Consider the following 60,948-nt stretch of genomic DNA (forward strand, 5'->3'; position numbering starts at 1 on the left):
CACAGTTAAGCCTTACAGCTGAACTGACTTAGTTCATTAGATGCTCACCATCTGTCAGGAAACAAACATGTCACAAAACGAACTGTAAATAAAATGGGAGCAGATTTTCATTGGATTAACAAACTGAATCAGCGTATCATGCGGTGTGAGGCATGCTAGAGCAACAGAGCTATATGGCTGCAAGCATGGGAGGAAAGGGCAGGAGCAGTCTTCTGGGAAGCAATGAGCCACGAGGATGGCCAGACTGCACCCGACCTGCACACTGACTCACTACGGGTGGGCCAGCTGCAGTCACAGGAGGGTTGCAGAGTTAAACTGGATGTGTGCTGCAACTTGGCGCATTCTGGACAAGTTGGACTTACTGCACACTTGCACAGCAGCTGTATTGGGTGTCCGTGCCCTGGTGTTGGCAGCGGCGGGCTGCAGGGGTGGCCTCTGTGAGAAAAGACAGGGGCTGCCCCTGTGTTGGACAGAGACAGTTCCAGCTGGCTCCAAAACAGACCACTATAGGACACAGCTGAGCCTGTCAGCCAAGTTGGTGGCACCTCTGGGAAAACATATGTAAAAGAGGGTTAAAGACACTGCACAGCAGCTGTGAGAGAGAGGATTGGGAAAATGTGCAAGAAACAGCCCTGGAGACACCAAGATCAGAGAAAAAGGGGAGGGAGGAAGTGCTCCAGGTGCCGGAGCAGAGATTCCGCTGCAGCCCATGGAGAAAAAAAAGGTGATGCAGGCTGTCCCCCCGCAGCCCATGGAAGATGATGGTGGAGCAGATATCCACATTGCAGCCCATGGAGGACCCCACACCACAGAAGGTGGATGTGCCCTGAAGGAACATGCAGCTCATGGAAAGCCCATGCAGGAGCAGGTTTCCTGGAAGGAGCTGTGGTCCATGGGGGACCCACGATGGAGCAGTCTGTTCCTGAAGGACTGCACCCCATGGGAAGGACTCTCGCTGGAGCAGCAGAAAAGTGTAAGGAGGAAGAAGCAGCAGAGAGAAGCTGTTAGGGACTGACTGCAACCCCCCATTCCCCATCCCTCTGCACCCCTTGGGGGAGGAGGAGGTAGAAGAGTTGGGAACAACAGAGTGAAGCTGAGCCTGGGAAGAAGGTCTGGGGTAAGGGAAAGTGTTTTCGTTTTGTCTTTGTTTCTCACGATCCTACTCTTCTTTTTTTTTAATTGGCAATAAATTAAATTAATTTTCTCCAAGTTGAGTCTGTTTTGTCCATGACAGTGACTGGCAATTGATGTCCCCATCTGTATCTCTACCCATGAGCTTTTTCACCTCATTTTGTCCTCCTGTCCTGTTGAGGTGGGGAAGTGAGAGAGCAGCTGGTTGGGTGTCTGGCCGCCAGCCAAGGTCAACTACCATACTCTGTAACACATGGAATATCTTAATTGCAACTGACTCGTTGCACATGCAAAGGAGAAGTACAAAGTACTCATTTCTCAGGGCTGCCCAGTGTTTGGGAACCTCAGTCAGAGCAGTACCACCCAGTCACACTGTGAGACATCTGGTAACCCTGGCAAAAATGTGGTGATGCTGTAAAAAGCACAGAAAAACCCAGCAAATCATTACAAGAAATGACACTGTTGGCCAGGCTGTACCAAATAATAAACAAGAAAATGTAAGAGGTTATTTATAAGAGCAGCTGATGCGACATGTCATCCCCAGTTATGGACATGGGAACCACCATCCCCATGTACAGCTTCTCTCTTCCCCCTCCTTATGTTCACAGCTGGAATCAGCCTCGTCTGCCGGGGCACCTGCCCTGTGGCAGCACTGCACAGGGTTCCCTGGGAATGCTGAGAATGGGCTGGCAGGTTTATAGGGGTCTGGGTGCCCTGATTAGTGACAGGAGCCCTGGGATGCAGTGTACCCATGTCACTGCACGTTAATGCAAGCCTCCCTCTGCCTGGGTCCCGAGGAGAGTGTACCAGACACAGCCCACGTGGCCCTGATAGCACACAGTAGGAATGTTTGAGAAAGAGGTGGGTTTTGGACCTTACAGCATTGTTTATTCAAGTGATAACTTTATTTTTAGATAGTTTGCAGAAATCTTGGACTCGGTCCAAGTCATACTTGGCATTTTTCCAGCAGGAGGGATTGTTGTTATAGTTTTACTTTCATTGTAGTCGTGGGTATGGTAGGGGCTTGCTAGTTGTAAGTCTTTGCCGTTTCCCACTCTTTCTAGCTTCCTGTTTGTGCAGCTGTAATCAGAACATTAATGAGCTCCTTGAAAAGCTGTAGTTAGGTACTGACATTCTGTTCATGATTTTGCAGAGTTTGTTCTGAGGTTCAGCTACTACAGGACATATGTTTAAAAATGCATGATGATACAACTACCACAAAGCATCATTCTAAACAGACAAATGATTAAGCTCTGTAAAACCACTGTGTTTAGGAGAAAAGAGCTAACAACAGTAATATGAAATTGCAGATGCTGAATCTGCCTAGCTCAGGTCAAATGCAACCAAACCTTACAGACATCCAGAGATGCTGTCGTGCTTGCTGAAGTCAATGGAAAGATGCTCACACATTTCAGTGTGAGCTGGATCAGAGTCAGCCATTTCAAAGACGACAGGTAATTAACACACAGTGCAAAAGAATGAATTTGTAGTAAATCCTTTTGTACCATTCTTTATAAAAAATACACTATGCTTTTGAAATTTGTCATTATTCCTTCTCTTTTTACTCACTTGAGCAGCTGAGTACACAATACTTACTGTAAGATTATTTGGATGGCTGGTTGCTTTATTACTAACACTGAAAATCAGTACAACTCCAGCATGCTAATGATCACGGCCTCTCTGGAAACATGCCTGAAATTAGCTTCCTCCTTCCTAATACAAACATTGAGAAAAATAAGATAGTAAAGCCAAGCCTTCACAAGCCTGTAAGATGTCCCAGTTAGGGCTCTTCATGCTATCTTAGTTTGTTCTTCCTTGTGCGTAAGTGTTATGATATGTAAGTTAATTACAAGATAATCCAACTTCACAAAGGGAATGGGTGACAGACTGGGACAAATCTGGAGCCTGTAAGGGTAGAGACTGTAGGTTGCTTCCTTTAAAGCCATAACTAGATGTGCAGTAGGTAAGCCAGGGAAAAGCAGGATGGCAAGTGATGACCTTAAGACTAGATAGTTGAGTGCTTTTCTGGGGGACTGAATCCTAACCTTCCCCCAGCTACAGACTGCTTCTGTGATTCTAGACAATTTTTTTACATTTAACCTGTTGTATTGGCCAATAAGTGATCCTCATACTTTGAAAATTTAGGGCCCCAACTTTTTTTTAAACAGTAGAAATTGGCATATATTTTGCATTGATAATTTTGGCTTTCATTTCTTTGCCTCTGCCTATAGAGCGAGAATAATGATAGCACATAATGTAACAGTCGCATTGTGGAGATAATGATAATAATGGTTTTGAATTACTTAATTTTTTCTATTAACAAGCACTCCTGAAACCTCTGTAAAGAAAATGAGATTTCTTTTTAATCTAAATCACTGGATGAGGTGGGAAACTACTGAAAAATGGCAGTACAGTTTCATACTATTAAAGACAATCACAATGCCTGTGCATCAAAAGACCAAATTAAAATTGCACAGATATGCCCAATTCTGTCATCCTCTAGGTTCTCAACATGTGAATCTAAAATCTTTTCTCTATTGTAATGCACCAATTTTGAACATATTTTTTAACATTTAACTTTCATTTCCAGTGCCCACTTAATCACTTCTGGAAAAGCAGATAGTAATAATAAGATACTATGTTAAGAAAAGAGTCACAAATGTTACAATAAGTTTGGAAGCTGTTTTCTGATACCAAGATATATGTTAGTTATTATAATCTCTTTCCTTCCAATTTCTTTTGTCTGCTGCTCTTCTGCTGGTCAGATTATTAATCTTCTACCTCCCTAATTCCTTCCTAGCTTCCAAAGGCCCTCAATGAACTTACACCCAGCATTATTCTGTTTTGCTGCATTACAGAAAAAGTCATGCTTCACCTCCAGAGCTGAGACTATTTGGAGATTGAAAATGCAGTCAAGCTTTGGCAAGCATAGCAAATGATGCTTTCCCAACTCTAATGAACTCCTATGTCAGATTCTTCTCTCATTTAGCCACATTTCTGAACAAATTCAACCATAATGGGCTCTCAGCATCTAAAATTTAAAAAAATAAGATACTGAAAAATAAGTATGATCATTAAAAATGCTGTATGATCTTAACAGCTAATACTAGCAGTATGAAGTCACAAGGGACTGCACGAGAGGCTGAAGGAGGTCTTCCTGTTAGGATCCATAGTGTTAGAGGATGCAGGGTCCTGCTAAGCTTCTGTCCCCACAACATGCTGCAGGAGAGAATCCCTACCAAAATTCTGCAACTGCACACTTATTGATCTACTGATGTGCTTGCACCTATCTTCCCACCCGTCATGTTGCGCTAAAAGCATCTATCTGAAAGGCTTTACTCTGTAGGAGACAGGTAGTGAAGTTTTACACAAGCAGCCTTTGCTTTGGACTTCCTTTGGGACTGGGAACTCATGAAACCATAATGTTGTTCTGACATAATGGGACTCAAAATATTCTTGACAAAGCAGCATTTTTGTATAATACTGCTATTCCCTTCATGCTGGCCAGCTAGCCAAAAATGGTGGAGTTGTTGGCTACTCTATCAAGAACCAAAAGTGGTTGGCAGTGTGTTTCTTTGTTAACACTCTCTTTATTTTAAAACATGTACCAAGATCCATATCTTTGCACTGAGGAAGAAGAAAGAAATAAAAATAGATTATTCATTCATTTTGAGTTTTCTTGTGGTCTACACACACCCCTAAAAGCTCATTCATTTATCTCTAGCTGAGGTCATGCCCTAGAGCTAGGGTCAACCTTTGGCCTCTGTCAACTTCACTGTTCCACCACACCCCTCCTTCTCTTCAACGACCTCAGCTCCACCAATATGTCTTCTATTAATAGCACCCAGATGAAGCCCTTCTGCTTTATGCAGTCAAATTTTTGCATTCCAATAACTAAAACCAATGACAGACATCCTGGTTTTGACTGAGAGTTGACAGAGATGAATCTGGCACATCACATAGATTAGCATAAGCTATCGAAAAAGTTTCAAAATCTCATGTGCCAAGCTTGCATTTGTTTTATGGTAAATGTAGAAATCACAGCACTAAAAATAAACTTTGCTAGGATGGAGATTTCACTTTTCTCATAGTCATTAGATCACAAAGACACCTCCTCTCCCAAATAACTAATTACCCTTAAGTTGCAGTATCACAGAAGTAATCATTTTTAAAAGCCAGTCAAGTAAATATAATTAATTTTCCAGAGTAATTAGCCAAGCAGCTATGACTGAGATGAGCGATTCAATTAGAAATTGAATTATGCAGAGCTTGTTTATACTGATACAAAAAAAAAAAAAGAAAAGATTCAGTCCATCCTTGGAAGCCTGTGGCTTTTGTTGACATTCCTATCAAGACAACTTCAAGAGTAAAGGCTTCCTTGCAGGCAAATAAACAAATCTATTTCTGAGTAATTATCATCAGACTTCAGGTAGTGGCTGTTGCAAGCCATGATGCTGCATGCCTAGTGACTGACTGCTAGAGACATAGAATTAGCCTTTAGAAATGCTCTGCCTGAACTGCTGTTTGTTTTTGAAATCAATTACAGAGCAGCAATAAAGAGCAAGATCAGGATTTTTTTTTTTCTGTAGCTATCCAAGAAGGTGAAACGGTGTCAGAAGACATCCCCTTATACTCTGCATGTGAAATGGTTACAGTGCCAGCATTTGTTAGCCCTTGAGAAAATGGTCAGCTCCGTCCTAGCAGTGCAGAATGGAGCACCCCTTCTAGTGACTCTTCTGCAACCACAGAAGGGTACGGAACAGAAAGAAAAAAATGCCCTTTTCAAGTATAACAGTGCAAACATTTTTTTGGATGTTGCAAAATTTGGACAGCCATTTGCACAGTTCATCTCAGTTATTTTAGGCATCTAACTGAAGTGCCTAATTTGTTGCTTAGGGTATTACTTTACAGCCAGTGGTGACAGGGATATACCTTTAGAGAGTGATTCAGCCAAGCCAACTGCAAGTGCCTATCTCTGTTCATTGACTACAGGAGGTTTGTTGGACAATTCAGTTAAGGGACCAAAGTTGTTTGGAATATGTTTATGATTTTTAGAGGTGTCGTAGGGCTGGTGGAACTTCATATTGTACACACAGCAGAGTGCAAGTCATATGCACAGAATTTACAGATGCAGGTAGAATACTTTTAAATGTTACTTTAAACTCAAACCAGAAACTGCTGAGATAAATTAGTTATCTCAACTATACTCGTGCATCATGCATTGTGCTGAACATTTAGAAAGTGGCTTGATGCTTTCTTACCATCTGTACAGGGCCAGATGCACCACTGGTACAAGAAGGTCCAACTCCATTTGCTTCATAAGCATTCTGTTTATTTGCCTGCAATATAGTAGATGTAGCCAAGGAATTTCTACGCCATTTCATCCAGTCTCATAGTGTTAGGTATTATTCTCCTAGGTGACACAACTCTGTATGTGTTACGGTACTTTTGCATAGCAAGTCATATCGTGGATTGTCATGACTGTATTATGGAAAATATTCAAGTTGTCATATACAATAGGGGTATAAGATAATGCATGTTCATGCTCTGCTCTGCTGGTGGTTTCTTAACCTTTTGAAATTCCGAGCCCATAGTTGCTGTTCAATATCATCTTGGATACCACAATGTCTCCCTCTATTTTAAGGGAGAAATGGAAGTGCTGAGGTACTTCTGTGCAAATAGGGTCGTCTTTATTCTGAACTTTGTATTATTTTCCTCCTGTGGACTATGTGACACAGACACCTTTTGCACACTTGGAGATTTGCTTGTTGTTCACCATGGGTCTCGTGGTAAGCCTAAAGCCTTAACCACCATAGTAACTAAGCAAATAATAAGCGATAGTAGGCAACACTGTAGTTACAGTAAATCAATGCACGTACACAGAACATCACATCAATCTTGGTGTGAAACTAGAAGAGCAGACCACAAGCTAAAACTTTCCGTGGTGTCTGTATAAGGAGGAACATAAAAGAACACACAGGCTCATCCAAAGAGCAATGGGGAGATGGACAAATTAACCAGTGACTCACACAGGGCTGCTCTGTGTCTGTGGTCATTATCAATGAACACGCTGGAAGGGCAAGGGCAAGGTAGAACTGATTGCCTGCTCCTTCCCACCACATTGATGGACATGAGTGTATCTAATAAAAGCATCTTATCTGCTATCCAGTTTTGTGTCTCTCCTTGGGGAATCAAATTAGGGAACAAGCTGTCAAAAATCACTGGCTCAGAAACAGTGGTAAGAAAATATGACTACATATAGAAACAGGAATAGATATGGTAATGGTATTTCAAAAGTGCAGTTAAACTCGTCTTCGTTTTCTGAATCTGTTGCTCATCTGAACTGAGTAAGGCTCATGGTGACTGAAAGAGGTTGAAATACAGTCTGCTGAAATAAGTCCTGCAAAATAAGTTAGGTGGATTTCATCCAGCTCCCAAGAGAGACACGTCTTCATCACAAAATCATCACTGCTCCTGCCACTAACCAGCATCTGTGCTGGCAATTTCAACAGAAGAACTGAAAGCGCTGCCAGAGGATGGAGAATGAAATCTTCACTGCTCCTTAGGGATTGTCATTTGGGACAGGCATGAGACACACTCGCAGGAGCAGAGAGCAGTGAGTGTCTGTGTGAACTGCCTGAGGTCCTGGAGCTCCACCGTAAGTCCAACTTACGGCCACTTACCTATCCTTATACAGCTTTCATCACCCGATTACTTGAGCCATGTGTGCATGTGTGTGTGTGTGTGTCTGCGTGTGTGTGTGTTTGTCTCATGTTTTGTGAAGTACCAAAGTGTTCCCTCCTTTTTTCTTTCAAATGGATAAAGAACTGAGGCGAACATGTGAAACGACTTACAAGCTCATACAAAAAAGTTATTCTCACTCCCACCACAGTCACTAGGCACAAAATCACTTTCCTGAGGCTTGTTTCAGGAATGACTGACTTTCACCTGGGGTGAGCAGAGGTCTTCGACTTCCAGGCTTGTTGATGTGATGTATTTTATAGGTTTGATATTTTGCATGTATCATTTTTTAAGAAAGAATAAGACCAAATATAAATTGCTTAGTATATTCTAGGTATGTAGGCAGGAACCCTATTCTATTGCTTAAATATGACAATACCAAGTATGTAATACTGTCATTATTTGTGATCAGTGTTTTGTTCATCCTCTTTTTATTCTTTTGAGATTGCATTCAAGATGACTACAGCCAGTTTAATCAGCCATTAAATTGGTGTTTCTGCCCTTACTAGGAAAATTCAAGTGATCATTAGTTCAAGTGATCAAATATACTGCAGAGCAAATAATAAACTGCTGTCCTCAGAAATAAATAGAGATGGACTTGTGTAGGCTGTCTCTGAAAAGGAGTCTCTGCCGATGTTACTCCTCAGCAGCTTAGAGTATTCCTTCTTCAAACGAGGTGTTACTAGGTCTTACTTACAATCAAAATTTAAATGTTCCCATATGATGCAGCAAAATATGGATAGAGAAGTGCAGCGTATAATAAATACATAACAAAAATGCTCTGTAGTTGCTTAGGCAATTTACAATTTTACCATATTTTTTTTATTCCCGGGGAAAAAAATTGCATTTTAACACAAGAATTAGAGAAATAATTCTTAATTTGCCATGTTTCATCTACTTGTCAGGGTAAAATTGCTACAGAGACTTAGATCAGCACTGACTTTTAGCTCTCAAAAGGAAAATGACTCAGATGTTTCCTATTGTAAAAGAATCATTCCAAAAGAAATTATACTGAGGTTGGGTACAAAGGTGCACAGTGTTGCTATCTTTGTGAAGTTCTCCACCTTTTCATCTGTTTGCTTTATTTTGACGACCATATTTCAAAAATAGTCTGCTTTAAAAATACAAGGAGTGTTTTACATACAATCATGAAAAAAAGAGTTTGTGAATTAAATGCACTTATTCCAGTGAGTCTACAAGCCTTTGCCTCCACAGGAAAAATATTACGCATTCAAGTAAATATCAAAAAAGTCTCAAATCATGTCCTGGAGCTAACAAATCATGTGACAACTTTATAATATTTCTTTTTATCCATATCCTTATCTTTATTTTATGAATATCAACCTTGTGTTCTCAAAACCAGGTTTCATTTTCACAGGTGCTTGTGAAGCGCACAGTTGCCAGCATTTAAATATTTAATAAGAAATGTCAAGGCTACAGTGTTAAATGCTGTAACCTGTTACCACCATATTAATATCCTTTTCTTCAAGAAACAATTTCAAAAAATTAATTTGCTATCTTTCTTTTCTCAAGGCCTTAGCTTGAAGATCTTAAAGCTACAGTAGCATTTGAACTAATTTATTTTTTAATCTGTAGTTTAAAGGGAAAATTGAGGCAGTTATCTCACACAAGGTCTGCATTTACGTCACAAAAATCATCACAGCTGACAGTTTCAGTTCAGCCCAGACTCAGGATCAGAACAGCTTACAAGCGCTACATCATGGCTGAAGCACTTTGGCAAAACAATGTGGAAAATTCTGTACCTGTACAGACTTTCATACCTTGAGCCACTTCAGTTAGGCTCGAATTGATATTGCTTTATAGCTTGCTTTACAGGGAAAATAATATGGTATTTACTGATGTTGCAATAGCTATGTCTTGCAACAGAATGTTATCTCCAAGTCTAGGTGTGGTTGTTGAGTACCCCCACTGAACTTACAGGAAAAAGGGAGAAGTAAGAAGCAGTAAGCATATTAGTTCATGATAAGACCCTCTACTATTGCTCAGCTTATTCAAAACTAGCTCCTCTACACAATGGAAGTGACTACAGTGGAAATATACGGTACCATACATGGGTGTGTGCAGCCTGCTCAGAGTCAGGAAGATCTGTGGGCAAGTTTGGTGGATTTATTGCATATGAAGAAAACAAAATTACTTTTAGTTTTTAGCAGCTACTGCAGCACTAGCTGTCTGTCTGTCTTCTTTCAGCAGCAAAGCCTGATTTTTTTGGTTTGGTTTATTGAGTTGGTACCTGATTTACAGGTTTACATTTTGTTCCTTGCTCTGTGCTGCATGAGAGAGCTCCCAAAGCACTGGGATAAAAAGATAGCACAGTGTCCTTATAGGAAGCACAGTTCTACTTCTGAGAAAGTTTCCTACATACTTGTCATTAAGTATGGATGGCAGATAGCTGCAGCAGTGTCTCCTCATACACCATACCTTTTTCTTTCTGATCCTATGGCAGATGTCCATCTTGGCCAGCCAAGCTGAGGGGGAGGTCATGCTGTACTACCACAGGCTTTGATGAAGGAACAATTCATGCACAGCCATGAATTCTGAATTCATAATTGTGAAGTTTTACATAGGCTTGACCAAGGTATGAGGCTGAGATAAGAATGTTTCTTGTTTTCTTCCTTAGCTATGAGCACCCTCGCCCTCTGATTTCAAACTATCTTGCAGCCTTGAGGAAAGGATCTGTGTTGTCTGAACCCGGCGATGCTACTGGCATGTGTTGGACAGTATCTCACTCTGCTAGTGAGTCCAATGAAGTCAGAGAAAGACTGTCGTCTTTTCAGCCTTGCCTACTCCATCCCTGTAATCTTCTTTCAGACTAATGCGGTTCATACATATTTGCATGTGCATGGAGCCTGATGTATCCCAGATGCATTAGAGCTATTGTGCACGTGCAGACTGAACCTTCAATGCATGTGCTGCAAAATCAGTGTCCACAATGTGTCTTACTTCCAGTGCATGTGCAAATCAGTTGCACAGTGGGCCCCACGTGCTATAAACCTCTCATGCTGTGCTTATACGCTATAGCACATGTACGCACTTGAGAAGTGGATGTATGTCCTGGATTTGTGGATATGCAGACACTCAGACACTTAGGAATCCTCGACAAGTGACAAAAAAGCAGTAGTTCAGAAGGTGATTCATAAAAGCAGCAGCCTGCTGCTAAAACGGGTGAAGTATGAATGGGCACCCCTGGCAAAGCACTGCTGCAGACTAGTTTTCCAGTGTGATCATGATGCCAGTTCAGTCGTAATGCCAGACCACAGTGTAACTAACTGGGGTGTGATGACCATTTACATCATAAATAAGCTGATTTAGGTTCTTAGATTATTTCAGAGTGATTGGAAACTATTTAGACAGTGTATTAACCAAACTGCAGAGAGAAAGTCTGAGGGGATATATTGGACTGGAAACCCATGTCAGAAATGGTGATCATAGATGTAACTAATCTTATATTGGTATCTCTGACTTCCCTGGGTGGGGTGAGGTTCTCCACTCTGTGCCAAATTGTCCTGTACCTAACTTTACTTGTATAAAATGCCTTTTCAGGTGTGTTTTTCTGACTGGCTGGGTATTCAATGGAGTGAAGCAGAAGACTCGAGAAAGTTAACTCCTTCTCTCACTCTTGCATCCAATATTTCTTTTTTGTCTCCTGGAGAAGTGTTAGTTTATAAGACCGAAAAATCCTATCCAAGAGCAAGAACAGTTACCATTTGAGTTCCCAAGTACTACAACATACAGAGAAATGAGAACTGTCAAAGCGAGCCAAGACAAACAGTAGCAGAAACCCAAAGATACATAAATTTCAGATTGAGTCAAAACCACCCAGGAGTTTTGTATAAATAAAAATTTGGAATTTCATTTAAAAATAGCCCATTAAATGAGAAATATTCCAATACAGTAGATGAAAGTGTATGCACAGAGGGAGTGAATCTGCTCGCTTTGAAGTCAATGAGAGTAAAATTGGGACCCCAGTATTTTGGAAAGAAAATCAAGGAATAAGATCATCCTTAAGGCAAGAAACTTGCGTGTGGGTTAGCCTAAGAATTCTGTAACAGACAGAAAGAGGAGCCTAAGCTTTGAGATAGGCTCAGACACCAGCCTTTCATCTGTTGCCGAGTCGCTCTGTGTTTTCCATCTATGGTATAGTAGTTGTTATCCCGTAACATAACTGCATGTTTGACTAAGCAGAAAATAAAGTTTAATCACTATATAACAGATAATTCGGTCTTAGATACAACTCTGCCAGCAACTCTTGCTCACATTTCTCAAAACTTCATTTCATGTGCCTCACAGTCATGTCCATACAAGGTGTTGGCCAATATAGGCAATGGGAAGTTTGCCATGACTTCAAAGGAGTCAGGATTTCCCACAGATTCATCACATGGCAGTATGTTTGGCATGACAGCAAAAATAAGGATACTTTAAAACTCATTTATTATGTGCAAAGAGGTTTAGGCAAGTAGTCAAAGGTGAATCCATCCAATGCCTCATCTTTGCCAACACATATTTATCCTTATACAAGGCACACCCTTTTGCTTAGTTTACTTTCTAAAATACATATACTTCTCAATTTTAGTCAAATGACTGGTAAATTACCACAGTCTTGTAGTCTCATAAGTGGGCAGATTAAGACTATCGGCTTGAAATCCTGCTCCACTGAAATCGATAGGAAAACTTTCACCGATGTTGCATAGTGCCAGGATTTCATGCTCCCTCAAAGGCAGTATCTGAACATACTGTCTCTTCCAGCCGTGACTGTTAGCTAGAAAACAGCTAGACTTTTTGTTACCTTCAGCAAATGTTTACATTCTACAAATGTGGAAAGAGCCATTATACTTTTCTTTAGGAATCCAGAACTGGTATTTTCCTTAATAGATAGGTCAATCTAATGGTCCCTTTAGCTCAGTATTTGACAGTGGCTAGTACTATATACTTGGGGAGAAAAGATTAGGAAAAATCATGAGTACAACATAACAGGGTTTTTTCATGGTATGTCCTACCTTGATATCCTGTTTATTTGCAATAAAGAAACTTCCAGAGGTCTTGGTTTCAGCTAGACAATTGTGTTTAATGTTAATCAAATAGAATTTTAGAAAGTATAATTTTAATGGAATCATAGAAATGTTGCTTAGGCAGGAGGTTGACTGGTCCATGCTCCCACTCAAAGCAGGACTACAGCCAACATTAAATCAGGTCAGCTAGATTTTGTCTAGTCAGGACTGGCAAACCTGCGAGGGCAGAGATTCCAGAGTCTCTCTGGGTGACCCGTTTCTCTGCTGAGCCATTCTCCTACAGGTAAAGTTACCCCTAATGTCCAAACGGAACCTCCCAATTGCAATTTTGTGGCTGTCACTCCTTGTCAAGCCATCTGCCACTACTGAGAAGAGTTCAGATTTGTTGTCATTGTAACTGTCCTTCAAGCAGTTGTAGGCTGCTATCAAATCACCCCTGAGACTCCTCTTCTCCAGAGTGAACAAGCTTAAATCCCATGAACTCTGGGTTACAGGATAAGCTAAGCCTAACCAGCCAGCTGATAAGCTATGGCTTATCAGCTAAGTGTCTCAGGCCCTTGACTGTGTTGTGGGTCCTATCCAGTTCTTGACATCCTTCTTCAACTGGTGACCCTTAACCTGCACATAGCATCCCAGGGACAGCCTCACCAGTGCTGAATAAGGGGGCTAAGAGCTCCCACTGATCTACTGACCAGTGTTCTTCTGACAGAGCCCAGTATGCAGTTTGTCTTATTCACCATGAAAGCAGTTACAGAAGCACAGAATAATTTAGATTGGAAAGGTCTGCTCTAGATCACCTGGTCCAACCTAATGTGCAAAGCAGGGTTGTCTTCAAAGTTAGATTAAAATGTTCAGGGCCTTCTCCAACCAGGTTTTGAGTATTTCCAAGGATGGAGATTCCACAGGCTCGGTTGGCAACCTCTCCCACTGTCCTTAATCTCTCCCACTGTGGTCTTTGTGTCTGTCTATCCGATTGAAATCGTCCTTGCTACAGGTTTTGAACGTAGACTGTTGTCCACTCACTGTGCAATTCTAAGGAGACTAGGTCTGTCTTATCTTTAAACCTTCCCTCCCTCATTAGGCAGTTTAAAACAGCAACTAGATTACTCTCTTGGCTTTCTCTTCATGCTGAACAAACTCCCTCAGGCATTGTACATCACATACTCCTCCCCCCTCACCAGGTTAGTGGCTCATATTCAGCTTAGCATCCACTGTGACTCTCACCACCAGCCCTCGTCATCAGTGTTGCTACTCAACCAGTTACCTCTCAGTGCATGGGGTTATCCTGCTCCAGGTGCAGAACTTTGCACCTCCCCTCTTACAACTTTATGAGGTTTCTGTTGGCCCAATCATCAAGTTTCCAAAGGTCTTTCTGGACTGAAGGCCTATGATTTGGTGGGCCACGCATTACCCCAATTTAGTGGATTGTTAGTAGTTTTCATTACATTTAGTAATTCTAATTGTATATTTTTCTATATTTGACACCATTGTGCATCATGAAAGGGATATTGGAGCTTTTCCCAAAACATTTTAGTGTGGAAATGCCAAACCACCATGAATAACGTGAATAGCAAGTAGCCTTTTTGGAAAAATCTGGTGTGGCTTTTAAGTCACTACCATCTCCATAGCTGTTTTCTACTGTCCTTTTCCTGTATACCCCCAAGCCAATAGCAGAATCGGCACACAGGTCATGCTGCCACGACAAGCTAAGTTTGAGACAGAGGCAATGCCATCACATGGAAGTGGGTAAGAAACAGTCACATGCTCTCTCTGTGAGCTGAGCAGTAAGGGCAGTAAGTCCCTTGATTGTAAGACTACCATGTAAAAAGTGAAAAGAAAAGGCAGGGAAGGTGGTGTTTTTATTGGCTGAAGGCAGAACTAGATGATCATCTAAGGCACAAAAGAAGATATTTTATGTTAACTAAGACTCTTAATGGAATATGCTGGACTGTGCAATAATAAACCCGATAATAATGATATGTTTTGTGGTTCTGAGCAAACCAGCGACATATGCATGTCAGGTTTTTGCCTCTAAAATGGAATATTACTTATTAGTACTTCAAGGACTTATTGGAAGAACTAATCAGTTGTTAAGTACTGTGAAGAAAAGTATTAGCAACAGCAGTGCTTATGTTCAGGTGTGACCTTTATCATTTGTATGCCTATGTGTAGTCAGCCTGCCAGAGCCCCATTAATATCTCTGTAATTTTATATGACAGCTTGTAAAAGTAGATATGCACTCTCTTGCAGTATTAGGCTCTGATCAGGAATACAGACTCATTAGAGCAGCATGAAGAAATACAGATTTTTCTTCCAGTAGAAGATTTTAATATTTCAAAGTCTGGAATGAAACCAAGGAGTGTTGAGTCTTTTCATGGCACGATGCCTCAGCTCTGGGGCAGCCTGTCAGCCTTGCCCCCTGCATGTCTGGGGAATCGGGATTGCCAAGAAGCCACAAGCTGGAGGGTCTTTCCTTCCCAGCTCTCAGCACTCTGTCAGCCCCAAAGTGAAGCAGTCTGTAAGCCCAAGATCCCCTCGAACCAGCCAGAAGGGCTGTTGAGAAGACAGACAGGAAAACTGGCAGGCTCAGTTGTCTTGGAAACCTGCCTGGATTCCATTGGAAATTGGTCAAAAATGGAAATTCTCTTGTGGAACATTTTGATTTCAATGAACGGCATATCCTGATGAGAAAATTTTTCATCAGAAATTTCCTAGCCAGATTGTTCACTGCTGGAAGCAGATAAAGCTATATTATAGATTTTTTTTTTTTTTTTTTTTTTTTTTTTTTTTTTTTTTGTTGCACTCTCACGTGGTTTGGTAGGATCAGATTAATGAGCAAAGCATTCTGAACATGCAATGGCATTTGGTTCTGAGGTTTTACTCCAGGAACCCCTCCCTCTGGCTGAAATCTAAGTTCCAGCTCCATCATTCAGGCCTCATTAAGAGAAATTGTATCAAGAGAAGCATGCTGCTACCAAAAGATAATCAATTGCTCTCTACAGCTACATTTCTTACATGCCCATAAGTGCTCTTAAGTTCAGAACAACCCTTGCATAATGAATGGAACTAGAGGCCTGCCTCTGATTAAAGATACACAGTAATACCAGATTAATCTTAAATACAGGAAGGGAAGATTTCCTATGGAAATTCTGGTATATGTTTCTGTAAGCAGTTTGTGTTCACTTAGACAGCTTGTAATAGTGCTACAAGAAATAAAATCTAATCTGCCAAAAGCTGCTTCAAAAAGTGTAGAATTTTCTGGTTATTTCAATTTAAAATGGTAATATGTAAATAACAATCACTCTGTGACTATAAATGTGTTTTGTGGTTAGGTGGGCAGATATTGCTTAATTGCTTTGAAATCAATGAAGATTCTATTAATGCAGGAGAAATGTTACTTCAAACACCATGAAGACCAAGTGTCTTTCCTCAGACAAACATCAGAGGCCCTATCATGCTAAAGAAGAGTAAAATTACTTAGGTGAGTGACCTAACCAAGGTAACAGCTCATGTAGATAGAAGAATGATACCTTGATGTTAGTGGGGTTGCGGACTCTGCCTTCCATGAGATTTTCAGGAGCGATCTTGGCATACAAGTTTTAGAGAAAACTGTTATGACATGGGTGCAACACTGATGGAAAAAAAATGCACTCAGCTGTATAATGCCAAACCCCCTTTGTGCTGTGCTATCCACAGTGGTCTGTCCTGGTTCTGGTACAGAGCACTACTCCTATTAACACTCCAGATGATGGAGTATATAATTATTAAATAAACAGATAAAATCAGTCTGCAAAAGCCTGTGAGGACTTTAGAGACCAGAATTAACTTCAAGAAGATCTTGACACATAGCAGAAATGGTATAAAAAAGACAGGCTACAGTTTAGAGTTAGAAATATAAAGTATATAAATATAGGACTGGAAACTCTCTGCGGGGTAGCAGCTGTACAAAAGAGGATGTAGGGGTCATACACAGCCACAGCAGAACATCAGTCAACAAGATTGCTGTGGCAAAAATGGAAGAAAACATCATGTAAGAGTACTGTGTGCCATAGACAATTTTACATTGGTGATGTCTAAATAGGAGAGTTGTGTTGAGGTTTGGGGACCATGTTTCAAATAAATTGTAATCCAGAGAAGGGGACTGAAAGTCTGGAAAACGTGACCTGTGAGCAAGGATTAGAGGAAGCGTGGCTGTTTTGTTTAGGGAAGGCTGAGAGAAAACAGAAAAAAAGTCTTCAAACACATAAAAGGCTAATAGTAAAGGTAAAGGAAATACATGGTTCTCTGTCATCACTGTAGATAGAGGAAGAAATGAGCTTGCACTACAGCAAGGAAGGTTTAGGTTAGATATTAGGATCATAAGCATAGGTAGGTAATGGTATGGATCACTTGTGGAAACTAAATTCTCCATCACCAGATGGAGATAATATGAATATGAAGCAACAGTTGTAAGGAAAGGTTTATGTATTACTGATTCTGATGGGAAGATAGATCAGGTGACTACTAAAGGTCCCTTTCAGCTTCTTCCTAATATTCCACAAAAACTATGTATTACTTTATCTGATCGACCAGCAACAGTTTTGGCATATTGTAAAAGGAAAGGATTTAGGGGTAATTTAAACCAGTGTACTGGGAGAAACATCTTCAGTGGATTTTTAACAGAAATAGAGCACTTTAAGAAGAAAAGTTCATCAAAAGGATGCTTTGTAACACAAATCTGTTACAGTAACACTTCTGTGTAGTGTAAACCAAGTAACTTTAGCTTCAATATGTCCTGTCTAGAAACTAACTCTGCAACAGCATAACAGACTCTCACACCTCCAGTATTTTCCTTTCGTTTCATTTCATGAAATGTTTCATGTTCATGTTTCCATTTGCAGGATAAAAGACTGATTGCATATAATAACAGTCTAGAATTCGAGTCTTGCCTAAATTATTTTTTTAAAAAGTACTAAATAGATTTTCCTTTTGACAAGCTATGTTGTTAAAATAAAAAAAGGGAAAAAAATTGAAGAAAAGGAAAAAACATATTCAGGCAAATACAAATGGTAAATAAAATCTTTTTGGGAGTGTTGCTAGAAAGGGCTGTTAGTACTTTATTGACAAAGTGCAAGCCATTTTGTGCACTTACACAGGCAGGCATATGTACAATCACACATCCTTTATAACTAGTGAAAAGTCCTACAGAGACACAGGCTTGAAAGACAGGGTGTGGACTTGGTGGAAAAAGAAGTTCATGCTTGTTTGAAGAAGCTGGCTTTCCTCAGGAAGGTGAGCCCCTCTGCATTTTTAGAGGGTGGTTCTAGGAGATTTTGCTGTCTGGACAATCCACAAACTAGTATTTAAATTGAGACATGAACACAAGCCTAACAAACTGGGTGAACAGACCCAGCCAAAGCAGAGTAGGAAACACCCCGGCACCAAAGGGTGCCTACCTTGAATTACTTACAAGCTGCATCTTCCTGTACCTCATGAGTTCTTTCTTTCCTATGCTGTTTATACAGCACATTACTATGAAACAGAGCAAGCATTCTCCCAATGTCATTCTTTGAACTAAAAGTTAAGCTATCTGCATCATATGGGAATATATGTTTTTAAAATTCACTGAAAGCCATATTGTTCTTTTGTCAGAAAATCTACAGTATTAGGCTTGTAGAGTACTGAACCCAGCAGTATGAGAAACAGTTAAAAGTGCTGATGTATAAGGAGTGAGTGTCGTGCAACAAACAGGAGGTGTCAGTTCTGACAAGGTATCTTGCCTAATGAAACTGTTGTTAAAATTGGCTGCTTCTCACACCATACTGCTTTGACTATTGAGGTAAGCCTCCTTCAAAGACATCTGAGTTTCAGTGACCATGTCAACTCTGTGATAGGAGGAAGTGGTCAATGAGAAATATTTTTTTTCCTCTTAAAATGCTGAGCTTAGAAAACCACAATGCTTGTGACCAGACGAACAGGAACTCCCCGCTGCATTTGTTTTACTGCTCAGCAAGGCTGAATCTCTGCTCCAGCTGGACTGTGAATAGCTTTTGAGACAGGAGTTGGTTAGCTGCAGGCAAAGCCAGAGTCTGACTGCAATTCACTGTGAGTGTTACTGTGCTACTTTGAGACTCTCGGCAATAGCAGTGAGATCCATGGAGGCATAACACCGGCGGGAAGATGACAAGTGAACAGTATCAGAAGGCATATGGGTTAACTGAGGAGCTGACACCTTCCAAGTCATTCCAGAAGTTCTCACAGTTCTGGTTCTTTTCCCCACAGCTGCAAAGTAATGCCGTCTAACCTCAGTGTCCAAACTGCCACAGCTTCAGTATTGTAATCTCAGGGTACTGTATCTCCTGGTCCTTGAAGAGATCGGTTTTACAGTGTGATCTTATGGTTGGTGAGCCATAAGCTCTGCTGCATCACCAGGTGTCTGCTCCTGGATTTTCCACAGTTGCCAGGGATCCTTTCATTAGAGCTGAGCTGCTTGTGCTAGCTGGGCAACAACGCAGCCTAGTCTGGTCTCTGGATAAATCTCTTTGGCCTAAAACCAGCTGCATTTGCATCTGCTTCACACAAAGTGTGTTCGCTGTCCAAGTTCTCTTTTGTTTTCAAAGTCAGTCAGACGCCCCCGTTAACAGTTCTGCAGCACTCTGTGGTTAGAGCTAGAATCCCCTCTTCAGGGTTGTGCCTATCAATCTACAGCTAAGGATGCAATTTATCTTCTGGCCTCTAGCCAAGCACGACAGTAGGGATGGGATGATCACCAATGTCTCTGCACTTTTTATCTTACTCATCACTTGAGGCTTGGAAGGATGGGGTCCGGTCACTCCATGCTGGTGAAAACTGTGTGAGCTGGCAGAATCCAAAATTATACAGGCTTCTTCCTATTTCTGGATACATAGGATTTAATGTTTTTTATTACAGTAGCACCTAAGGGCCCAACCGAGTACAGGCTCTACCCTCCAGATATTTGCTGAGCTGCCCTGTCTTTTTGCTCCTTCAGCCTGAGAGTTTCTTCACCAGATGGGATTCTTTCCTTTCCACTAGAAAAGCACAGACATGACAACTACTGGTTTATATGGTAAGACAGGAAGAGTTGTTATCTTGATTAAGCTCTAAGGTGTGGGTGGACATGGAGAGACTGTCCATCAATTCCTCACTCATCATTTGAGTTGTGTTGTGAAAAACAGAGCACATTGATCATGCAGTTACATGGGTAGGAGGAAAGAAATTATGATGAAGGCTGGAGGCTTGTGGCTTCTAGCAACAGGAGGAAGGCTCCTGCTCCATCCGCAGATCTGCACCTACAAAATAGACTGAGTGCCCTGGTAGCAGCTGAGGGGCCGTGAGCTCGGTCCAGCAAAGTGGTTGCACCAGCTACGCCTGACCCCACACCACCACCAGTGAGAACTGGCAAGTGCTAGGCTCCCGGCTGTGGGGAAGGAGGTGTCCGTTGGCTGACCTCATGCTGGCAAAGGGCATTTCCTTCTTGCTGGGGCTCGTATCTCAGATATTGAAGAAAGACTGATAAGACTTGTGGGGCCTTAGATTTTTATCCTCTGCTGCTCTTCCACATGGGCAGCAATGATATTGCCAGGGGAAGCCCTGAACACATCAGGCATAACTATATGGCTCTGGTGGTGAGAGTCAAGGATGTAGAGACCCAGGTAGTTTTCTGCTTGATCCTGCCAGAGAAAGGAAAGGAAAGGCTGAGGAAGAGTGGACAGATACTGCAGATCACCAGCCAGCATCACTAGGGATCTGGTTTTTATCATTATAGAACCCTATCTGAGGGTCAACAACTGCTAGGAAGAAACAGGATCCACCTGATAAAGTCGGGCAAAAGCAATTCTGCCAAATGGCTGGCCAACGTGCTGAAGAGAGCTTTAAACTAGGAATGACGAGGGAGGGAGATGAAGACCTACAATCAAGTAAGGAAGTGGTGGACCAGTTTGGCAAGGAAATGGTGCAGGGTAATGTGTGACCAACAGAACAAGGTGAAAGAAGTTGACTTAAGCAAATGCACATCAATAAGGAAGTGCCAACAGTATGGCATTGTGGGGAAAACTCTCATACCTTTTCTGGGAAATCAGCACAACTGGGTGTTCACCTGAAATGCCTGTACATTAATGCACGCAGCATGGAGAACCAACAGGAGGAATTAGAGGTCTGAATGCAGTTGCAGGGCTACACCACCTCATTGGGATCCCAGGGATGTCGTGGGATAGCTCACACAACGGGGGTGATGCAATGGATGGATACAGGCGATTTAGCAAAGGCAGGCTGGGAGGGAGGGGAGGAATTGCCCTTTTTGTGAGAGAGCAGCAGGGATGCATGGAGCTCTGCCTTGGGAAAGGTATGAGCTGTTTGAGAGCTTATGGGTCAGGAACAATATCTTGCTGAAATGAAGCATTAATAAACTTGGAAGCAAGATTTATATGCTTCCTATGAGGAAAAGTTGTAGTTGGAGGAGCTTCACTGTGCAGAAAAGAAGAGCTCTCATGCTACCACAAGATGGTCAGAGTGGTGCTTGTGACCTTTGACAGTGCAACTCATGAACAATACCATCCCTAGCGTGTCTGTCTCAGGGAATCTACAGTTTTCAGCTGGTGATGCTTGTCCTTGATCTGAATGGGTACAATCTCAGTTGGAAGTGTTCCTCAGATGCTCCTCACCTAAAACTGGAGCACTGATTTTTAGGACTTCCAAAGCTCTTTGGGAGACTGCTAAGATTCAATAATGTCATATGTGGGAACCAGCAGATCTGCACATCCACACATTGGAGGTTTTGCAAAAGACTGCCATTTTGCTCTTTATCACTGTGTGCAGATTTCTTGTGGGTCTCCAGCTCATTACACATCGCTTATAAGACCTCAAGCCAGCAATGTTTCACTGCATCTGCACTAATACCTACGCACCAGATGTTAAGACAAATATTTATGAGTCCCATATGGCAAAAGAAAATTACCACCTTCCACTTCTCCTGTCTAAATGACAGAATATTCTGTCCTCATTGGCAACAAATTGTCTGATTTCACAAAAAACATTATATTTCATACGGAATTAATGGGACATTATATACAAGGAATAGCCCTTGTAACATTTAAGGTACTTTAATAAACAAGGTAAGAAAGCTTCCTCTAACCTATCCTGCATATATAATTTACAGAAGACTTTGGTTTCTACTATTGTGCACTAGATGCACTCACAGGGAGGAAAATTAAATAAGAAACCCAGTGGTCAAAATGTGACATTATTTTAGCAGTTGCAATTATACTGACTCCAGTGGAATTTTGCTCACTTACATACAGATTTCCTTTTACAATCATATGCACTTAACTTGAAATAAAAATAGACCTAAATAAAGGAAAAAAACCAAAACCCCAAATCTGAAATTTGGGGAATGGACCTGGAGTTTATTTTGACATTACAGAAAAATGAGACGTTTGTGAAATACTGATCAGGATCAGTGCATCAGTGAAAAGAAAGGTTTGGAGGTGTTCAAATCCATCCTCCAGACTTCAATTTTTGGATTACTTCCATATCCATCCTTTCTATCCATTGTTACTCAGACTTCTCACATCAGAGACCTGATATTTTGGCTGCTTGCAAATTAACTTCTGATAGCAACAGGGCAGGAAATCACAAAAATGAGAAGGTATCTGTTTTAAATACCTACCACATCATAGGGCATACACTAAATAATACATTCTTTTTCAGATACACATCCATACTGTTTATATAAAACTTGATGACACCAGCCAGAAAGATAACAAAATGTTGTTTTGAGGAAGACTTTTCCATACATGTTCTCACCTGTTTGGAAGAGGCAGGAGAGGAGAGAGGAGTGGGCTTCGTGTTGTGCTCATACATTTTAGTTTCTATTTATAGTCAAGCGACTCACAACCTGGTGAAAATCACATTTTCCTATTGCTTCAAGGCAAACTGCCTAGAGCATTCTCTAAGTAACCTCTTGTTTCTTCTTTTTTTTTTTCCTTTTTCTTTTTTTCCTGTATAACATTTAAAAGATGGCTTAGGCTTTGCATTTTATTTAAAACAGCACTGTAATACTGATCCTATCAAATGCAAAGCTAAGTGTTTCCTATGATTGTGCTACTGTGTTGAGAAAAGTAACTTTCATGCCACCGATTTCCCAAGCTTTGGAGAGCTGGGCCTCTGCCAGCAGTCTGAGGCTGGCTCAATGAAAACTCCATGGAAAGATCAGCTAAGGCAGAAGTATTAGTTTATAGCATACAAACGTGAAGTCTAGACTTACAAAGTACTTTTAAAAAGGAATTGCTTTGATACCAGAACTGAGAATCAGGACTGATGACTGATTAGCAGAACATCTATTGCCAGAGGCAATAATCAACACCCTAAAGATAAAGCAGCTGAAAGGGTTTGCTTCTGTAGTTTACCTTGTTTTTGTTTATCCCTGTTAGCCCTAGGATGCTAAATAAGGCACGTATCACATCTAGCTTTCTTGTAATTACATGAAGGAAATGTTTCCATTTTCTTAAAAAAAAAAAAAAAACCATCGTGAAGTGCTATAATTTCATTTAGTAAAAATTAGTAGTTATTAGAGAGACAAGAAAGCAAGTTCAGGTCAAATGCTAGAGACACTAGCAAAGAAAATTGTCAAAGATGTGAGTAAGGCCAACAAGGTAATCTTTTTTAGGCCCAATGTACCCAAATTCTTAAGACACCTTGGTTTCTGATGTTTGCAAAATAAATAGTTAAAGTATATGTTTCTCTTAGAGTTTAACAGTTGAACGATAAAAGCAAGCTATTTTATTTATTGTTTTAAAAAAATGAAGGATTTTGGATTTAAAAATGGTGAATTTAGAACATATTACATCATGATGAAACATTTAGAATGTATGTGGCTACGAAACACATTCTGTTTCATACTGTATTTCTTAATCTACAGACACAAAAACAGTCAATTCGTCACATACCATAACAAAAAGGAATATAAACTCTTCTAGGTACAGATACTATCTATACTTCTTATGGAAGACCTCCACTTAATGGCCATAGCTATTTCATTATAAGGCAAATTACAGAAAAGGAAATTAGAAAAAAGGAAAAAATATAAGGCAAATAATAGAAAAAAAAGGGAAAAGAGGGACTAGGAGATTTCTTGAGACACTGTGGTGTCTGACATACTCCCTCTTCTTTGGGCTCCTGCCAGCTGCCACATATCCCAGGAACTGTGACTCTCCACCATGTGTGCTTTGTGGCAGCCTTTCAGGTAAATAATCAACGGGATTTAATTGCAGCCATTCTCAAGTTTTATTTATTTCTTCGACTTCGATACAGCTGTATTCTGACGTATTGGTTATTGTGCCGATAGTATTATTTCTCCTTCTAATAATTTGATACTGTTAGTTACGTAATCTTTTAAAAATGTTTGTTTCTGTTGCAAATATTTGCTGTCAAAGGAGCCAGCCTCCTTTAGCATACTGACCTTAGTAGTCTGTTATGTAGACAGTGTCACCTAATAAGTAATCAGGGGAACATGGTGAAATTTTATATATTAAGCACTGAAACAACTGTCAAACTAAGAGATATCTAGATCATCATCTACAAAAAAAAGGTATGAAGTCTTTCTTTTTTTGAGCAATGTTCCCACTGGGTATTTCTTTGCTCATTTTGAGTATGCATGAAACTTCAATGTATTGTGAGAATTTACTGAAGAAATTATTTGATTGATGTACAAATAACCATCCCATACCAAGGAGCACTTGGCATCAATGTATGTTATTTTAAACCCATTAAAAGAAAGATCTGTTGACCAGACGTTGTTAAAATAAGACACGGAAGCTTCCTTTTGTCTACCTGACTTTGATGATGTGCGATATGCCCTATATTTTAGCTGTGGCTTTGTTCTCTGCTAAGAGAAGCGCCACACTGATTTTGTAAAAATGCTTTCTTTGTGGTTTGGAAAGAGTGGAATTGACTGAATCTGGCTGTCTGCTGCCCCAGCACTTTCTATACCCACCCCAGCAATAGTCCAGCTGAGGGAGTTGGACAAACAGACATGTTCTTCCACACAGTGAAATGGTTCGAGTCTCCCTACCTACACCAGCTCCTGCTGGGGTTAGAGGAATACCAGTGCCCACCCAAAAGAAAAAAGGGAAGAAAAAAAAGGAAAAAGAAGCAGCAGCCACAGAGCACAGCCAAGGATAAAGAAAAGAAAGGGATTATTACCCTTTCTGCTTATGCGGTAACACAGATCAGCTCTGTCCTACTGATCAAAAAGGTTTGTTTTAAAAAAAGGGTTTTTTTTTAAAGCAGAAAATGCCTTTTCTCTTCGGTAACAGAAGACAACTTCTGATGTGTTTGGGGAAAAAAAGGTATTTAAAATTCAAAAGAAAAGAAGCACAAGCATTTCGAAGTCTCCCAGTCCCTCCCGGCCCAGGGCCCAGGCTGGCTTTTGGGCACACCTAGCACCCCCAGCCGTTCACTTGTGGGCGCGTGGCTGTTGGATGTACGTTACGGGATTTTTTGCATATCAGCCTTCGTTAAATTATCCTTCATGATGTTATCCAAACAGCTGTAGTCCAGAGCGGCCCTTCCTACGCGAAGCGACTGCGCCATGCCAGCTGGGACTGACCCGTCCCCAGCCTCTTCACGGCGCCCGAGAGCGCGGCCCGGAGGGCACCGGGCAGGTGCCGCGGAGGCTCCGCTGCCCCCCGGGACGGCACTGGGGCCGCCGCAGGAGCCCGCCCCGCGCTGCGGCCCTGCGGGGCGGTGGTCGCCCGCCCAGCCCAGGCGACCCGGCTGGGTCGCGTTCGGGGGCCGCGTAGAAAGACCCCGGGGGCAGCGGGAAGGGGTCTGGCTCCGAACCGCGTCAGACGCACCGTGACTTGCGCGCACCCCAGCCGCGTCTAAGCCGGAGGGCCCCTCCGCTGGCGGCGGGGGGCAGACGAGGGCCCCGGGGGCGGGAGCAGTGGGGGACGCGGAGAGCCTGGGGGCGGGCGGGGGCGCGGCTGCGGGGCGGTGCCGCCGCGGCCCCGGTCCGCCACCGGTAGGGGGCGGGAGCGCCGCCTCCGCGCCTTCCTCTGCTTCTGCCTCTGCAGCAGCGGCGGCTCCGCTCGGCTTCCTGCTCCGTCGCCGGCGGGCGGGCCGGGGCAGCCTGCGCGGCGCGGCCGCTGAGGGGACGGTGCGCGACGTGCCCGCGGCCGTACAGCCCAGGTAGGGGCTCGCGTTCTCCGCGGGGCTGGGGGGGGGGCGGGGGGCAGACGCTCGCGCCTCACCCCGCCGGGGCGGCGGGTGGCCCCTGCCCCTCCCGCCGGGGAGGCCCCCGGGGAGCCCGCCGCTGGCTCTGCCGCCCGGGCGCGCATCGCTCTCCTGCGCGGGGCAGCCGCTGGTCGTCTGCCCTTGCCTCCGCTGCCGGCTTCCCCCGGCGGTGCAACTTCCCCGGGCCGCCTGGCTTTTCCTCGTCCCCTCCCGCCCGGGACCTGCCACCGGGAGGGGTGAGGCGGGTCGGCGCCCCGGCACCCCCGTCGCCCGTGGCCGCTCGGAGCAACCAGCCGGGCGGCGGGCGTGTCGGGGTCTCCCCTCCTCCCCGCTGCCCCGGTCGGGGGTCTCCCCTCCCCTTCGCCCCGTTCCCTTCTTCTTCTCCGTCGGCTCGGCACGGCGGGGGGGCTCGCGGCCAGCCGGCGGCTGCGGCGGTGGTGCGGCGCCAGCAGCTGCTCCCCGCCCCGTGCCCGTGCGAGCGCGCGGTGCCGTCGGTGCGCTGGGCACGCCGGAGGCAGGGGGAGGAGGGGGCACCCTGTGGTGGCGGCTCCCGGCGAGGCTGGACGCCCCGGTCCGGTTAAGTAAGTGAAGCGTTGCAGCGTAGGCAGCCTCTCGCTGCTGAAACGAAGGCTTGGCACAGTGAAAAGGAAATGGTGCTGCTTCTCAGCGTTTTTGTTCTCTTCTCCTTCGCTGTTGAGTAGCGGCTCACGGACGTTGTTGGCAGGCGGGTTTTAAGGCTCAGCTCCTGTGTAACTAAAACACTAAATACACAGTTACAGAGAACTGTCGTGACCTGAGAGGGAAGGAGAATGCTGTGCATCCAGGTTTGCAGAGAGATACCTGTCGAAGCAGTCTGTGTTCCTTTGGTTTCTAGCCTCTGAGCCGCTGAAGTAGGAAAAAATACAGTAATTCTATACTTTCTTTTTTTGGTAGCTAAGTGCTACCGTATCTTAAGTTGTATTTTTGCCTGAGCTGCCGAGGGGCTGTGTAACTCACCTGATTTCTTGATCTTTCATTTTTTTCACATTTAAAAGATGTTAAATGATAATGTAATGACTCCAGACTTTTGTAAAGATCGCTGCATGTACCAGGCATTCTTTGTAATAGTATGTGTGCCCCATAACGCCGCGCAGGCCTGGAGCCCGTGGTCGTTCCTTGCTGGTGAAGCTAGCTGACTGGTGCTCTTCTCTTAACAAAGTATTTATTTAATACTAATAGGAGAATTATTTAGGGAAAAAAAACCCAGAAATGGCTGGTTAATGACTGAGCGCAACAGTCTCTTTTTTTTTTTCCTAAAGCCTGTGAAACTAATCATGGTATGAATGTCTTCATTAGCACATATGCTCCCCCAGGGATTCTTTTAAGTATGAAGAAATCTTTTTCATCGGTTGGTTTGCATAGTTGTCTGTGTGGCAAAACAAGTTTTGTAACTTGCTTTAAGACTGCAGGTAGGCTTTTCACAAACTAATACCTTGGTATTGTTGTGTAATTACCTCCAACCACTTCGGGACAGAGGAGGAGCCTGGTTTGTTGCAGGCCGTAGCTTCCATCTCTTTCCAACAGTCCTGACCATTCACCCAGTAAAGGTGCAGAGTAAATAGTTACAAAAGTCGCCGCATGGTACCCACAAGTTATTGCCTAGCCTCTCTAGGTGCAGCCCGAGTGCTTCAGGGAATACTGCTCTATGTTTAATGAGAATTTTCTCAGCGTTTTAAGAGAAGGGTGATAATATAGAAAGAGTTTGAGAATGTAATGAAACTTCAGCAAACTAATATGTAAAAAATGAACTGTTACTACTGAATGTTTAGTTCCTGGTTTTGTTCAGAATATTAGCATAATATATGGGAAGGGGATTTTTTTTTTCTGTACGGTCACGAGATGGATCAGTACTGTGTAAGTTGCAAAAAAATACCAATTTGCTTACAGATTATTTCAGAGCCTAAAGATTAGGTGTCCATAAGACGAATCTGCAGCAGACACAGAACTTGTTCCTTAAGGTTTAAATTGTTCAAAGAGAAGTTGTTATTAAAATAGAACTTAGGTTCTGGTTTTTAAACCTGCAGTCCCAGTGAAGTCAGAGGGTTGACGTGTGAGTGTAAGAGCTGCAAGTCGTACCACTTATATCAGTGATCAGTGTCTGCATGAGTCCTAATGTAAGTGATACATATGTTCAGCGAAGCCAAGTGCCAGGTCCTGCACTTTGGCCACAACAACCCCATGCAACGCTACAGACTTGGGTACGAGTGGCTGGAAAGCTGCCCTGCAGAAAAGGACAGATTCTGCCCTGCAGAAAAGGTGTTGATTGACAGCCGGCTGAATATGAGCCAGCAGTGTGCCCAGGTGGCCAAGAAGGCCAACGGCATCCTGGCTTGTATCAGAAATAGTTTGGCCAGCAGGAGCAGGGAGGTGATCGTGCCCCTGTACTCGGCTCTGGTGAGGCCGCACCTCGAATCCTGTGTTCAGTTTTGGGCCCCTCACTACAAGAAGGACATTGAGGTGCTGGAGCATGTCCAGAGAAGGGCGACGAAGCTGGTGAGGGGTCTGGAGCACAAGTCTTCTGAGGAGCGGCTGAGGGAACTGGGGTTGTTCAGTCTGGAGAAGAGGAGGCTGAGGGGAGACCTCATCGCTCTCTACAACTGCCTGAAAGGGGGTTGCAGAGAGGTGGGTGTTGGTCTCTTCTCCCAAGTGACTAGTGACAGGACTAGAGGAAATGGCCTCAAGTTGCGGCAGGGGAGGTTCAGACTGGATATTAGGAAAAATGTCTTTATTGAGAGAGTGGTGAAGCACTGGAACAGGCTGCCCAGGGAGGTGGTGGAGTCACCATCACTGGAGGTATTCAAGGAACGTGTGGATGTGGCATTGTGGGACATGGCTTATTGGGCATGGTGGTGGGTTTTTTTTGGTTGATGATTGGACTTGATGATCTTACAGGTCTTTTCCAACCTTAGTGATTCTGTGATTATCAGCAGATTTTAGTGAAAAACTTAAAACAGAAAGTTTAGAATTTAAGGCATGATTATTGTAATCCTGCATGTTTTCTCTGCCAGTGGCACAACCCTGTGACAATCGTTTTGCTGTCAACAGCACTGAAGTTATTGTAATTGTTTCATGGTTTAGAAGGTTCCCTCTGGGAAGTTTCACATTGATCTGAAACCAAGACTGTCCATAAATACTCAGGATTACTTTAGGAAAAAGATAATCTGCAATAGTGTCAGAAATCTTAGAGTCTTACAATGAGACTTCATGAGATAGCTGAGCAAATCTGACAGCCTGATGCTGCTGTGCTTTGCCTCCCAACACTCTTAAAAGTTGTCTGCTAATCTGGCGGAAATTATATTAATTCTCTTTCATTAAGTTAGTTTTCCTTAGTGAGCAAACTCATGTGGCCTGGGCTGGAGCAATGGTGAGTGGGGCTAGAGCAACCTGGCAGGTGAGCTCACCTATCTCATAAATTTTCATGCTTCCTAGTACTGTGAAGGCCCGAGGCCCAGCAACATGAAAGGCCGGTGATGAGGAAATAACTTAAAATTGGTATTGCTGCTTGAAACCTCATTTGTTAGCACCACAATTTTCAACTCTGATCGCTATTAAAGCATCTGTAGCCTATAAATAGGTGCTCCTGGCTTCCTACTTCCTTGTCTAAAATGCTGTGTCTAATCATGAAACCAAGCATAGCCTCCTCATGCTTTTCTTAATGCTATATGTGTCCCAACAGGACTTCAGGATTTTTTTTTTCCTAAAACAGTATTTTTCTTGATAATTTGTAGTTCTAATTCTGCCTTTTAATTTGTTTGCATCTGCCTGCATCTTGATGTTATCCACAAATTTGAAAAGCTTATCCCTATTCAGTAGTCCAAGTCATTGATGACAATATTAAATATTATTTTACCCAGCCTTCCTGAAATCCAGTCACACTGAAGTTTTCACAGGGAGTTATTAATAGTTATTCTTTTGGAATTGTTCAATTTCTTTTGCTCCCCGTATACAGTACCATATTTCTGTGATACAAAAATAGTTTATCTTCATCTGCAGACAGAGCTGCAACTTAGCTATTTCCAGCTCTTGTTGGAGCTTAGTGAGAGGAGGATATGGAAGAGACTTTGTGGGGGAGGGGAGAAGCTTTGGAAGACAGAGGGAGCTGCTGGAGTAAACTCTGCCCTGCATTTAACGTGTACTGCTGTTGAGTCAGTTTTAATGGCAGAAAGTTGCACAATGTGTTTATACGTACAAAAGCATGGTAGTTCTCATGACAGTCCAGTTAAAATATTAATTAACATAAAAATAGATGACACTTGCAGTCTCCCCTCTGTTCATAAGACTTGCTTTCTTCTTGTGACTGGCTGACTTCATTCCCTTCTCCAACTCTCTCTCCAGTTTTCTTTTATGCAAGGAGAGGGTAACCATCTCCTAGTAGCAAAGACTTTTTTTCTTGGTCTCTTTTGGTATCACCAGTTAGTTGAGTCATTATTTCACAAACATTTAAGCTGGTATAAGCTAGTACTACCGCTGCTAGAAAGCTGCTGACCTGCTCCCAGACACTTACTACTACTGCTTTTGTATCAGCCCAGATATTCGTGCAAGTACCAGCTGAGGTGGTTGAAGAAACTGCCATGGCTGTTGTTTGCTTGCTGGTCAGCTGAACATCAGTGACACCTGAATGGTTTTGGAGCTGCATTTGAGTTGATTCAGGCAGAAGTTTATTACAGGTATTTCTGTCATAATTAGTGAATTTCTCTTACAACAGTGTGATCCAGAGAGGCATGGCATCAGGAGTTGTTACAGTATACAGTGATTGCATATCAGCATCTTCATGTCAGCTGTGTATAGAGCCTCAGTGGTAAGCTCACTGTGGTAAGCACCCTTCTGTCACTGAGGGATGCTGTTCCTCATGTTAGTTTACGTGTACTTAATGTGGCACATTTCTCCATAGATGATGACGTGCAGTAACTTGCTATTCCACATAACTTTAATTGTTCCCACCTATGATGATCCTTAGATTTTAAAATCTGGAAGGATAGAAGGTGGCTGTGTTGGATTTTAGTTAGTGGGGTATGCACCAATTGTTAACTAAATATTAAAGTATACAAAGTGTATATATATACATTAAAATATAAAAAGAATACATTGCTGCTAGAAATTTTTTTTTTGCTGTGAAATTAATTCTTCTCGGATATGGCTTATGTGTTTGGTACTGGTTGCTGGAAGATTGCACTCAGCCAGGAGATTGGTTATGGATCTTTGTTCTAATCCCTTCATGCTTAGAAACCAGTCTAGAGACTGCAGTTTTTGTTGCTGTCTCTTTGTGTCTTCAGTAGGAAGAAGTGAGTCACTCTAGAGCTGTTAAGGATCATGCGACTGACCGACTTCCTCTCCACTTGTGAGTGTCCTCCACCTCATCACTCACAAATGATGGCCTGTTCAGTGCTAATATGGACCAGTAGCAATGACTTGCCTGTACCACAGGAGCACTGCGATTCTAAGTGTGGCATGTAGCATAGAGGTTATTAGTAACAGACAGCAGTCTCGTATCTGCAATATGATCCCACTCTGCAGTGTCCTGTAGGCATAGCGTGGCCCCTCTGCGTCTTGGGCCTGCTGTGCTGCTGCTCTGCCTTCTTCTCCCAAGCTGATGCGTGATGCTTTCTCTGCAGGGTGCTTCCCTCAGGCAGTGGCACTCTCTTTCTATCCTGCAAAAGGCCAAAGCCAAGTGCTGCCTCACATGGGAGGTGAGTGGATGAGAAGGCACTCTGTGGTGGAGCAGGGGTTTCTGTATCTCTTAGAGCAAGAGGACAGATACCAACAGTGCTCTGAGCAGTGGTTGTCACCTGGGAGTACTTTCCCCAGAGGCACATCCCAGATTCCTAGTGAGATCAGCTTGCTACTGAGCAAAAGTTAAAACTCCTTTCCAACATGCAGCCTCAGATCATGCTGAGCTTTTGTTAAAGAATCCTAAATGCTTGGTAGTATCATAGTATTTTTTTTTGGCAGCAGCATGTGGCAATGTCCCTTGCTGCTATTGGTACCCTTGATCCTCTCTGCCTTGCAAAGTATATAGGAGCTCCATGCCGCGCTGTGTCTGTGGTCTCGAAGTGCAGCTCTGTGATGAGGTTGATGTGGTGGTCTGTGCAGTAAATGAATCTCACTTGTAAGATGATGTCATTCTGACATAATAAAGCTACTATCTAGAGTCTGGTTGTGCTTGGGGAGAAGAATAGTGTGGAGCAGCAGATTGGTCTTCCTGCAGTAAACTTGGACCTACAGAGGAAGTATTTGTAATCTTCCTTACCTGTTCTGCTTGCTTGATTGATAACTTTATTTAAAATGGGCCCCAGTGTGAAGTGACTCACTGTAACCATAGCCTCAAGTAAATTTCTGTGGTGGTCGTGTGTGGTTATATCATGTCATAGTAATTATATGTATGTTAATTATTCTTCAGACCCATAAGCTTTTTGTAGGGTAGTTCTATTGAGAATTGCTGTATGGGGCAGGGTAAGATGCATAGTAGTGATGCATTATTCCAGAGCTGCTGGAGCACCTCTCCTATGAGGACAGGCTGAGAGAGTTGGGGTTGTTCAGCCTGGAGGAGAGAAGGCTCTGGGGAGACCTTACAGCAGCCTTCCAGTACCTGGAGGGGGCCTACAAGAAAGCTGGAGAGGGACTTTTTACAAGGGCATGTAGTGAGAGGACAAGGGGTGATGGCTTTAAGCTGAAAGAGGGTGGATTTAGAGTAGATATAAGGAAGAAACTCTTCACCATGAGGGTGGTGAGGCACTGGAACAGGTTGCCGAGAGAAGTTGTGGCTTCCTCAACCCCTGGAAGTGTTCAGGGCCGGGTTGGACGGGGCTTTGAGCAACCTGGTCTAGTGGAAGGTGTCTCTGCCCATGGCAGGGGGGTTGGAACTAGATGATCTTTAAGGTCCCTTCCAACCCAAACCATTCTATGATTATTCTGAAAACAGGCTTGGTATTTTTTTATTGATACAAAGATGTGAAAGCTGTTGGACACTTGAAATGTCTACTGGATTCTGGCAACACCTTGTTTTGGGTGAGACCTGGTGATCTTGCAGATAAATGTGTTGCAAAGCTTTATTTACTCCTTCCTGTTGTGGAAAGACTGAACAGACTTTGCTGTCTTACGAAATTGAGGTGGTAATTTGTTCCTTAAAAAAACATGGCAGAAAACAAATCAGTGGTTTTGAACTTTTGAACAGGAGGAATTGCAGCAGTACTTCAGTTACGAAATACTTTGTTCGTCATTTGACAAAAGAAAATGTTAAACCTTACTCTCTTAAATCTCTATTGTGAGATTTATGTACTTCTCTGATGAAATTGGAAAGCAAGTGGGTGAATGAGGTTCAGCAATTTGTCCTTGAGGATTTTATCTATCTGAATTTCTTTACCGGATTTTATCCAACCCTATGAAATATAGGACTAAGATTCTCTTTAACAGGTACCTCAGCAGCAATGATACAGTTTACTTTATCACATATAAATAGTATGGAATTTAGGGATAGTAAATTAAAACCTGATTTTAAATATATGGAGCAGTAAATTTTGTGTAATATTTGTGAAGAGTCTTCAAAGTATGGATTGGGTGCTTATGAGGTTTGGTTTCTTCTTGTTGTTCTAATTGCAAAAGGAATGTGGATTGAGTTTCATTCTCAGTGGGAAGAATGCCTTAGTACTTTCATCTCAGGCTTCCCAGGATGCAGGAGAATTTTTCTGTTTTTGAGACTGACTAGTTTGTGTGTTCCCTAAGGTGAAAATACTGGATTGATGCCACTAGCAAAAGATTGCACGGTCAGTGATTTGACATGTAATTTGGGAAATGTTTGTTTTGCACATCAGGTATTAAAACACTCTGGAATAATGCTGCTTCTCATGTATATTTCCTTTCTGAGAAGTGAAACCACATAGCAGTATTTGCAACATAGGACATGCAATAGTAGCTGAATTACCTATTTTTAATTTTGGAATAAGTTTGGGTTTGACTTGCTAAATTTATCTGGGTTTCATTTGCAGTTGATAGAAGTAAAATAAAATCTCATTTTAACAAGCAAACACTTAAGGTCTAATTCAGTGTGGTCAGACTACTGAGCTGAATCTTACACATATGTGGAAGAATACAGTTCAGGTGGTATCGTTTTTGTAAGAAGTTAATAATTATACTACATGGTAGTATTTGTCTCAAAGGAGAAAAAAAAATACATATCGGGGAGTATGTAAGTTGTTCTGTGCGGACAAACCTTTTGCCTGTGTGGAGTTCTGCCATAACCACAAGGAATTCATATGGATGTAGGCGTGCCTGTAGGGAACAACTACTTGGGTCATAGCCTGTGTCATCAGAAGACACAAATGGTGCATGATTATACAATGAAATTGAACTACAGTAGTTACTTTTTTAAAGATGTAATTGTTTTCTACGTGTGCCCTTCACCAGTTTCAAATTCAATTAATTTTGTAAACATGGTGGAAAAACTATGCGTAGTCTAGCAGAAGGGTAAGCAATCATCTGGGTAAGGAAATACATCTTGTATTTGAATAAAAAGATCATATGAGAAGCCTAGATTCCTACTCAAATTTAGGCTTGGAATGATTTTGACTGTCTCACTGTTTGGTTTATGGCATGTAATTCAGGTTGGCACAACCACTGGTTTAAAACCAGAGCTCCCATAAGAATAGCTAATGCTGTCCCTGACATAATCTAATTCATTGTGTAATTTTGAGTAGAAAATCACCACTGCTCTGAACTGCTTGAAAACAACAGACTGAAATAGCTATTAACAGAGGCTGTATTAAACAAAGTGTTGTTTCACTGATTGCATTTTACCAGGTATGAAAAGGTAAAATGGCTTTTTTTCAGCTGTTCTCTGACAGGAAGAAAATGCCTCTGCTAATCATTGAGGAAGGCAGTTTGTGCTGCAAAAAATAAACACCATCCTAATCTACTCATGACTCGGAAATAAAAATAAAAGCTCAAGCCTTTTTTTTCATACTAAGTAATTTTGAATGCTTATCTAATTTAGTACAGTGTACTTGGTATGCTATTCATATTAACAGATAGTAAATACAGATAAAACCAAGTATAACATTATTTGACCATTTCTGAAAATATACAAACTTTTAAATCCTGTTTGAGGGGAAAAATTTCCCTCAATGTAATTTGAAGCACCTTGGGCTGATACAGATTTGGTACTACATATCTGGGTTCAGATTTGTGTATAATAGTGTAGAAATATGGGGTTAATATCGAAGGGGACACTAACTAGCACTTTGTAGGCTACCTACGTTAAGAAAACCTGTCTCTTGTATTTTTTTTCAGACTTTTATGATTATTTACAGCTTTCTTTTGTCTTTTCTTGTTTATCCTTGTGGCTGGAAAGTTGTTTTTCTTCAACATCATAGCTACAAATAGGTAAGTGGCAACCAGTTGATACTGAGAACAGTCCATCTCAGCATCTTTTAAATCAATTTTTAAAAATTACACCTTGGAGGTCAGAGAAAAAGGTCTCTGTTCCTTACTTCTCTCTTTGCTTTCACAGTTCCTTGATAAGCAAACCTGATTCTTTTAGCCCTTAGTTGTTTTATTTAGGTCATGTAGTTGTTATCTAGATTCCTCCATTTGGGGATTATGCTTTAAGATAGACTTTGAAAAAACTATGTATGGGTCTCAGTTAAAAGTCTAGATAGCACATAAAGCAGAGTATTTTTATTTGTTTGGGCAGAGCAGAATAATTGCTTTTTGTTTCACACACAGCAATCCTATTGGTACAGTTCACAATGAGCAGTTATACTTTTGCAGCAGTACCCCACTGTTGACCCCAATAGTAGAGAGCTGCTATAATCTCTTGGATCCTTTTCTTCATTAATGCTGCCTGTTTTGCTGCTCTTGATGTCTGTTTTGAAGTGTATTACTTCCTGTTATTAAATATCGTTGTTGATTTTGGTACCTTTTTCTAATCAACTAAGATCAGAATTAAAAATTACCTTGACCTTCTAAACTCTTACCTCTCATTTTTGCTTGGTTTTGTGTGCCAGTTTCATAAGTATAATCTGCACACGCTATCAAATTGCTCATGGAAATACTGTTATCCTGGGAGTGAAGTAGACTGATCTGCGTGTTTCATTATTATCCATAAAAACGTTTATTACAATCGTATTTGAAAAACCCTTATAAACAGAAGTGCATTGCAAGCGGTCAAAGCTTTCATGCGCAGCAAGTAGGGCAGAGGCTGTGCCCGAGCGACGTGTGCCCTACGTCAGGTGTCCCACGGCACTGTCTCTGGGCAAGAGTTGAGCAAGGCTGATAAAGAATTGACAGAATTGAATTGCGTTCAGCTCAGGACTGAAATCTGGACTTCATTCAGTGTTGCGTCAGTGTGGCAGTATTAATAAGAACCGTTTGTGTGTATTTTATCAATTACTTTACTCACCTCAATACAATTTCCTCTTGCACCTTGGTTCTAGGAAGAAAACTTCCTTGATGACCATCTTATCTAATACATGAATGTGGAAAGAACTCAATCTTAGCATGTTAGAAACTTTATATCATCTAATAAAACATGATGATGATTTGCTTGACAGGATTATAGGCTCATAGTTTTCCTAAATTAAGTTGTAATATAACCTTGCTGTGTGAAGTACCTGCCAGGGTTCCCTCAAGAGACACAGGTCACTTTTAAAAGCAAGTATCTGCTGCTCTACTGATTGAAGCTAGTTGTAGTATGTATCAAAATATGTGCAGTAGCTATGTGAACGTATGTACTATATTTGTCAGATTTGTGTTGCATCTGTTGTCCCTACACAGGTTAATCAACAAGTGGAGCAGAGTGGGGGAAAGCTCTTTTCTCTCTTCCTTTTTTTATTGTAAGCTGCTGTTTTCTGGTTTTCTTTTGTTATGTTGCCCTATGCACAGCATTTTGGGCTGTCATGGGGGTTGCTTGGAATGGCTTTGGCACTGGAAATCGCAACATCTGGAAATTGCCCCTGCCTTGGGACAAAGTACAATGCGCAAGGATGGGTGGAGTAGAAAAAAAGCAACCAGTAACCTCAGCTCCCAACTGTCTTTCCACATATCCACTCCCTAGTAGTTTGCATCCAGAATAAGTAACTCTTTTTCTGCACGGATAGACGTGCAGCTCCATGCAGGGAACTGGACAATGACATGCCAGTGTTCAAAAGGGATTTATAACCTGTAACTTTTTGTCTTCTCTTGTTCAGTGAGCTGTCTACCTTTTCCTTCCTGTTCTTGAGGGATTGAGCAACCCATGTGCTGGGCTGTGCTGAAAGAGCAATTTCTGAACTTGCTAATATGGCAGCATCAGCTTCCTGCCTGTCTGCTGGTTTTCTCTTTCTTTTGTCTTTGAGTCCATCATGTTCTGCTAGTTCAGGGAGAACTTCTGCATCAGTTTAACAAAGCATTCCCTTCTTTGTTTTCTATTATTCAACATTTCACAGCTTTACATACTGGAATTTCACCATCTCACTGGACCAGCGTGGCTGGCTCGCTGAGCTTGGCTGAAGGCTAGCATCATCGAAGCCTTAAAGAAGAATGTCCGCCAGCTACTGACAAGAGGCCTGACTTTACCAGCCTGTAGACCACAACCTCTTTGTATTTTTGTGCACTTTATTCAGGATGTGGATGTGGCTTGCTGTATGTAGTTAAGAGGTCGCTGGTCTGAACATCTTGCCACTGATTCTTCTCCTGAATGCTGGCTCGTGTTAATTGGCGACGACAGGCATTGGGGTTCAAAAACCTCTTTGACAGATGTGGTTGTCGCCGAGAGAAGACGTGTCCACACCTCTAGCGCTGAATGGGATCGTAGGAAAAGGAAAACATGCTCCTCCAGCCTCATAGAGTTGCACAAGATTCCTTTTGACAACATAGGAATACCAGAAGTTTAATAGAGTAGCTGAAATACAGTGATATTCATCCTGTGAATGAATGCATGTGCCACGTGCAGATATTTTACTATGCTGACTGTAACTAGAATTTGGTCTGACTTAAAACACCTTCTTTACTGCTGTTCATGATGGATGTAAACCTGCAGTTTGCCACACCTCTCCTTCCAATAGCCTATCGTGGAGAATAACAGCTTCCTTTCTCTTGAAGTAGAGGAAAACAGGCATCTGAAGGCACTGGTTTTAGGTTCTTCCGTGGATAGCTTCTTGTTTCAAGGTACTTGATGCTGCACGTGAGGGATTTTTTTTGGTTTCTTTCCACTGCTCAAGTTTTAGACCTTGGCTGATAAGAGGTTCTTAAGTTCTGCACTAAGAAAACCGAAGAAAAAGAAAATCCATGTTTCACAATCATACAATATAATGCTTCCCCAAATCCAGCCATTTTACTTTGTGACATGTAGATGTTGCTGGCATCTGTTGCCTGTTTCGTGGTGCTCTCCTTGGCCTTTGCATCTGTATAGGGTTCTGCTCTGCTCACCAGGGTGCTGCCTATAGACGCTGCTGTAGGCTGCACCTTCTACCTCAGTCTCTGACTAATAAATGATAAATGTGAGCCTTGTTGTACTGGCTGGCAGAGGTAAATTATATTAAGGTACTAATAAAGTGGTTATTAATATTACTGGACATTGATAAGTCAAGAAGATACTTAGGTTGTAATTCTGCTGCCTCTGCTCGATGGAATCTTAAAGAGGAGAGAAATAGTGTTTGCATTTTTAGCCTATTCCTAAGGCAATTGAAGGAATGTTGTTGATACTGTTCTTGTGCATCTGAGTCTGAGCAAGCTCAGTTGTGGTCCCGTGTTCTTTGTTTGTTTTTAAATGATCCTAAACTAAGCACTATTAGAAATTCCAGATCCACTTTTATGTCACTTCTGTAATTCCAATTATGAGGACTAATATGAAAGATGTGAAGTAATGGTCTATATGCATTCATAAGGGCTCACGGGCTGTCCTAGTTTATTCCTGTTCTGTCTTTAATTAAAAAAAAAAACAACTTTTTAAGATAATACTGTATAGGAAAAGGACTTGGCATTCATGAATTAAGGTCTCTTGCAGCTGCAAAATGCTGTGCAATGTTCATCTGTACTGTAGCATTTGTGTATCTATTCTCTAGATTAAAACCCACAATTTCTTGGTATGCTGCAATTTAGGAAAAGAATATCTACATAACTTTTAAAATTCCTTTCAAGTTGAGGCATAACATTAGTTTTTACTTTTTTCTAAATCAAATAAACATTTAAAAATTAAGAAAATTCATTTTATCTGTTGAATATTTGTTGATTGCAACAAATAATGAACACCAAGGTGGGTGGATGTGGGCGTTTGGATAAAGATATTCTGCAGTCAAGGTTGGATGATGTGATCATTTCACTTAGTTTCTGCTTTTTGGTTTTGTTCGTATTCTTGTTCTCTCATGCTTTCAATTTGTTATGTGTTTTTGCTTATAGTCAAACAAAAAGAGGAAACTTTTTTTTTTCAGTGCTGAGTTAAAACAAGCTCATGGTTGTTCAAACTACAGACAAGTGTTTATTGTAATGTTGATATATTACCAGGGATGGGGAATGGAGAAAAAGGAGCTTAGAATAATTCTGTTCACAGACTTTGAAGTAAAATGAGTTTATGTGCCCTGGCAGATTCTTTTTGGCTTTTTATAAGACAGATAAATACTAGTCTTTCACTGAAAGAAGATATTATGTATGGATATAATATATGTGGCTATAAATATAATGGATATATTATGTCCATAATATGGTATGAGATTTCCCTTGTAGTACAACCTTGGCATTGAAAAACATTTGTCTGCTTTTCAAACTTTGTTGATACTTATTTCAAATTCTTATGGCGTAGAAATAAATATTTCTATACTTGTATTTGTTTTTTCCTGTTTATTTCTCTGCTCCCTGTTTTCTTGGAAACTTTAAGCAATAGAGCACAATGACTGTGTCTTTGGCAAAGAGGATCTGGATGCAAATCACTGAACTTACAGATACTGAGTTAAGTGAAGGCAGAAACTTGTTTGTGTAACATCAATTTTTCCTTCCTAGTATAGACCGTGAGAACTACATGGGGGTTTTGGTGATCTTCACCAAATGATTTGCATTTCCTAACTTCTAATAACAATAGTTTTTCAAATAGTTTATAAAGATAATGTTTTTGATGGGTTTAGAAATCATGGCATAGGACTGCAGAGTGGTAGGGATGCTGTAGCTTTTGTGATGGGGGTGTGGGACGGCTACTTGGATTAGTATGATAGTTTATTACATGTTTTCAAATCCAGCCTTAGTGTAGATGATCCAACAAGATCCTTGAATGCCGGTAGTTTTTCTTTTGCCATATTAAATGTAAGTAGTTATGCAGCAAAATGCAAATTCAGAAGTAGATTTTTTTTTTTAATCCAGAAGGGAAGTACTGATTACAGACTGTTACTTGTCTGAATGCCTCATGCATTTTTGAAAGTAACTGAGGGCTCTTTCTTACTTGTGATGATAAGAATAGAAGAAATGAGATAAAACAACAGTTCAGGTAGAGTACTGTTTTCAAGCAAACTCTAAGTTCAGTTCATTTAAAAAAATTTACATGCTTAATCTGCTTCAATGTTGTAAAAGAAATTACTGTGTTTCTAATGGTTATGTAGTATTTCATTAGTAAAGATTGCAATGTTTGCCAAACCTGAATTGCATAGATACCATGTCAGTGCTGGGGGTGCCAAGTGGCTGTACGTGGTCATCTTTGATCTGTGCTCTTGAATCAGGAGCAGGGGGAAACTTGAGAGAGGTGATGTCCAGACTCAGTGCAGCGTGGGCCCACCATGGCTGAGCATGACCATGGTGCAGATCCAGCAGCAGCTGTGGCTCTGCAGGCAGAGGGCAAGAGATTTGGTACAGCCCAGGGACAAGGGGTTGCTTGAGAAGGAGGTGGTAGCCTTTGAGCAGAGCCTGTGTAGGTTGTGGCCCATTTTGACTTCATGTTGTGGCAAGCTCTTCTCAAGAAGAACCTTTTGGGTGCTTATGTGGTGTTAGCTCCCAGGCAATGGTTTTCAGTTTATTCTGAAATAGTCTTAGTTCTAGGGTTGGTGCTTCTGTCACCGTTGACCATCACGTGTACCTTCTGGATGCTGCTATGAGTGACAAATGTGTTACTACATTTCTGTAACGCACAGATTAAAGTATTAGAATAACCTTCTTTCAGTTCCATTGAATGCAGTTTATGCAGCATCCTAAAGGCCAAAATGCTTAAATCTTTCATTTCCAAAGCATAGTTTGCTGTGTTATGTTGCGAAATAGCAACTTGCATCCAAAAGTTGCTAGGACTTTGAAGCAAAGCAGATGGAGTTGTTGGCTTTTGCCACATACCTTTAGGAAATCAGACTGCTTAGATACAGTACTGATAAATAATTGTGTCACAGATTGAAGGGTTGAAAATTGAACAGAATTTGTAGTGCATTTGATGAAATTAAATTAATGGTTTTTCAGAACACTTGTTTGATGGAGTAACAAATGAAAGCAATACATCAGAAATCCATCTTCTTCCCTTTACTGTGAGAGTTAAGAATTAGGTATTCAGGACAGTCATCATTAATGTTATTGGCTAGAAAATATATGGGGTTTTTTACTGTTAACTCATCACAAAAGTGCTTATTTGGCTGTGATTACAATGAAATGCTTTTCTTTTTCCCTAGGTGGCTATTTTTAATGCAGTAGTGTCATTAGCTCACTGAAGACTAAACATGAGAATAGCAGGTAAGTATGCTCAGTCAAATCAGACTTTTGTCACTTGTCAAACAAGTGCTATAGACAGCATTAACAAGTTGTGACAACAAGGTTTTAAAATAAACAACTGGCATTACAGGCATTGCTGTTCCATTTATTTGATGTTTAATGAAACTAATTTTGGAATTTGGGATGGTTTAAGAGCAAGCAGCTGGTTAAAACGCTTCAGCTGATCTGCAGTGACTGGTTAAGGTGCCATGACTTGACATACTTTGGCTGCTAATTCTGTAAGATGATGAAGGAGTAAGGAAATGGCCAATTGGTGTCTTAAGCGATTTCTTCCCTGCCTCACCCCCCAACCAAAAGTGCTATGCACTATTATAATAGAGTGTCTGAAAGTTCCTGACTGGTGACTGGGAGTTTGAAAGCTATAAAAGCCTTTTCATAGAGGTAAGTTACTGTAGTACAGGGTTTGAGAAACTGATTTTACTTGACAGAAGGTGTAGTGGTTGTAAAAATAAGATCTTTGCCAATACAACACTACAAGAAAATATTATTTTATACATTTCCTTGCAGTAGAATAGCCTGTGTGGCAATTGAACAGTTTTGAGTTTCTGATGCATTGCACTTCTATCAATAGTTGTAGTGTTACGTTGCAGAAGGAGCAACTGTTGGCTCTTTTAGGAGAGAATGACACCTTCTTTTCCAACAGAGTTGCTCGTTAACCTTCTTAATGAATGAAATTAGTCCTGATTTTTGTCACTGCTTCTAAAGTTGTTATATTAACCTCAATATGTATAACTGGGAGCAACCTGCTAAAGTAAATCTGATAAAGAACTGGAAAATGCTGCAATTTTTAGAAGATGGCTAAATCACCTGGACAACTACTTTTCCAAACCTCTTTTTTTTTAATTCCATCTAACTACTTTTATTGCTAAAACCCACAGACAAGATACGGCAGTTCCTATAGAATGTTTAACCTGTAGCAAACAGGCTGGTTTTGGTTCCAGTGCTAGAGGAACTTTTTAGATTTCTTACCTCTCCCTTAGAGGGAGCGCTCGCAGTTCAGCTGAAAGGGTCAGGATATAGAGTGGAGGGCATGGTTGGTTAGTGCTCAGACTGAGTTCTTGTTCATCTCACCTACTATCTACTGAAACAACATGCTCTCCAAGTGCCACTGGCTAGATGACACATTCCAAAATCTGGTGCCATCTTGTCTTTTTAAGCAGTGTTGCTTTGAAAACCTTTTCTCTGCTTCTTAATGTATGTTCAGATCATCTGTTTTCTCTAGTGCTTACACGTGGTTCAGTTCCCTTCAAGTGCAATAATCTTTGGAGTTCCAGCATAATACTTTAAAATTAAGTTTGCATCTGTGTTTTCTTACGTAGTATGCATGTGCTCACACACATGAAAAGGGAAAGTGGAAAACAAAGACTGAACTGCAAGCAAACAAAAAAGTTGTATCTCTTTGTTTACCTTTCTTTTCTTTTTCTATTCCCTTATATTTTTTTAGCCTTTTGGAAGGATTGAATAACATTTCTTATCCTTCTGAAGGCTGAGTAATTTGTCTATTTTAAGGTTTTCTGAACAGCCCATCACAGCAGCAGTCTGAGATCTGCAGGAGTACATAAGTTTGGGGGTTTTCTGAAGGATTTATTTGGGTGGCAATCTGAGACACAGAAGCATGCTGTAAGGTTGCTTCTTCCAGTTTGACATACTGGGGTGAGACAAGAAGGCAGGATGTTGATCAGATGCCTCCTCACCTAACTTCTACTCTCAGTCAGTTAGTATTTTACGATAAGCTAAGAGCGGAGTATTCTGTAAAAATCTGTTGAAAATTATGTTAAAAAATGTCAGGGTTTGTGGCAGTACCACATACACCCAAGTTTCCATTTCAGGTGTAATTTGCTGTGGTTGTGTGCCTCCAGCTCTTCTCCCAGGAGGTAGTTTGACTGCTCAGCAGTGGAGAAAGTTAGGTTTGTAAAACTTCAAGCTACCTGAGGCTTCAACATATTAAAAGGGGGAAGGGAGAGGTAATGCTTTTTATTACTTTTTAAATTAGCTCTTGTGAGTCTTGAAACTAGCTTTTTGAAGATCAGGAACTGAAATTTGTTGAAAAGGAGGTGAGGAGGCCTTTTTTTGTTTGCTTGGGGTTTTTTTGGTTTTTTAATTTAATGTTCAGACCAGACTGACCAAAGCAGCCAGGCTATAGTATATGAACAGATCCCTAATCACTCACTCAGTCTTGGCCATATATTAAAACAGAGGTAGCTCTGGGGGGCGGGGTGGGGGGGGGGGGGGGGGCGCGGGGAAGAGGAGTTTTTGTGAACAGTGAGGAAACAGGTACACATGGCTAAGAACAGGGAACTGGAATGGGGGGAGGTGGAAATTTCCCCTTTGGACAGCAGCCAGTTAGATCAGCTTAGTTCATCTTGTTAAGCTGGCTTTCCATGGAAAGTCTGTGGTTTCTCCTGGCTGCTGAGCTGAGTTGGTGTACTGTGGTGCCAGACAAGCATGAAGCTGGAGAAAGCTGAGAGCAGGGTATGTATTTGGCATAGTAACCTGATGGACTGGCTCAGTTGCATCCTACATTATAATGTCCGTTTCTTGGAGATGATTTCTGTTCAGTGAGTCCACAAATTATTATCCTATTTCTGAGTTCCCCTTAATGTAATCTGATATACATTTCTCATGTAGTTAATTTTGGTAAACTTAGTGTTATAAGATTATGCAGATAATTTTTTGAAACTTTTCTCTGCTTCTGAATAGGTGCTGCAAAGTTGATAGTGGTCGTAGCAATATTTTTATTGACGTTTTATGTCATATCTCAAGTATTTGAAATAAAAATGGATGCAAACTTGGGACACATATTTGGTAAGTGATGACTTTGTTTTCTCCGGATGTCTAATAATATTTAATTGAGCCATAATCAAGAATATCATATTCATTTTGCTTTAAGATTGACTTAAGCTCTTACGTTTAAGAATTCTGTGTTTATTTTTAATGTGTACTTGTTATTTTTAATATATATTATATATACATAATATATAATGTGTGTATTAAGTTATTTTCTGTTTGAAATATTTAACCTACTCTCTTAATCAGTTTGATTCTTTTGCCTGCCAAGTCTGCATAATTTTACCTGCTTTTTCAGTTTACTAGTACTTACAGTCTTAGGCTGGAGTTGTAAACTAGGCTACTTGAATGATGTTTCTGGAAGTCTGCACTCTGCCTTTCTGCTGCTTAAGCAATTAAAAATTTATATTTTGGGTGGGCTTTTTTACTTGCACAGGTACACTACCATGTGCAATTTGAATGTGCAATAATCAAAACATTTCAGATGTGCCCAGGTTCTACACAGAAAAGGATTTAACTCCAGATTACTACAGTGTGAGCTGACATCTGAACCGGTCACCAGAGGCATCTTTAATAATTGCTGAAGAGACACAGGTGTCATTAAGTATTAGAGATGTATTGTAGATATGTGCATGATGAGGTCACTTGTGTCTCTTCCTATTGCAAGAAAGGGAGCCATGAATGTTTGGGTTCAAATACACCTGAGTTGCAGGGTCCCAGTGTTAATTGAAAGGAACCCCATCCTGGTGAAGCTGTAAGAAGGGAATTAATTTCATTTCAGTACCCACACATCCACAAATCCCTGGTGGTTTTGTATCTCCATGGATCTTTGTGTTAATCGAAGAGTTGTAAATTAAGGCAGTGCTTCTAAAATGTGGTTCCTGATCACTTTCTTTCTTCTACTGTGTAAAGGTTAATGTTTTGTATTGGAACATAACGTTCAGATTTTTTGATACTTCATTTCAACCAACCTGTTTTTACAGGAGTACAGAAAGGTTTTAAGTTTATAGGATATTTTATAGCAGATGATGCTTTAATAGTGACATCTTGTAAAACTTTCTTTTTGCATTTTAGCTAGATCAGCACTGGATGCAGCTGCACGCTGTGAGTATTCATATGCATGTGTTATTAGTGACAGCAAGTCACAGCAGTAACAGAAAGACTGAATTTTCATAGTTAAAGTCTTAATTACACTTTAAATGCAATCAGAAACTAATTCTCCACTTTCCCTAATTTTCCCAAATTTCTGGTAAAGTCTGGTTTTTGCCAGCATTTCACTTGCAGTTTTGTCTTGTGGCTTTTGATGACAGTGCCAGAGCAAGCAGCAGGGTGAGAACAAGAATTAGAATAATGAGGTACTGCAGGAACCTAGATTATTTTAAGTTGCTATGAAACTGCAGATGAGATACCGTTTGTCTTTGCTCTTTTCCTTGAATTCCTTCAGAAAACTAACTGATGTTTCTCTGTTAGCCTACCTGTGGTGGTGGCTCTCTAAAATCCTGTTTTATTTCCTTTTGAAAGCTACAAAACCTCCAAGATACAAATGTGGGATCTCTAAAGCTTGTCCTGAAAAGCATTTTGCATTCAAAATGGCAAGTGGAGCAGCGAATGTAGTTGGACCCAAAATTTGTGTAGAAGATAATGTGTAAGTATTTTTACCTGTTGTCTCTAAATATCTCTTTCAAATACTGTCTTGGATCACTTTGCACACAAAATAATTCTTCGTAGGTTTTGTTTTGCCAACAGTTTGACCACATGAAAAAATAATCTTGCATTATAACTTAATATCTGATGAAGCACACTTAATACTCTGCAGTAAATGCAGAAATGTATGCTATTTTAATACATGCAAGATAGCTTACACTTCATTTCAGGTTTACAGACTTAACGATTAGTTAGACTTCGTCAAGTCAGATGCGGAGTTGCCTCCAATAACTTGTTCTTGTGCCTCTAATAGTAATTCAGTGAACGATTGTATTAAGTAATTACTTGTGGTACTTTTAACTGAATGTCATCAGCTAAAACTGTGCTGTGGAATTGTCTTCTGCAAGTCATCTTTTAAACTATATATTTCCATAGTACCAATGTCAGAACATATTTTTCACTTTTCTTTAAAGGATGACTTCAAAAGGGAAAAATAGTATTTTAATGATCAGTAGTTAATTGTGCTGATGGTAACTAAAGTTAATAAAATAATTGTGAAATGAGGAAAGGAATTGCTTGAAACACAGTTTGGTTTTGAGTTTAAGTCCTGTGTTTCTAATAACTGTATTTTTAACACAGTATTATCAATAATACTGTGCCTAGAGTATTTAACTGAATACCTTTCAGTAATCCCCATGATGGGAATATTCATATTTTTAGATTTTTTGTTTCTTTGCTCTTAGGTTGTTCCTGCTCATTGTCACCCAAAGTGTGCAGCTTTGTATAACATAATCTACCCACTCAATTTTGCATGTCACATGTTAGCGTACTCAGGAGGAGATTTTTTTTAATATCAGTCACAGTTACAAGCCTTTGCCTTCCATTTGCATTTAAACTACTCCAGTTTAGCTGCTTCTCAGCCCACACTATGTTAGTACAGAGTGGTTCAGATAGCACGTACAGCAGTTAGTGCTAATAAATTCTAGAGCAAATGGCAACTGCACTGTGAGCAGTATAACCCCATGTAATTCAGTAAATAGGATAACTTATCTATAAGAGAATAAAAAGTATTGGTTTACGTTTTCCATCACTTCAGTCTCTAAAGTAACTCTGTAAGATTAGTCTTACATGATCTTAGAGAAGACTGTATTTTTAGCACTAACTCTGGCAATTAAGATGCAGCGAGGTTGAAATGGAGCTTTTTTTTCCCCTGACAACTAAACATGTGCAGCTTCTTCACTTTGCGTTATTAGTAGAAACACGAGCACCATTCAGATTTCAAGCCGTTCTTCTGTGAGGCTGACTTAGCTCAAGCTGGCTCGCTTGTGTAGGAGTGCATTTGCACCAGAGCATTACAGTGTAGTCGAGGAGCATGTGCAAAGTGAGCATGAGCTCACCGTTGGCACGTACTAACTAAAAGCTGCTAGATTCTGCTTTCCATTCTTATCATTTATTCGCTTCATGACCTTGGACAGTCTTATCTAATCTCTCTGCATGGTATTTTTGTTGGTGTTACAAAACTTGCTACCTTCTCATTCTGGTTGCTGGGAAGCTTAATATATGTGAAGACTTAGGGTGATTCATTGGTTAAAAGTTGTGGGAGTGCAAAGTACTATTTTAACTTCAGGACTATAGGGGCTTTTTTATGTCTCGCTTACTGGTTAACTAAGAAGAGATTGTTGTTCCTGTCCAAAAAAAAATTTTAAAAAATTCTCTACTGGATATTCACTGAAGACAGTGATGAAAAGAAAGTAGTTGTTGGCAAGAAATCCTCTATTCTTTTAATACTAGTGTGCTCCTTGGTGCATAGCTGTTGGAGTCTTCAGTCCAGTTTCCCTTGGCGAAAATCTTTCTGAATTCCTTCTGAGGAGGGCTTGTAATGTCTATTTAAATGTCCACCAGAAAATTTGATTAATTTTATATTGTGTCCTGCTTTGCTTATAGGACGTTTGATTTCTCTTTCAAAAGCTCCTGTAACTTGTTGATTGTAAGTTGCTGTAAGAATTCTAAAACTGATGAACGGCTGCCCTCCTGTGAGAAAACTGACACATTACAGCCTGTAGTTTTGTTACTTAGCTTGTGCACTTAGCTTGTGTGCTATCTCAAGTGTGTAAAGTAGTATCGCAGAGCTCTGAAAGCGCTTATTTCCTCTTCAGTAGCTCTTTTTAGTGATACTTTGTGAACTCACTCCTGCAAAATGCTTTTTTCTGATTACTTTGTATTCTCCTTCATACTTCCAAGACAAGGAAGCAGGGACAAGTTTTCGTAATTTGTCAATGATATTTATATTGTAGGTTTTTTGCTATGTATTAAGCATAAGGATATCACTTGGTTTATGAGAGCACTAAAGGTGCTGATATAATTTAGAATGCATTTAATTTCTCAATTTTTCTTTTTAATTATATAGGTATTTTGGTGTGGAATAGGAATTCTGCTGTATAGAAGTTCAGTTATAGCCTTGTTCTCCTATATTGGAAGGACATAATCCAAATTAGAAAAAAACATACTGTAGTCATCATCAAAATATGAAATATTGTAGTTGCTACTTCAGGGGCTTTTTAGAAGAAGGGGCAATATTGCTATACTACTTTACCAGCAACTTCTCCATGCAGTGATTGTGCCACAGTAATGTTATAGCAGAATGTCACACTACATTGCTTTAATAACCAGTAAGTCTTGTATTCATATCTGCAGGATTTTTTTGTTGTCTGAAATCCATTATAACTTGTTATGTATGTGTGGATTTTCAATGTCTAGTCACCCCACTATTAGATATTTTTTGACTGGTATTTATTTACAGAGAATTTTTTGGTTAAAATAAAAGGAAATTCTTACTCTTTCTGGTAAATTAAATGTCCACTAAATTTTATGAGAGCAAAGGAATGTGTTCAGAACTTCACTGCCTTTTTTTCATTTATTTTTTCAGTCTTTGCCGTATGTTTTTATTGTTTAGAACAGACAATCAGACATGACATGAAAATCATGTGATCAGAGAAGAAATGATCCTCCAGTGGCTAAAATACTTCTGGAGTTCCCTACTAATGAGAACTGAATTCTGCATTTCAGCAGAAAATTTCAGGTCTTCTGTTTTAGAAGTTATTGAATTAGAGTTTTAATTTTAATCAGAATTTTTGGCGGATGGTATAACTTAAAGGACTAACAGAAGACTATGGACTCTCTCATCTCTGATTACTAGTTCTTTAAAACCTAAGTCACTGTGCCAAGAGTTACCATTAACTGGTAGTTTTTCACAGCCTCTTTGAACTAGCTAATACTGAGTCTGTTCCTGATAGTTGTCTATTAAATTTGACATTCCTCTAAATTTTGGCTTCTGTCTTCATCCTGGGTGCAAAAGATAGTATCAGAGAGGAAGATTTTTGTCATACTTCTGTGACAGACCATTTCTTGCTTCTAGCCTATCACTAATAAGTTAGCATGAGAAAGCCGATGTTGCAGTTGTGTGTGTCAGGATGTGGTCCTTCCGAAATGTTGCTTAGAACGGATGTTCAGACATGACCTGAAAATCATATGATTGCAGAAGAAATGTGAAAAAAGTTTTGAACGTAACAGAATTGTACACATCTGCAGCCCCTTCCTAAAGCAAGCTAGGGAGGTTAAAGGAATCCTGATCAGGATGGAATTAAAGCATCTGTTAGATTAAAGATCTGTTAGAGTTATGTGCACCTATATGCTTACGCTGAGGTGCTTTCTTGAATCTCAGCTGAAGACTTCTTCATTATCTTAATTTGTGTAATTGTTTCAGCCCTTACTCCTATTTCTCCTTGTGTATGTTAACTCTTTTACTCCTAGCTTCAAAATGTTAATGCTGGGGTATTTGGGGCCTGGAGGCACAACAGAGATCTTTATACAGTGCCAGTGAAAAGGGATGAGGAGGTCTGGAAGCTTCCTCTCATTGGAGTGGTACACCCACCATAGCCCAAGGCAGCACAGCATCCTAGCTAACAGGCTTGACATTCCCATTAGCTCTTGTTTACAGCTCTGAAGGGCTTCCATTTCACAATGCATCTCTTCTTGCCAGCTCCTTTGCCACTCTGAGTTTGGCCAAGTAGTTGCTGCCGTAGATTGCAATGGTTTTGTTGGGATGTGTAACTATACTCCAAGATTATATTCAACTTTTGTTTAAAGTCCCATCAGTGTATTAACTATTTTTCTTGGATTTCGGTTTCCTGTTATAGGTACAGGTAGCTAACTGCTTTCTTGTTTCTTAGTGTGATGCTGCATTATTAACTTTAAATACCTCTGTTCAATTAGCTTTTAAACTCATTAACACATTTTTGTTCATCATGTGCTTACAAAAAAGCTTAAAATAATGGTTACATGGCTGTGCTAAGCTCCTCAAATTATTATTTGTTTCAGGTTCTTTAACTGCAAGGAATTTTCTTAAATACATTAATATCACTTTTTATTTTTTGTGACACTTTTAATATACACCCATACTTTGAAACTAGGATGAGTAAGCGATCAAATAAAATGGATACAACTGGGGATATCTGATCTATTGTTCTCAATTCAGTGGTGCCATAAAAGCACACAGATTAGTTCAAGGAGATTTTGCTTCACTTAAGTACTCGTGAACATGTGGTCTTTCAACTATGTATCTCTTAAAATTTGATTTATCCTATTTAAAAAACAGAAATATTTCAAATCAGAAAATTGTCCTATTAAAAATAAAATTGTTTATTTTGTTTTAGTTTAATGAGTGGAGTTAAAAATAATGTTGGCAGAGGAATAAATGTGGCCTTGGTCAATGGTAAGTGACATTTTACGTAAGCAGATTGTCTTAATTTTAAAATTGTTTCTGAAATTTAAGGTGAAATACTAAGGGATGGTGAAAGGCAAGCAAGAGGAGAAAAGGAAGTATTCAGCATATTTATACTGAGATAATGTCAGATCTTGGCACTTAAACCTTTTTGTTAGAAAGTAGAAAAATTCAGTGCACTCTTGTTTCTAAAAATGTGTAGTGAAAATAGTAATGTGGAGTGCTGTGGTAACTATCTCAGTGATAAATCAGATACATTCCTAATGCACATACGAAATGGAAAAAGACATGAGATGCATGCTCCTTCTTTTGACTTTGTGTGTTGCCACCACTAATAAAACTTTGTAGACTAAATTTTTGCTCTCTTTTCAGTGAAACTTATTTAACAATTCTGTTACTACATGGAAAGACCAGCTAATTATTTCCCAGCTTGATATCAGTATATCTGATTAGTCCATATCTATAGATCTTGTCCCTAAATACATCATGCTATGTAATTGTGTTCAGGATTCTTAACTTTTATTAAAACCAAACAAATTTACCTCTGTGTCACCTTTAAAGCTGAACTGAATGTCAGTCAGTACTGGCAGATTTGTCCTTAATGTGTAGGAAGCAATTCCTTGTAGCACTGAGATAGCACTTTGTCATTTCATTGCAATATAAATTCATGTTATTTCTGGGTTGTACTCAGGTTTACATAATCTAAAGCATGACTTGAACAATATTTGCCTAATCCTATTTTGTCCTCCTAAATTTCCTCAAGTTGTTCAAAACCAAAATACCTACCTTCGTATTATATAATTACCAGTCTTTCTCCCTGTCTTCCAAACTTTAAATGAATGTATATATTAGAAAGAAAACACTACCTTCCACCAAATACTGCCTTTTTAGACAGCATAGTAAAAAAACCCAAAAATGAGATTACTATACTGTCTACTTTCTTCTATTTGTTCTAGATGTTTAAATCAGCTAAGAATTTCCAGTCTATAGCAAAACATGCAGTGTAATTTTAATCTATCTTACTTTCCAAGTGGCACTAAAGGAAACCTATAGCTGTACTATCTATTTTTGAAAAAACAACTTAAAAAAAAAAAAAGCAAATATATGAAGTGAGTTCTCTTTATTGGCTTTAGAAGCTGTGGGCTCTTTGTTTTATTTTATATTGTACTTGAGGCCAAATCAGAAGTTTGCATCTTCTCTCTTTTTTCCTCTTACCTTTTCCTGCACTTTTTCACAAACTACTGTGCTGTTTAAGGAGTGATCTTCATAAAAGATAAGAGTTACCATAGTAATTGATTTATATGGTGTCTTATGCAGCATTTTTTCTGAAAGAGTCACTAAGAGGAGTTGAGCATGTTGTCTGTAAAATAATTTTGGCTATATTTGACACAAAATATATCTTTTTCTCCAGGTAAAACAGGAGAACCATTAGACACTAAATTCTTTGACATGTGGGGAGGAGGTAGGTGCAGTTATCTTAGCTGGTTAAAGACAAACAACTTAAATGCTTCGTATTCCCCCCCCCCCCCCCCCGGCTTCATTTGCTGTCGTGGTTTAAGGTGATAGTTGAGGGAGTGCTTCACCTCTACCTTTGTAATTGTGAGGAGAGTGGAACTTGAAAGAAGCAAATAGTTGAGGTGGGAGGGAATGGTATGGTTAATCAAACACACTTGTTCTCACCAGTAGTTCCCACTAGTGGTTATGTCTTTACACAACATGGATGAAACTCTTTCTATGGAATGAAAGAGTTATCTCTGATGCATTTTATCTTTCTCCCACTTAGCATCTTTTTATAAATTTATAAGTATATTTATACATACTCAAAAGGATTGTCTTTTGCAGGAAGGCATCGCAGGTGTTTAAATATGGAATGGTTGCTTGTTATTAAACAGTTCTGTGTTCTCTCTTTTCAGACGTCGCACCGTTTATTGAATTTCTGAAGTCCATCCAGGATGGAACAATAGTGTTAATGGGAACATATGATGATGGTGCAACAAAGTATGTCATTGATTTTTATAGTAAATATTGCTTAAACTTTCAAATGCTGTTTTATACTAAAAAAAAATGCATTCTTTATCACACAATCACTTTTGATAAAGTTTTAATCTTCCAAGATGACGGATTTGAAACTCTGCTTTCAGTTTAGTTTTATAATGCTGATGTGATTTGGGGACAAGGATAAAATTAAAACTAACTGGGTGTAATGGGTTATGTATGTATTTACACAGAGGACTGTTAGGTGTATGCTTCTGTGATGCCAACAACCCTTATGCTCCCTTGTTTCTGAAGACCCTGTAGGTTTCTAGCTGCTCTCCTCGGATTTGCCCCCAACTCTTTTTTCTTTTTTTTTTTTGAAAGTATGCTGCCAAGGATATGTGTCTTTTTGGAGATGTGCTGGTTTTCCTACTGCTGATAGCTCGTTCTGATAGCTCATTCTGTCTTATGCTAGTAAATTCAGATATGTCCAGACCTAGAAACATGACTGTGAGAACATACTCTGGTGGAAATTGGTGTGGAAATTCATCTGTTCCTTCCAGCACTTCTCTCGGATCAACTCCGAGACAGAGTTTGGTGGTTACAGGGGTACAGAGACCATTCCCAGTAGGCCTTGCCTGTATCCTTCCTTTTGAAGTCATACTTTTTGGCCTCAGTGTTTGGACTATTCCATCCTACAGCTGTTCAATTTATTAATGTAGACATAGCCTAAGAGATTTTAGTTCTCTTTAAGCATTATCTTCCAACCGTCCCAATTTTGGTCAGCTTTAATAGATATTAAAAATTACTGTAGAATTTCTATTGTAATCTACTCCTCACCTAAGTCATCCTGCCCAAAGGATTGCTTTTCATAGTGAAAAGGAAAAGGGATTTTTTTCCTTTTCCTCTGTTTTAATAGTATTTAACTTTTTGCTAATGTTCTGTACATTTTTTTCCCTTTTGGTTCAACTTGTTATCCACAATTCGTCTGTGTTTTTGATATAGGAGCAGCTTTGTCTGACTTTGTCCTCACTTTGCAGCGTGCAGTATTTGCAGTAAATAATTAAATGTCTGTATGTTCACTGCTTTTAGGAGAAGAAAGCAATTTAATGTTTCTTTATGCCAAGGCTGGATCTTCTGTCTGTTGTTCTGTTCACTTCTTTTGTTACTTTTTGCTCTTTTTTCCTTTCTTCTTTGAAGTTTTAGATAATAAGTACAGTTAGTTTGTTTCAATAATCATGTCACAGCTGATGTTTTTGAAAACCTGTATGTAGGTGTAATATCAGCTAAACAAGAAGGTAAATTTGGCCCATTCATGCTGACAGCCAGGAACTACTGCTTGTTAGCGATATTACATAATTAGCCAAAAGCTTATCACTGGTGGTCGATGGTAATCATAAATGCCAGTTCTTGAAAACAATTAAAATTGTGAAGAACCAACAAGTTTAAAAGATAATTTTTTTTTTAAATATAAGCTGCCCTAATGCTCTGGAATCTTGGAGTGTGGGTTATGCAAATAACCTCCGAAGAACTTAATTATTTTCATAATTTTAGCTGAAGTGAGTCATACAACTATACCTCAGTAAGTAGTAATAATCAGAATTTGTGTGTGTTGTTTTAGTAATTGGGCAAATGTAGTAACTGAAAGGAAGAAATAAAGAGCTGTTATTTGGAGGTTTTGGAATGATAACTTATTCTACAGAATTGTTTTCCCTTCCATACTAAAATTATCCCACTTGGGCTTACAGGCACTGAATTGTGCTGTGGGGCAGCATTCTGAATTTTGAGTTAATTGACCCAAGCAGATGAGAACTTCTTTCCTATATTTAGGTAATTCTCCTAATCTAAAATAGCTTTTACTTTATCTAGACTTCAGCTTGAGCCTGCAAACAATGTTTGCTTTAAAAATTGACTTTTTTAGTTGCTTGGAGAATTGCTAACATGACTTGAGATGTATGTATAAATTCTTCCAGGAAAGGGTTCTTGGCTTTTGTTGGTGTACTGATTGGTTTGTATGCTGGTTCCTTGAGATTATAATATTAAAGAGCAGAGCTCATTAGATCAGGTGATTTCAGAACTAGTCTTATCTGATTTTGAAATATAGATCTTGCCCAATATTGACTGACTTAAACTATGTTTAATCACATTAAAGTTGAATGGTCTGTTGAACAATGAAAGCTCAAAGAGCATGTATTTTATTCACATAGTGAACTTCTTTGTTTTGTTCAAGGCTTAATGAGGAAGCACGGAAACTGATTGCTGAATTAGGAAGCACATCTATTACTAACCTTGGCTTTAGAGACAACTGGGTCTTCTGTGGTGGAAAAGGAATTAAGACTAAAAGTCCTTTTGAACAGGTCTGTGATTCTGTAACTTACTGGAATTTAACAGCTTACATTGATAAAGGCATAGCATGTTTTATAAATACCATGCATTTGTTCCAGATGGGTATCTATTGCAGTAGTGGAACACAGTGGTATTTTCAAGTTTATTCCTTGACTAGCCTCCTCCTTATAAGTGTATAAAAAAAGATTCTTTGTTGATTCAGAAATAAGAAAAAAATCTTATATGGGGCAGATCTTAGTATCCCAATAACTAGATTATTTATCTTTTTAATGAATGCAATTAAACTGAAGAATTAAAAATTCACTGCCTAACACTTGTATTTTAGATGCACTAACAAAGGTAGACCTCTGACAGATAAGTGGTAGTTAGTGTTGGTGTTCCCAGCTGTTCACTTTACTCTTCTGGCAAAAATTATTGCTGCCGTAGCAAAATTTGTGAAATAGAGTATGTTCCCATACTTCAGCTGTTAAAATGCAACGTGTCATTGTTGCCTTTAATTACGAGTAAAGGTAGTTTCATAGTAGGAGAGTAAACAAGGTATGTTCTCTTTTGCCAGCTTTGCGAGGGAGTGGGAACTAGTGCAGGAGCCATGGCAAACTCTTGGAGGCAGTAATGTCTTACCTGACTGCAGATGGTTGCTTGATGGAAAAATAAACCCCTAATTAAAAAAAAACAAACTTGACCATTTGACAATGAATAATGTTCTTAAAATTCTGACTATTCACTTTCAGTGCCTTGTAAATTTAGTATCCTTATTTATTTTTTCCTAGTGGTTCATGCAGTTGGTCTTTTTCTGCCTTGTCTCTTGCTAAATAAACATCCATGATAAATTTTAAAATGTTTTCCCAATATGGCTTAACTGTTTTAAGCATACATTTGTCTGAGGAAGTTACATTAAGTGGTGAATACTGAGATTGTTATATTTGATACAAAGCACAAGGGGCTAATAATGATGTCTTCTCTTTGTCCATGACCTGAAAATAAGTAAATAAAATGTCTTTTAAAGCTGTGAGTTAAAGCAACAGGATAAATGACTTTACATTAATGGTAGATTGATGTTTTCTATTTATAGCATATAAAGAACAACAAGGACACAAACAAGTATGAAGGCTGGCCAGAAGTTGTTGAGATGGAAGGCTGTATCCCTCAGAAACAAGACTAAATTAAAACTAAAGGAAAGGAGAAAGAATATGGAAGAAAATGCACTTTCTGCTATTATTGGGAGAGGGCTATGAAGGAGACTGTACTGTAAATAATATTTTTAAAGCATGCAACCATCTTGTCGGTGTGTGCATGAGCACTGACATTTTGAATATTGGGATTATTTATTGCTAACACACGTAGAAATCCTTTTTGTAAATATGTCCAAAATAAAAGAAACATCAAAAAATTTCTATGCAGGTTTCTTAAAGGCACACTTAAAAGCCTGTGGTAAATAATATCTTGTAGATCAACTGGCTAATAAATTACATATGTGGATAATAAATAGATCCTGACAAATGTTGTACTGTCCTCTTAACAGCGTAATGTTGCTGTGAGTATGTAACCTTTGTGGAATATGTAGATTTTAGTGATAAGTTAATAAAGAGCTTTAATTTTTTCTATCCTCTGCCTTTTTAATGGCAGCATCACTTTTTATTAAAGCTATTTGGTTATTCTAATACCAAGTGCTCCAGAAATTTATTTTGTAGTCCCCTATCAAAACTGAATGATCAGCAAAGGAAGAATACATGATAGTGTAATACAGATATGCCATGAGAAGCACAATATAAATTATTTTTATTAGGGGAAGAGTAAAAGTAAGTATGTAAAGAGTGTGCATGATATTTAAAAGCATCTTGGAAGGATTTGTACTTAACTTGAAAATAGTGTTTACTTTGTAGAAAAGACTTGACATGTTAAGCAGCAGTACTGTGGCTAACTTGTTCAGTTTTTATTGCAATTTTTGCACTGTTGCTTAACCATTGATTCTACCTATGGCTGTTCAGCTGTAGTGGCTAGTCAAATAGTAAATGTACATAATGGAATAGCCTCCTCTTTTAGTTCTAACATCAGGAATAAATTTCCCATCACAAAGAGTTTGTTAGAAAGCAGTCTGCCTTCTAGTGAGAGTTGTATCAGGGTACACAATGATGCACCTTTACCACCTATGTTACATCTAATGTGAGCTGAGCAATTTGTTCTTTCACGGAGATGTTAGAGAAAGCATTGTATCTTGGGTTATGCAATGTGTGACATTTAAACTTAACTGACAATGTTTCCTTCACCTTTTTTTTAATGGAAAAAAAAATGGATCAAGTTGAAGTGGCCTTATTTCTTTAGCTTGTATCAGAGCTGTGAGAAGACATGGCTTTCTTTGGAAAGTTCTGTTTCTTTTAAGTAGGGCCAGCTTGAACTTTTGCTGAAATGAAGTTAGTATGGTATAACTGATGGTGTTGGTATTCACAAAACAGGGGCTGACACGGAATTGGGTATAATCTCTTGGAGCTTTATGTCATGAGTTCTGGTGTAATCTTCAAAAACTTCTAGTTAGTACCATGGGGCAAAAGCCACAAAGGATTTTTCAGTTGAACACACTAGCACTCAAAATACTATTATCGTTGATGTATTCTGAGACAAATTTAACTCTGTGCACTAAAAATTTCAAGCAATATTGGGAATTACTTTGCAAGTCAAATAAATAACCTGTGATACCAGAGTAAGACTGGATTCTGAGTTGTTCTGTATGTTTAACTAGCTTGTTAAATAATGTGGTTTTCCCTCAAGTTTAATGTAGAACAGCAATAAATGCACTTTATACAGTGAAACAGCTTTTGTTAAATCTTTCAGATTTTCTTGTGTAGAAGGACATGTCAAAGTCATGTATATTTTTTTCATCAAAGTAAACCCCCCTGTTTCTCTCAACTGGAAAATGACTTCTATTTCATAACATTAGGCTATGGTGGAAAACTAATTGTGTAAGTCCTGGAATATTCATAGGAATACAGTTTTGTTGGTATATATGCCAGTATTGGTTATGCTGCTATCCAGAATAATATCAAAATAATTTTGAAGCTCCTTGGCAGGGGCTTAAGAGGAAAAAAACATTTGTCTGCATTAACGGTTTTCCTGGACTACTCTTGTTTTCATTCTTTTGGTTTTAAATGCCAATTAATATTTCATCTTTCATCAAATTAAAAAGTTCAAATTTCCTCTACAAAATTAAACGGAGAAGAAATAAGACTGAAGGCAGACCTCTTTTAGCCCTTGTATCTTTTTAAATTTGTGCCTTTGTTCAGCAATCTGAATTAAGTAAATATATTATGACTCTTTTAACCCCTTAAAGTTGCACCTGCCAAAATCTTTTAAACAATGCATTTTAAAGCAATAAAATGGTAGGATTATTTTTGTAACTTCTTCAGTAATTTGATTCTTGTGATTTTGATGGAAATCTGCCTCTTATTCTCTAACCCATGTCCGCACAGCTGTATCATATCAAGTTTAAGATGACTCTCTTCAAGTATATAGAACTTGTACTGGAGTGACCATGCAAATGGGGTCTCCTTGCTCTTGTCTATCATCCTTGTCTGTTGACTTGACACAAGATCTAGTCATGCCATCTCTTCTGTCTTGAGTGGGCTAGTTACAGCACCCCCCTGTTGAGGTAAGCTTTCTGATGCTTACTCTTAAGAAGCAAGACTCTCTGATATTCTGTGTGCATTTTGTTTGCGGTACCAAACACAAAGATTACTTTCCTGGCCTCCCTGGTCTCTCCAATAGCTGGTGGTGAGAAGCTGTTGGTTGTGAAGATGAAGGCATGTTGTACAGGTAGCTTCGTGCAAAAGTACCCAAAGTGACACAAAGCTCCAGGATGCGTATTTTCCTACACAAGGTGATGGGAACATTTGCAGCATCTTGCACATTTGTTGAGGACAAAGCAGTGAGGGAAGGAAAGAAAGATTGTGGGGGATGTCTGCCTCAAAAAGTGCAGCTGTGAGATGAGGTGGGGAGAACACAAGGAGGTTGTAACTTCATTTTCCCCAAGGAGCACCCAGCTGCAATCCAAGCCACCTGAAGACTTCTTCATTGTAAACCACAGCTCTCAATTACTGTGCTACTGTTGTTCTATGTGGATAGTAGGAGTCTTAAGAATCTGAAGGGCGTGTCTGCCTTGATATGCCTTCTGCGTCTTTCCTAGTGTCTTTCATGATCAAACTTTTTTTTTTCTTTTCCTCTGGGAACAGCAGAGCTTTTTACAGCTTTAGTTTCCCAAGTGCTACTTTGGAAAAAGCTTCCCTTTGCTTGACATGCTTTGCTTTCCAGATGTCTTACTGTGGCACTTAGTTCCTTCAAACATTGACAATGACTACCAAATGTTTGATGCATATGTAATGTCTCCTAAACTGTTTGCATTTTCTGCAGTCTGAGTGTTTTTCAAGAATGAGTGTATTAATAAAATAGAGGCCAGGTGGATAACTTCAGGAGGGGAAATAAAGTAATAATACTGCCACTGTAAGTGTTGACTGACTTGCCTGTGTTACGGTGGGAAGGGGTGTAGTCCCTCCTAAACTGACTTGGGTCATGGCTAAGGTGGATACCAAGCAAAGGACTTTTTATTGATGAAATACTCCTCAGTTTTACCTTTGTAAGGCCAGGCTAAGGCCATAAGCTAGCCTTAGTGCAAAGGGGCCTGGCTAAGAAAACTGAAAAAGAAACCTGGAAGGCTGGATGGGAGCTTTGAGGCCAAAGCAGGAAGGTGTAAGAACAGCACTTGGCCTGTTCGGTAATACCATGAGGTGTCAGTAGCTTCTGATGCTGTACTAGAGCAGTGAGGGACCCTGCTTCTCACCCTCTGAGTAATGTGCCAAAAGGGCGCAAACGCCTGGGCTCAGCCACTGCCTGCTGCTGCTTCCCTGGAGGCGAAAAGAATGGCAAGAGAGAATGTGCTCTACTTGAGATGTTTCATTACATTTCTGATTATCTTAATACCAGCTTAAAACCACTTTTAGTTCCTCCTCACTGCTCTTGTAGTTGTCCCTTTCAGCCTTACAAACAAGATGTAATACATCCTTCATAGATGCAGGTTAAAACTGGTTCCTCAGATGTCTCTTCCTATGCATAGCTATCTATCTAGATAGGTTGTCTCATTTACCATCCAAATCTTTGCTGAAAATTAATGATTACTTCTTTGCAAATGGAAAATTGATGGCTCTCAGATGTCTTTTATGTTCTTCCTGGCTCTATCTTTTCCTTTCTAGAACATACAACCCAGTTCCTTTAATCTTGCATTTATCCTTTTTAAATTGCTATAATCTGTAAATCTGTAATCACCTGTTCCCTCAAAAAGGTCTGTTCCTTTTTTAGGGTGTTGTCCATAGCAGGATATAGCTATAACCCCTTTGACACGAAAAAAGGCACTCCCAGCTGAGGAAGAATCATGTCTCTTCTTTGAGCTTGATAGATGGTGGTGGAAGGGAGTGGTGTCTTCTGTGGAACATAGTCTGCAAATGTTTTTTCCTACCAAATGCTGCAGCAATCCTCTCTGGCTGATTATCTTCCTCGGCCTTGACT

The 60,948-nt window shown here is 40.1% G+C and overlaps 1 protein-coding gene across 1 annotated transcript; it reads left to right on the forward strand.

Moving 5' to 3' along the window:
* The first annotated feature begins 26,034 nt into the window (after nt 1–26,034).
* Nucleotides 26,035–58,209, forward strand: FAM3C (FAM3 metabolism regulating signaling molecule C). The gene is made up of 10 exons (XM_059816372.1): nt 26,035–26,084; nt 41,768–41,828; nt 44,568–44,672; nt 45,729–45,758; nt 46,176–46,299; nt 51,011–51,069; nt 52,490–52,540; nt 52,992–53,076; nt 55,283–55,409; nt 56,471–58,209. The coding sequence occupies exons 2-10, from the start codon at nt 41,816–41,818 to the stop codon at nt 56,558–56,560; spliced, it is 684 nt and encodes a 227-aa protein (XP_059672355.1). The 5' UTR covers nt 26,035–26,084; nt 41,768–41,815; the 3' UTR covers nt 56,561–58,209.
* The last annotated feature ends 2,739 nt before the right edge of the window (nt 58,210–60,948 follow it).

Source organism: Gavia stellata, chromosome 4 (assembly GCF_030936135.1).
Source record: "Gavia stellata isolate bGavSte3 chromosome 4, bGavSte3.hap2, whole genome shotgun sequence".
NCBI lineage: Eukaryota > Metazoa > Chordata > Aves > Gaviiformes > Gaviidae > Gavia > Gavia stellata.

What these genes read in the sequence shown, in the direction of transcription:
- FAM3C (XM_059816372.1), top strand. An exon ending in ACTGGATGCAGCTGCACGCT is followed by an intron (nt 45,759 to 46,175) that starts GTGAGTATTCAT and finishes TCCTTTTGAAAG; the next exon opens with CTACAAAACCTCCAAGATAC. An exon ending in AAATGTGGCCTTGGTCAATG is followed by an intron (nt 51,070 to 52,489) that starts GTAAGTGACATT and finishes CTTTTTCTCCAG; the next exon opens with GTAAAACAGGAGAACCATTA.